Source organism: Bos javanicus, chromosome 18 (genome assembly GCF_032452875.1).
Source record: "Bos javanicus breed banteng chromosome 18, ARS-OSU_banteng_1.0, whole genome shotgun sequence".
In the NCBI taxonomy this organism is placed as follows: Eukaryota; Metazoa; Chordata; class Mammalia; order Artiodactyla; family Bovidae; genus Bos; species Bos javanicus.
This window is the reverse complement of record NC_083885.1, coordinates 1,213,950-1,286,038: the sequence shown is the minus strand read 5'-3', so window position 1 is coordinate 1,286,038 and position 72,089 is coordinate 1,213,950. Positions and strand designations below refer to the sequence as shown.

Sequence of the window (72,089 nt, the reverse complement as noted above, 5' to 3'; positions counted from 1 at the left end):
TCCTCAGTGTGTATGCCCGGCAGTGGGATTGCTGGATCATACAGCTCAACTCCAGAAAAATAAATGACCCAATCAAAAAATGGGCCAAAGAACTAAATAGACATTTCTCCAAAGAAGACATACAGATGGCTAACAAACACATGAAAAGATGCTCAACATCACTCATTATCAGAGAAATGCAAATCAAAACCACTATGAGGTACCATTTCACCCCAGTCAGAATGGCTGCGATCCAAAAGTCTACAAATAATAAATGCTGGAGAGGGTGTGGAGAAAAGAGAACCCTCTTACACTGTTGGTGGGAATGCAAACTAGTACAGCCACTATGGAGAACAGTGTGGAGATTCCTTAAAAAACTGCTTATTTAACTTCTATGCAGAATACATCATGAGAAATGCCTGGCTGGATGAATTGCAAGCTAGAATCAAGATTGTGGGGAAAAATATCAATAACCTCAGATATGCAGATGAGGGCAGAAAGTGAACGGGAACTAAAGAGCCTCTTGATGAAAGTGAAAGAGGAGAATGAAAAAGCTGGCTTCAAATTCAGCATTCAGAAAGCTAAGATCATAGCATACAGTCCCATCTTTCATGGAAAACAGATGGGGGAAAAATGGAAACAGTGACAGATTTTATTTTCTTGGGCTCCAAAATCACTATGGTTTGTGACTACAACCATGAAATTAAAAGATGCTTGCTCATTGGAAGTAAAGCAATGACAAACCTACACAGTATATTAAAAATCAGACTCATCACTTTGCCATCAAAGGTCCATCTAGTCAAAGTCATGGTTTTTCTAGTAGTCATGTATGGATGTGAGAGTTGGAAGGCTGTGTGCTGAAAAATTGATGCTTTCAAACTGTGCTGCTGGAGAAGACTCTTGAGAGTTCCTTGGACTGCAAGGAGGTCATACCAGCCAATCCTAAAGGAAATCAACCCTGAATATTCATTGGAAGGACTGATGCTGAAGATGAAGCTCCAATACTTTGTCCACCTGATGCAAAGAGCTGACTCACTGGAAATACCCTGATGCTGGGAAAGACTGAGGAAAGGAGGAGAAGGGGATGACAGAGGATGAGATGGTTGGATGGCATCACCGACTCCATGGACATGAATTTGAGCAAACTCCAGGAGATAGTGAAGGACAGGGAAGCCTGGCGTGCTGCAGTTCCTGGGGTCACAAAGAGTCGGACATGACTGAGGAATGAACAACGACAAAATGCTACTGTTTAGCTGATTCCTTTGGTCTCTTTTCTGCCTGTGTAATTTGTTGGTCAGTTAATGATTTTAACAGCGGTGGGGATTACATTATGGTTTCTTTTCTTGTAGGAATTCCCCCTCCCTGCACTTTTCAAAGTTTGCTAGCCTTGGGTTTTGACTTCTGATATTTCAAACCCATGAATCTTCATCTTTCTTCTGATTGCCTCCTGAGCTGTGTCTGATTGGGACCTGCACTTGTTTGGAAAAAATATAAGTTCATAGATTGCTCCCTGAGTAGCTCTTTGTTTCACGAGCGCATTTCTTTCTTCTCTTTCCTGTTTCTTTGCCGTGCTGCCGGGGTCTCCCTCATGCTTATGTAATTTAGTTGTCAGCAATGGTTTGCTTCCAAGATTTCTCCTCTACAGACTCTCTGATCTTGAACTCTGACCTCTAGCACCTCTGTTTGGTAAGGTTTCAGTTTCCACTCTCATTTTCTATGCCATGTCACTGGATTGAAGAACAACCTCAGATCACAAAGCTACAAATTCAAAATTGTGTCTTTCAAGTGCAACTCACCGAAAGCAAATGTCTCTCTAGTTCCGTCTTCTTTTGGTTCCTTCCCTGAACTTTCAAATAGTGTTCTGTTTAAATTATTTTATCAAGTTTTATTATTGTTATCTGCGGGAGGGCTCATGTGGCTTGTCATTATTCAAAGTAGTTGATGAATTTTAAAAAAATCTCCTGAGAATATTCTACTGTCCATTCAGGTTTGAAACCAACAAACCAACGTGCCACTTTGCCTCCATGAAAGACTAGGCTTATTCTTACTCTATTCTTGCTCTACCTGCTGTAGAATTAAGTCGAGTTTGAATAAAAGAATGTTGGCAGCATTGGTAAGAGGATTTGTAATGTTTCTTTCATTACGAAAGGCACCTTTAACCCCAGTGTGAAGATCTGGGGCTCAGTGTTTGAAAAAGTCTCCTAGAACTGGAGACAGTTGGGCCCAGGGATACTGACATCTTCTTTTTCAATCAGATGTGGTCGATCACCCTGGCCCCAGGTAGGGCGTATTGGCGACTTAGTCTTTGCTGTCCTCAAAATTGGTAAATATGACATCCTCTCAGCCCCATTTCTTCTTATGAGACAGCTTTTTGGGTGCGGCTGTGTTCCCTGAGACTCAGATTTATGTGGAATCAGGTGCTTTCTCTGTCTTAGCTCAGAACAGACACTGTGGCATCACTACCAAGAGTCTGGACAGCTACTCATTCCTTTACTCAGCCAACACTTCCTGAGTTTCTGCTCTGTGACAGAATCTAGCCAGACTTTGGGGATGAGGGAGGAATGGATCATAGTCACTGACCACTACAGACCACAGAAACACATTATGCTGTGACTGTTGTCATATTTTAATATAGGAACATGTCTTGTTTGGTCTGAAAGGCAGTAGCGAGATGAAGCAGAGAGGATTCTAGTCCTAGACTGTCTGGGTTTGCCTTTTTAGCCTGGCCATTGACTGTGACCTTGGAAAAGGCATTTAATCTCTTTGTCCTTTTCTTCCTGGGAGTGAAGTAACTACTTCAAGGAACTGTTAAACCGGTCAAGTGAGTTAATATATGTGTAGCTCTCAGTTTGGTGTTTGACAAACAGTGAGGGCCATACAGTGTCATTTTCTTCCCTTTTCTGTGGTGGACTCGGTATGTGCAATGTAAAATGTCCTCCCTCCTCCTGGGAAGGTGTAGCAATAAGATACCTTTGCTTTACAGGGTCCTGCTTTTTCCATGGCTAATAATTCAGGCTGCAGGGGTAATGAAGATTCACTGAGAAAGGAAAGAGGAGAACAGGACTTGAAGCAAAGGTGGAAGGAAGGACAAAAGTATCTCTCAGGAAAGCAGGAAAGAGTGGAAGAAAAGTTCTCCCAAGACAAAGGGACGATGAATGATGAGCGAGAAGGGAGATCACTGGAAGGAGTGGAGTGTACAGGCTTTTGGACAAACCATCTAAGAAGGACACTTACTGGGAAAAGCCACGCTCTCTGATCTGGCCAAGATCTTCAGGAGATCTTGTGTGAGTTCCTGAAAATAGCAAGGCAGCTGCTTTCACCATAGACTGCCCAGCTGAGAACTTGTCCTGAGACCACACCAACTTTCCTGTCGATCTTCTCTGGTTTGGAAGTCAGCACAGCATCGAGGTGACCACTTCCTATTGTCAGTATATGCTCTAGGTCAGCCCCTTGCCCTAGGTCACCCAGCAGAGGTGACACCCAGACCTGCCCCAGGACTCATCTGTCCCAGATTATTATCTCATGTGATAGCCCCCTTCACAAAGCTCCAGGACACTGTGAACCCAAGAGAAGGGTTCCCCTGCCTGTGCTCAGTGGGATGGTGCTGAGCTTGAATCTGAAGACCTCTCCACTCACTGGACAGTTTTTACTGGCCTCCCCTTAGTGACATGTTGAGTCCTTGCTCCAGGTAGGCCACTGTGCCCTGGCTATGACATTCTTTCAGGAGAGACTTCTTGCATGACCCAGAGAGGTGGCTGTTGCTCCCATTGTCGCAAGGAGAAGCAGGAGCTCAGGATGTTGAAGGGCTTGTCTTGTGCCAGTAGGAAGGCAAACCCAGCAAGTTTGGCCACAGGGCCTGGAAGTTTAACCACTGTGCTTTTCACCTGCCTTGGAAGGACTCAGTATAGGTTTTCCAAAGTAAATTCAGATGTTGTATTTCGTTTTGTCTTTAAATGTTGATCCAAGCCTGCAGCTAGTACCCAGCATGGGGTCAGACATACTCATAACTTATCTGAATACCATACTTTACCTGAATGCCTAACTGGGCTACGTGGGGGCACAACTTGGCAGTCTGGGTGCTTGCGTTTTTTCCAGAGCTGGGGATGGGAATGGGGGAAGAAAGGAACTAGTCCAATGGCATTGCCCTGGAGTCCCCAGTGGCACCTAGGGAAGCTGCCCAACTTGCTGGAGGGGAGCCGGCTCCCAGAATGCACAGTCTGACTTGGGCCGTCAGGCTGCAGGTGAGAGACTGAGGCCGGTATTGGGATGTGTGCTGATGAGCTAGTGGTAGGTCCAGGTCCACAACACAGGCCTCTGTCCATCCTTGCATGCAACCCTCCATTGTATACTAATTGCCAGGCACTGTCTTAGAAGCTAAGGATTTAGCAGGAGACAAACTAGACATTGTGATTGTCCCTATGAAGTTGATGCTTGGGAGAAAAACCACCCCAGAGCTATGTCCCCAGTAACCTGTTATTCCTTCCATAAATGCTGTTTCCCATAGGCAGGAGCAGAGCTTAGGCCTCCCCAACTTCTGGTGTAGTGAGAGTTGTGTCATGGCAGAGAGAGCCCAGGCTTGACAGCCAACTGGGTTTGAATCCTGGACCTGCCACTGACTAGACATGATCACTGCACTACCCTGTGACTTGGATTCTCAGCTCTGAAGCAAAGATCATACTATCCGCATTGTAAAGTTGTCAAGAGGACCAGAAACACTCAGTTCAGGTGGCTGGACCAGCGCCCTGAAGCCTCCACGATGAGCAACACAGATCTATCCATATCTGCGTTGGACGACATACCCTCTCGGAACACAGCTTCCCGAGAGGCAGGGATGCCCCGTGCCTGGCAACACTGGTGCTCCACACAGGTGGGCTCTTTTTCTATCATGCTGGGAGGATTCTGTTGGCAGTTTCTCCATGAGACCTCACTGGCTGCCTTTTCTTGAACAAGAATGAGTGACCTTTGCCATTCTGGTATTTGCTGCTGACGAGGTTCACATGGGGGCCTCTCCTCTGCTCTGCTTGACATTTAAGCGATCGTATCACATCAATTTCACTTAGTCTTCTTTCTTCAGAAGGGTAGGTGAGGGCCTCAGCAAGACAAAGGAGACTGCAGACAACACTTGAGCCACTTGGACTGGGTTTTCCAAATGTTATTGACCTCAAACTACTTTTTTACATTGATATCCCAGTGTGTATGTAGGCATGTATACCTAAAACAATAACAAAGTGTTTGTGAAACAATACTTACTTTGCTACAAGTGATGCATTCATATTTTATTTACTATTGTCTTCTGTTTTATTTTTTTAAATGGTGGTTGATATCCACAGAATTGATCGTATGACCTAAGGATTGGTCATCGCTCACAGTTTGAAAAACAGCCCTGCTAGTTGGCATGCCTGCTGGCCAACTCTTTTCCCTTTCTCCCACTCTTCCCCCCTTTCTCTTTATCTCTGTTCTCCCAAACTTTACCTCAGCTGCCCATCGAAGCTCCAGAGTGAAGGTATGAGTGACTGGCCAGTGACACATCTCAATGGAAGGCAGTATCTAGAAGGTTTTGGTGGGTGAGGGGCAGCAGTAACCACATAACAGCAGGGTGCAGAGCTGAAACTGAGGTCTTGTCAAAAAGCTGGTCAGAGGGCAAGAAGTCAGGAAGACAGTGGGCCACAGCAGAACACCAGGCCTGGAGAAGTAGCACACAGGGAACTGTTGGCCTCCACAGTGAGACTGAAGCAGGATGCAGGGAGCCCTCTGCAAACAGGTGCATGGAGAATGCACTGGAAATCAGGGGCACTCAGTCTCTCTTCTTGGACTGGGAGCCTCTCATCTACAGAGGGATCCACTGATGCGGATGATGTCCAGGTGATGACTTGGAACAAACAGGGGCTCAGGGATAGTCATAATATAATGAATACTTTTTATTAATAATAAATAATAATTTAAGTTCAGTCACTCAGTCATGTTCAACTCTTTGTGACCCCATGGACTACAGCATGCCAGGCCTCCCTGTCCATCACTAACTCCTGGAGCTTACTCAAGTTCATGTCCATTGAGTCGGTGATGCCATCCAACCATCTCATCCTCTGTTGTCCCCTTCTCCCCCTGCCTTCAATCTTTCCCAGCATCAGGATCTTTTACAAGGAGTCAGTTCTTCACATTAGGTGGCCAAAGTATTGGAGTTTCAGCTTCAGCATGACTCCATCCAATGAATATTCAGGACTGATTTCCTTTGGGACTGACTAGTTGGATCTCCTTGCAGTCCAAGTGACTCAACAGTCTTCTTCAACACCATAGTTCAAAAGCATCAATTATGGTGGTATTCAGCTTTCTTTATAGTCCGAGTCTCACATCCATACATGACTACTGGAAAAACCACATTTTTGACTAGACAGACCTTTGCTGGCAAAGTAATGTCTCTGCTTTTTAATATGCTGTTTAGGCTGGCCATAGCTTTTCTTCCAAGGAGCAAGCCTCTTTTAATTTCATGGCTGCAGTCACCATCTGCAGTGATTTTGGTGCCCAAGAAAATAAAGTCTGTCACTGTTTCCATTGTTTCCCCATCTCTTTGCCATGAAGTGATGGGACCAGATGCCATGATCTTAGTTTTCTGAATGTTGAGTTTTAAGCCAACTTTTTCACTCTCTTCTTTCATTTTCAAGAGGCTCTTTAGTTCTTCCTTGCTTTCTGCCATAAGGGTGGTATCATCTGCATATCTGAGGTTATTGATATTTCTCCTGGCAATCTTGATTCCAGTGCTTCATCCAGCCTGGAATTTTGCATGCTGTACTCTGCATAGAAGTTAAATAAGCAGGGTGACAATATACAGCCTTGACATACTCCTTTCCTGATTTGGAACCAGTCTGTTGTTCCATGTCCACTTTTAGCTGTTGCTTCCTAACCTGCATACAGATTTCTCAGGAGGCAGGTCAGGTGGTCTGGTATTCCCATCTCTTTAAGAATTTTTCCACAGTTTGCTGTGAACACACAGAAGCATAAGATATTAAGAAGAGGTGGCAAGAATACACAAAAGAACTGTACAAAAGAGGTCTTCATGACCAGATACCCATGATGGTGTGATCAGTCACCTAGAGCCAGACATCCTGGAATGCAAAGTCAAGTGGGCCTTAAGAGGCATCACTATGAACAAAGCTAGTGGAGGCGATGAAATTCCAGTTGAACTGTTTCAAATCCTAAAAGATGATGCTGTGAAAGTGCTGCACTCAATATACCAGCAAATTTGGAAAATTTAGCAGTGGCCATAGGACTGGAAAAGGTCAGTTTTCATTCCAATCTCAAAGAACGGCAATGCCAAAGAATGTTCAAACTACCACACAATTGCACGCATCTCACACACTGGCAAAGTAATGCTCAAAATTCTCCAAACCAGGCTTCAACAGTACGTGAATGGAGAACTTCCAGATGTTGAAGCTGGCTTTAGAAAAGGCAGAGGAACCAGAGATCAAATTGCCAACATCTGTTGGATCATGAAAAAAGCAAGGAGTTCCAGAAAAACATCTACTTCTGCTTTATTGACTACACCAAATCCTTTGACGGCATGGGTCACAACTGCAGAAATGAGTAATAGTAAGTCAGAATATTTTTCTTTTGATATTATTCACTCAATTATTATATTACCTAAAAATTTTTTTAATTGGAGGAAAATGCCTTTGCAATGTTGTTTTGCTTTTTGCCATAATTATACATATATCCCCTCCCTCTTGAGCCTCCCCTCTCTCCAGACATCACACCCTTCTAGGTCATCACAGACCACCAGGCTGGGCTCCCTGTGTTATATAGCAACTTCTTCTTCTTCTTTTTTTTTTTTTAATTAATTCATTTATTTCAATTGGAGGCTAATTAGCAACTTCTTACCTGGAGATGCAGATGTAGAGTACATTATTTTTCTTTTCCAATATAGTTTCTTACAGGATATTGAATACAATTCCCTGTGCTGTACTGTAGGACTTATCTGTTTAATCACTCTGTATATGAAAGTTTGCATCTACTAATCCCAAGCTCCCAATACAACCCTCCCATGCATCCTCCACCTTGGCAAGCAACCAAAAAACATTCTGAGTCTGTTTTATAGATAAGTTCATTCATATCATACTCTAGATTCCATATGTAAGTGACATCACATGGTATTCATCTTTCTCTTTCTGGGAAGTCAGAATCTTTACTCCTGAAACTTCTACCCATTGGTCATTCATTCATTCATATTCCAACTCTGGGCCAGGCTCAGCACTGAGATTTAGGAATCAGAGATGGATAAGACTGCCCTAGGCCTCAGGGCTTTGCATTTTGAGGATGTGTGGGCAGGGAACTGACAGACACACAGAGCAGAGAGAGCTGCAAACTCTCCAGAGGCTTCCAAGGGAGGCTGTTCCCCAGCTGTTGTTCTTACCTTTACTTATTCATTATACAAATACCTGTGCAATACCTGCTACCTGCCAGGCTGAGAGTATAGTAGAGAACAAGATAAAGTTGACCAAGTTGAGGGCCTTCCTTTGAGGAGCTTATCTTCTGGGCAAGGCACCAAAATCACTGCAGATGGTGACTGCAGCCATGAAATTAAAAGAGGCTTGCTCCTTGGAAGAAAAGCTATGACCAGCCTCAGTTCAGTTCAGTTGCTCAGTTGTCCGACTCTTTGCAACCCCATGAATCACAGCACGCCAGGCCTCCCTGTCCATCACCTAGACAGCATATTAAAAAGCAGAGACATTACTTTGCCAGCAAAGGTCTGTCTAGTCAAAAATATGGTTTTTCCAGTAGTCATGTATGGATGTGAGACTTGGACTATAAAGAAAGCTGAATGCCACCATAATTGATGCTTTTGAACTATGGTGTTGGAGAAGACTGTTGAGTCCCTTGGACTGCAAGGAGATCCAACCAGTCAGTCCTAAAGGAAATCAGTCCTGAATATTCATTGGATGGAGTCATGCTGAAGCTGAAACTCCAATACTTTGGCCACCTGATGTGAAGAACTGACTCCTTGTAAAAGACCCTGATACTGGGAAAGATTGAAGGCAGGGGAGAAGGGGTTGACAGAGGATGTGATGGCTGGATGGCATCACCAACTCAATGCATGTGAATTTGAGCAAGATCCAGGAGATGGTGAAGGACAGGGAAGCCTGGTGTGCTGCAGTCACAAAGAATCAAACAAGACTGAGCAACTGAACAACAATACTTCTGACCCATGAACACTGGATGTCTTTCCATTTATTTGTGTCTTCTTCAATTTCTTTCACCAAAGTCTTGTATTTTTCAGTATAAAGATCTTTCACTTCCTCGGCTAAATTCATTTCTTAGTATTTCATTGTTTTTAATGTTATGGCAAATGGGAAAGTTTCTTTATTTTTTTCAGATAATTTATAGTGTATAGAAACACAACTTTTTTTTTTACTTCTTTTTTATATTTAGTTGGTAGATAATTGGTTTACAATATTGCATTGGCTTCTGCCACACAACCATGTGAATCGGCCACAAGTACACATATTTCTCCTCCCTCATGAAGCTCCCTCCTCCCCCTCAATTCCACCCCTCTGGGTTGTCACAGAGCACCAGGTTGAGCTCCCTGTGTCAATACAGCAGCTTCCCACTGGTTGTTTATTTTACACATGGCAGGGTATATGTGTCAGTGATAATCTCTCAGTGATCCTCTCCTGAAAGGACTGATGTTGAAGCTCCAGTATTTTGGTCATCTGATGCAAATAGACAACTCACTGGAAAAGTCCCTGATGCTGGGAAAGATTGAGGGCAGAAGGAGAAGAGGGTGTCAGAGGATGCGATGGCTTGACAGCATCACCGATGCAATGAACATGAACTTGGGCAAACTCCAGGCGATGGTGAGGGAGAGGGAGGGCTGGCATGTTGCAGTCCATGGGGTTACAAAGAGTCAGACACGACTGGGCAACTGAACAACAACAACTCCTTTTTCGCTCTGTGTCTAAAGTCTGTTCTCTATGTCTGCATCTCTATTCCTACCCTGCAAATAGATTCATCAGTACTGTTTTTTCTAGATTCTGTACGTATGTGTTAATATATGAAATTGGTTTTTCTCTTTCTGACTTACTTCATTCTGTATAACACAACTGGTTTTTGCATGTTGGTTTTATATCCTGAAGTTTACTGAATTTGATTAGTTCTAACTTTTTTGTGTGTGGAATCATTAGAAGTGTCTATATAAAAGATCATATCATCTGCAGACAGAGAAAATTTCACATCTTCTTTTTCAATTTGGATGCTTTTTCTTTCTTTCTCTTGCTCTAGCTAGAACTTCCAACACTATGTTGAATAGGAGTGGTGAGAGTGGGTTTCCTTGTCTTGTTTCTGATCTTAAAAAAATTTTTTTTTTCAATCTTTCACTCTTGAGTTAGGACAAAACCCACCTGATCATAGTGATGATCCTTTCAGTGTGCTGTTTAATTTGGTTTGCTAGTATTTTTAAAAATTAATTCATTTATTTTAATTGGAGGCTAATTACTTCACAATATTGTGGTGGTTTTTGATAAACATTGACATGTATCAGCCATGGGTGCACATGTGTCCCCCCATTCTGAACCCCCTCCCATCTCCCTCCCTACCCCATCCCTCTGGGTTGTCCTAAAGCACCAGTTTTGAGTGCCCTGCTTCATGCATCAAACTTGCACTGGTCATCAATTTTACATGTGGTAATATACATGGTTTGCTAGTATTTTGTTGAGAATTTTTGCATCTATATTCCTCTGAGATAATGGTCTGTATTTTTCTTTTCTGGTAGTGTGCTTATATGGCCGTATTATTAGGGTAATGTTGGTCTCATGAAATGAGTTTGAGAGTGTTCCTTCCTCTTCAATTTTTTGGACAAGTTTGAGAAGAATTGGCATTACTTATTCTTTAAATGTTTGGTAGAATTCTCCAGTGAAACCATCTTGTCCTGGGATTTCTGTGTTGGGAGGTTTTAGATTATGAATTCAATCTCTTTACTGATTATTAGTCTGTTTATCTGTTTAGATTTTCTATTTCTTTATGATTTAGACTTGGTAGGTTGTACATTTCTAGGAACTTACCCATTTCTTCTATGTTATCCTCAAGGTTTTTTCTTTTAAAAGATGAAGTATTAGGGCACGTATATATGAGGGTAGTATGGCCAGAAGTAGAGGCAGAAACTGATGAGGTAGAAAGAGGAATGGAGGGGAAATGGGCCCCTTTGACTGCACATGGATACACTGACGTTAGTACCAGGAGAGAAAGCAGAGTATGAGCACAGATGAAAGGTTGGTGGATTTGGTGTGGGGAAGATGAAGAGGTTTCCATCACGCTATTACTGTAGTGGGCCTCTTTGGTACCATTTTACATCTTCTCAGTCCCATTCTTTTTTTTTTTTTTTTAAGCAAGGTAAATGTAGAACAGAGTTTCATGCTGGATCTGACCAGCATTGCATGGATAGAATCTGACAATGCCTCATCCCCCTGTATCTCTTGTTCTTGCACTGGGATTTCTCTCAGACCACCTTACCTGCCTCTTGAGAAACTTGTATGCAGGTCAAGAAGCAACAGCTAGAACTAGACATGGAAAAACAGACTGGTTCCAAATCGGGAAAGGAGTACATCAAGGCTGTATATTGTCACCCTGCTTATTTAACTTATATGTAGAGTACATCATGAGAAACGCTGGGCTGGATGAAGCACACACTGAAATCAAGATTGCCAGGAGAAATATCAATAACCTCAGATATGCAGATGACACCACCCTTATGGCAGAAAGCGAGGAAGAACTAAAGAGCCTCTTGATGAAAGCGAAAGAGAGTGAAAAAGTTGGCTTAAAACTCAACATTCAGAAAACTAAGATCATGGCATTAGGTCCCATCACTTCATGGCAAATATATGGGGAAACAGTGACAGACTTTATTTTTTGGGGGGTCCAAAATCACTGCAGATGGTGACTGCAGCCTTGAAATTAAAAGACACTTTCTCCTTGGAAGAAAAGTTATGACCAACCTAGACAGCTTATTAAAAAGCAGAGACATTACTTTGCCAACAAAGGTCCATCTAGTCAAAGCTATGGTTTTTCCAATAGTCAAGTATGGATGTGAGAGTTGGACTCTAAAGAAGGCTGAGCACAGAGAACTGATGCTTAACTGTGGTGTTGGAGAAGACTCCTGAGAGTCCCTTGGACTGCAAGAAGATCCAACCAATCAATTCTAAATGAAATAAATCCTGATAATTCATTGGAAGGACTGATGCTGAAGCTGAAATTTCAATACTTTGGCCACCTGATGTGAAGAACTGACTCACTGGAAAAGACCCTGATGCTGGGAAAGATTGAAGGTGGGAGGAGAAGGGGACAACAGAGGATGAGATTGTTGGATGGCATCACCGACTCAATGGATGTGGGTTTGAGTAAACTCCGGGAGTTGGTGATGGACAGGGAGGCCTGGCGTGCTGCAGTCCATAGAGTCGCAAAGAGACGGACATGACTGAGCTACAGAACTGAACTGAACTGAATCTTGAAATGTTAGATGCCCAGGAATATGCTCTATAGCTGTGCCTATTAAATCTAGACATTCTGAGAAGATAATTCCTGTTGAGCCACACTTGCTCAATGGGGAATGGAAGCCAGTAAGTAAATGCTTTCATCTTTTAGCCTTTACGTTGACAGCTCTGAGGCACACTTGGTAAGGCTCCTTTTCCCCACAACAGGGAATCACTCAAGGAAACATCTTTGTATTGGTTTTTCTTTCTTCCTTGTTTCACTCCCTTCTCTCTCATCCTAAATCTCTGAGATCTTATTCCCAAATTAAGTACTTGCACGCAAATGTCTGTTGAGGCTCTGCTCTTGGGATCAGGTTGATGACACCCTGCCTGACCTCTTTTTCCCATTTTGTGCTAGATCTCTAGAGCCTCCCACCCTGGCCTTCTTGTGAAGCCTATAGTATGCCGACGTTATTCCCACCTCAAGCCCTTTGAACATACCTTGAACCCTTGCCTAGCCCTTCCTGTGCCACCTCCTCTGGTCTCTGCTTACGTGCCACCATTACAGAGAAATCATTGCTGATCATCCAAGGTGAGCAGACCTTACTCTCACCAGCAGCCCTCTCCTTTACAATTGCCTATTTATTTTTCAATAGCACCTATCATACTCTGAAATAGTCTTTTATGAATTGTCTGTGGGTTATTGAATTACTTGCTGGAGGCCTGCCTCCCTGGACTTTACAATGCTTCTCATAAGATGTCCTTTCCAGCAATAGGAGACAGGCAGGTAACACAAACATTTCAAATTGGCCTAGTATAAAGTGACAAATGACAAGCAGCACTCAACCTCTGTATCCAGAGGCCAACAGGAACTGGTGGGGACTGAAGGGAAGGCCTAGAGTCAGGCCTGTCTAAGGAGGGGCCCCCACACAACTCCTTCTGGTTGAAGCTTAGGAATGTGGCTAATACTGCTCAGCTTTCTGGTTTCTCATAATATACCAACACCTGCTTGTGTGTGTGTATGAGAGAGACAGAGAGAGAAAGAGAGAGAGAAATCTTCAGATTTTTAAATATTAGCCAACAATTTCATTTTTCAATACTTTCTGAGCCAAAGAACCCCAGAACCCATGCTCTGCCCCAGATACGGCAGGGTTGGAGCTGGCTTTGACCTTTCTGGCTCACTTCGAGCACCCCATGCTCACTCACAGTGAAGGCGATGAGAGCTAGATAACCAAAGCTGTAGATGTTTCTTCACCAGAATCAGAAACAGAGGCCCACCAAGTACTAACAGAAACAAGAGAAGGGCCTGCTGGGGTGTGGAATGAAGGAAAATTGAACTGATTAGCTTTCCACCTTTTGCAAATGCATAAATCCAAGATGCCAAAGAAGTAGAGTATATGGCCTTTAGACAAGGTGCCACAAACCTGTCTTGGATAATTAACCTTATTAAGAAGCAAGTGTGTTAAGCACTTAATATTGAAAGAGGTATAATGTAGCAAGAAAAGCTATAAATAAAAGATATGGATAGCACAGTTGTATTTTCCCAAGTCATTATGGGGGGTTGTAGCTAATTAATTTATAATGCCACTGAATTGATACTGTGCTATTTGTGTTCATGCAAATTACCTTTTACCTCACATGAAAAGATGAACACGTTGAACAAGTTGAACTTTCAAAAAAGTAAACATTAACAGAAAAAATAACAATGGTTATGGCTGGTTATTCAGGTTACTATAGGTAAGATTATTATGTCAAGATTTCCAATGTAACTTTTATTTTTAACAACTTATAACTCAGTCGTAAAAATAAATTACATTGTGCTATATGTCAATGTGATGGTATCATTGGGAAAGGATTATTTTTTCTCTTTCTTATTTAAAGATAGTTTTACTTCATAGATTGACAAGTTAACATTTCCCCAGGTTTAGAAAATGACTTCCAGTACCCGGGTGGGTCAGGGCACTGCCAGGGGTGGTTGCTCTCTGTCCTGGCTGTTCCAGGGGTTGACCTTGGGGTGATCCCCACTCCAGTGGAGGCTGGGGGTTTCGTCTCACTGTCCCAAACCTGTTATTATTTTTACATGCCCAGTGGTCTGGGACCCTTCTGTCTCTCAGATAGCCCTCTTCTGCCTGCCTTTTCCTCTCTAAGGCTCAGGAGACAACACACTCATTTTCATCTGTTCATTCATTCAATGTCTATTCACTGAATATAGTGTGACAAGCCATGTATTTTCATGGGGTCACCATGGTGAACAGAGAGAAATATAGTAAAACTGAGGAACCACTGGAATTCCTTATATTAAAAATGGCATTGTTTTTATTTTGGGTCATAAGGGAGGGCTGGGCTTCCACGTGGCTCAGCAGTAAAGAATCTGCCTGCGAATGCTGGAGTTGTAAAGACACTGGTTGCATCCCTCGGTCGGGAAGATCCCCACTGCAGTATTCTTGCCTGGAGAATCCCATGGACAGAGGAGGCTGGCGGGCTACAGTCCATGGGGTTGCAGAGAGTTGGACACGATTGAAACAACTAAGCATGTACCCACGAGGGAGGGCAGCAGAAATCCACGTTCAGTCTCTTTGAAGGTCCTAATCTGGCCATAGCAGACACCATCAGGTGCCCACAGAAGTGAACAAAATAGACTACAAATGAGAAGGCAAAGAATAAGCATTGTCATTTCAGACGGTTAGGAGTTCAACCAAGAAGTACAAAGGACAGAGTGACAGAGAACACCAAGGGGTGTGGAGGGTGAGAAGACCAGTTTAAAGTGGGTGCTAATGGAAGGCGTCACGGGGTGGTGGCGCTTAAGCCGAGACCCGTGTGACGAAAAGGGCCCAGCTGTGTGAAGTCTTGAGGAGTGAAGCATATCAGGCAGAGGGACGGCTGGAGTGAGCTTGGATGTTAGAAGACAGCGAGGTGCCCAAGAAAGCCGGAACACCAAGGGCAGGGAGGAGGAGCAGGAAGGGGCGGGTCAGAATGATGGGCAGGGCTTAGACGCGCAGGGGAGGAAGCAGGGCCAGAATTCTCAGCCACTTCCTGCTTGGTCCATGGACATCCTCTCATGTCGTCCTCAGGTAGCTGAAACAGAAACAACTGAGATTTACTTTTTATCACTTTCCAAATGGTAGCTAATTTATTTATATTTTTTATAAAAATAGTAATATAATAAAAACAAAGTAAGCAAATCAGACAACATAGAAAAATAAGAGAAAGCTTAAAATGTATAATATACAATTTATCATATATTATAACTATATGATTATATGTCATTGAATATAATATAAAAATATGAAAAAAATTCCCCATCCAAAGGGGATAATTAACATTTGATGTGCAGCTTGCTAGATGTTTTTTGTTTGCAAAAATGGACATTTACAGACACATACCCACCCACATGTCTGATGCAACGGACATGAATTTGGGCAAGCTCTGGGAGATGGTAAGGGACAGGAAGGCCTGGCATGCTGCAGTCCATGGGGTCACAAAGAGTTGGAAATGACTGGGTGACTGAACAATAGGACATCCACCCATACACCTTTAACAAAAACCTGATCTTGTGCATCCTGACTTATATGATGCTTTTTTCACGTAACATATTGAATATCATTTACCATATTATTGAACATAGATCAGTGATGTAACTTTTAAAGACATTTATAAATGTACCCCAATCTAACCAATTTTGCATCATCTGGGGATAATTTTTCTTTGTTATAAACAGCACTGCAGTGAATACCTTTACATACTGTGTACTTGTCTGGTCACATTCCTGCAAATAGGAGTGATGAGCCAAAGGCTTCAGGTTGTGAGTGCAATTGCAGAGTTTTACCTACAGAGGATCTGAGGGTCCAGGGACAGACAGTGGGCAGAGAGCGGCCCTCACTCCCTAGGTGGGCAGAGCTCCATGGCCAGCTCTCTCTTCTGGTGTCATCAGCAAGTCAGACCAGGTTCTCTTAGGATCTGGGTTTTCTTTTCACAAAAGTGCTGGGAAAAAGTTAGTGTCTGGCAGAGTATTTGGCCTCACCATGTTACAGGGAAAGGAAGTGGAGAGCCCCAACTGGGTCCTGGGTTGGGGGAACACAAGACCTGACCTTCAGAATCTTCAGGTGTTCACATCCCATCCCAGGAAGAGGTCTATGAAGGCCCCTGTGTCCTCTAGGGCAAGCCAGGGATACCTCTTACTTTAGGAGCTGGGAACCAGTGCTCCCTGGACAGAGGCCTGTCTAGTGCTTGGGTTTTACTCCACCCAGATCAGTGATTAGAGGCACGGTCCTCAGGGCTTACCATATCCTCTCATACTAGTGCCCACATGGTCTCTCTTGCCTTCCTCTTCTTCCCTATTGCCCCCGCCCCATCTCTGGGGTCTCTCTTTCCCCAGGTGTCAGGTTCTGTCTCCAATCAGCATAATCACTGGCTCCACTCCAAGAAAAAGTGCATTTGTGACTTCCCTTCAACCAGCACAAATTTCTGGGGCTCCATCTGTGTCCATAAAGTGCCATTATAGACTGAATAGAAGAAATTCGGTCATTCTTCTGCAGCTGTGGATACAGCAATATTTCTGTGGGGGAACAAAAGAGTGCAAGCTTCTATTTGCACCCTAAGGAGTTTATTTAGTGGAGCTGACACAGAGGAGAATGTAGGCTGCTGTCTGGGAACCTGGTAAGGGTGTCAAACCTCCCCTAGGAGCTCAGGGTGATAAGCATATAGCACTGCTGTATCACAAAGCTCTCACCTTCTAACCCCCATCTGCTTAAGAAGACTGAGGCAAGGGGACATAGAATGAGAGGCAGAGGCTGGACACTTGCCCAGGTCTGCCTGAGGCTGCAGGACTCCCTGGGCTTGTGGAGTTTTTGCAGGGAGAGGACTGAGTGTGGGGACAAAAGGCCTCCAGATGAGGACCTACAGTGGGATTAGAGGAGCTTAGGCTTTTGTGTCTGTGGTTCTAGCCTTTCATCCTTTATCATTCCAGTCCCTTCCAGCTCTTCCATTAGTAGGACAGATTATCAGTTATTTGGACTCAAATTTGACAAATCAAATTTCAAAGAATTACAAAAAGTTGTAGATCAATACTATCTGAATGATCAATTAATCATTCCTTACAATTAAAACTACCGATTCTTAGGAACTTTCAGTTATACTTTATTGCACATCTTCTAATTTAGAGCCTTTAGGCAATTGTATTGATGCAGGTACACTTATACTTGGTAATCAAATAATCTATTAATCAGCACACCTTATTATGGGATATCTGATTTAATTATCATCATCTAGAGACAGAAGGTGGTATTGAGCTTTTCTTAGGATGCTGGAGGTTTGCCCTTTTATTCTGGTGTGTGACTCTACCTGCCATAGAATTTTCCTTCCTTTGTTAAAAAGAATTTTAGGAAAAATAGGTGAGTGTATTTGAAAAGCAAGTGAATGGACAAACTCAAGTGGAGCTTCAAAATCATGGAGCATGCTTAATTTTTTTCATGGAAGTTTTATAACTTATTTTTGTTTCTATTATGCTTTTAAGATTCAAGGGTAAAAGGACCTTTGAAATTACAAATGGGTGCTGCCTTCACAATTACCTTGGAATACAAATTAAATACCAAGCACTTTACAATCATCTTTCTTGTATCCATCAATTTTGAAACAAGTACAAATAAAATATTTTATTTAACATATACATTTATTGGGCAATGCTGGACAAACTAGTGGTTGGATTTAACTTCCCTCAGTGTTTTCTGAGCATAAATTTAAAGGGGAAATATTGACAAACTGTGTGTGCAGATCCTGCAGGGATCCTGGGTGGGCCTGAATCTCCCTCCTGCTTTTCTAGTTCATATTCTAGACATTTAGAGATGCCCAGGGATGTCATGGAGACTCAAGGGGCCTAGTTCTTCCAGGATGAAGGGGCCTCTGCTAAGTCTCTCTCTGCAATATGGGATCCGGCAGCAGCTTCTCCTGAGTGACAGGCAAAGCTTCACAGAGGTTTTGAGTTGAGTCCAAGCTGAGTAGGTTCAGAACTTCGTGCTTGGGAGCATGATGACCAGAAGTACAGAGCCATGGTACCACTGGGGCAGAGGGAGGAGGAGCTGGGAGGAGGAAGATTCTCTACATGAGCAGTCTCTCTGTCTTCCATGGGCTGCCTGAGGCTTTCCAGAGGTAACCCCTTCAACTTACCCTACCTCTCCAAATGCACCCTTCCCTCCAGAAAATGCACAATTCACAATTCTCCATCAAAACTGTTTATCCTATGCCTCCCTCTCCCCATGTTCTCTCCAGTCTGCCAGGAATGGAGAGGAAGCCCTGACATGATACAAAAGTGTGGTTGTTTGGAAGACAAAGTGGGCCATGTGTTAAGTACGCCCATGTGGGAACACGTTTGCTCACTGTCTTGGAGTCACTGCGGGGCTCACAGCAAACACATGGACGATGAGACAGCACCATCTCCATGCTGTTTCCAAGCTTCCTGGCCCTCATGGTTCCCCTTCCTGGAGAAAGAAAGCCTGAGCTTCTTAATTAAGTGTGCAAGGCTCTTCACAGTGAGGTAGTGGGGTAGGAAGAAGTCTAAGAAGGCTCCCAAGATTCCCACCCCTGGTGTAAAGGCCTGGTACAGAATCCTCCCCTGGGGTGTGAGTGAGCCTGACCTAATTGTTGAGCCCACATCAAAGAGGGTCTAGAAGTCAGAGATCGAAGGGGTCAGAGAAATCCTAGGAGAGAGATTCTCCTCTTGAGGCTGAACCCTTTGCTCTGCTGTAGAGAGGGCTGCATGACAGGGAACTGCACTGGCCTCCAGTTGCGATGGCCTCAGTCCTCCAACGACAGGGATCTGGGTTCTGCTGACACTCTGCAAGCCTGGAAGAGGACTCTGGACCTCAAGTGAGATGGTAGCCCTGGCTGACACCTTGGTTGCATCTGGTGGAAACCTGAGCAGAGGGCCCAACTAGCTGTGCCCAGACTCCTGCCCCATAGAAACTGAGAAGTAATAAATGGGCATTATTTGAGTGGTATAGTGTGTGGTATTTGTTACACAATAGAAAATAAATAAAGGTCCCAATCTCTGTGTCCCCAAACCCGTTCTCTCCAACCTAGCTTCTATTCTGTCCACTTGAAACCACCCTCATTCTGGGAACATGAGGTCCCCTCTACCTTCCCCCTTCCCGCAGAAGCTGAGCCCAAGACAACCGGCAGAAGACAAGTTGTCAGTCTGGGAGGTGGATAGAACACCAGCAAAGCAGGGAGGAAGTGAGATGGGAAGGGAAGGCAGCCAGGAAGGAGGGTGTAATCATGCAGTTATCACACCAGGAGAGCTGGGGTAGGGGCATGTGAGTAGGGGCTGAATTCCACCGAGGAACACATGGGGCAATGTAGAACATACCCTCAGAAGCCTCTCTCAAAAGAAGGCAGTGAGGGGCTATCAGTCATTGTTGGAGGGCTAGGGTGGGCCAGACTGGTTATTCCCTCGCACTTCTGGCTTGCAGGATGGGCAATGGAGAGCCTTCAGTCCAAGGAAGTCAGGGACTGGCCTTGGAGCTCTGAGAAGGGCAGACAGGCAGGACCAGGGAAGCACCCACTCTACCTGCTCTTCCACCTGCTGGTGTTCTCTTGCATCTTCAGGGCTAGGCTCACAACCCCTCTCAGGACGCACTCTCTGAGCCCTCCTGCTTCAGAGCCTCTGCTCCCCTTGGCCCGTGCACCTATTGGCATTTTCTCATTGTGTGCCACATGCCTGGCCCACAGCATGGCTGTCTCCCGCTGCAAGCCACGAGCCCCTCCAGGTCAGGGCCAAGCGCCTAGTGAAAGTGGAAGTCGCTCAGTTGTGTCTGACTCTTTGTGACCCCATGGACAACAGTCTGTGAAATTCTCCAGGGCAGAACACTGGAGTGGATAGCCTTTCCCTTCTCCAGGGGACCTTCCCAACCTAGGGATCAAACTCAAGTCTCCTGCATTGCAGGCAGAGTCTTTACCAGCTGAGATACAAGGGAAGCCCAAGAATACTGTAGTGGGTAGCTTATCCCTTCTCCAGGGCATCTTCCTGACCCAGAAATTGAACTGGGGTCTCCTGCATTGTGCCAGATTCTTTACCAACTGAGCTATCAGTGAAGCTGTAGGAGGTTTTCAATATTCATTTGGTGGATACATGAAACATATTTTTCCCAAGGTATTTTTGTTACTATTCAATTGAAAACTTGAAAGAGATGGGAATAGCAGGCCATCTTACTTGTGTCCTGAGAAACCTGTATATCAGTCAAGAAGCAACAGTTAGAACCTTGTATGGAACAGCTGACTGGTTCAGGATTGAGAAAGGAGTACGACAAGGCTGTTTATTGTCACCCTGTTTATTTAACTTATGTGCAGAGCACATCATTAGAAAAGGCATGCTGATGAGTTACAACCTTGAATCAAGATTGCCAGGAGAAAAATCAACAACCTCAGATATGTGGATGATACCACTCTAATGGCAGAAAGCGAAGAGGAACTAAAGAACCTCTTGATGAGGGTGAAGGATCAGAGTGAAAAAGCCAGGTTAAAACTAAATATTAAAAAAAAAATATTTTGGAGTTCTTGCAGGAGAAGATGAGTGAACATCCTTCTCCTGCACCATCTTTTCATTCATGAACGTTCAAGACTGGAAGTTTTTCTGCTCTCTTCAAGTTAGGACTTGGGCTCAGCCTCCATTTTTTCTCAGGAGGCAACAGCAGTGGTTCACGATGTTTGGCCTCAAAAGAAACGCAATAATCTGACTGAATCTCTACTGTGGGGGAGCCAGGTTAGGACATGGCGGCAGTGCCTCCTCTCCTCATGGGGGCGGGGGTGGCTTTCAGCTGTGGGGAAGGAGGCCACCTTCATGCAAACATGGGCACGATAAAAAACAGAAATGGCAGGCACCTAGCAGAAGCAGAAGATATTAAGAAGAGGTAGCAAGAATACATAGAAGAACTGTACAAAAAAGATCTTCACGACTCAGGTAACCACAATGGTGTGATCACTCACCTAGAGCCAGACATCCTGGAGTGTGAAGTCAAGTGGGTCTTAGGAAGCATCACTACGAACAGAGCTAGTGGAGATGATGGAATTCCAGTTGAGCTATTTCAAATCCTAAAAGATGATGCTGTTAAAGTATTGCACTCAATATGCTAACAAATTTGGAAAACTCAGCAGTGGCCACAGGACTGGAAAAGGTCAGTTTTCACTCCAATCCCAAAGAAAGGCAATGCCAAAGAATGTTCAAACTACCACACAACTGCACTCATCTCACACACTAGCAAAGTATTGCTCAAAATTCTCCAAGCCAGACTCCAACAGTACATGAACGGTGAACTTCTCAATGTCCAAGCTGGATTTAGAAAAGGCAGAGGGACCAGAGATCAAATTGCCAACATGTATTGGATCATCAAGAAAGCGAGAGAGTTCCAGGAAAACATCTACTTCTGCTTTATTGATTACGCCAAAGCCTTAGATTGTGTGGATCACAACAAACTGTGAAAAATTCTTAAAGAGATGGCAATGCCAGAGCACCTGACCTGCCTCCTGAGAAATCTGTATGCAGGTCAAGAAGCAACAGTTAGAACTGGACATGGAAAAACAGACTGGTTCCAAATCTGGAAAAGAGTACTTCAAGGCTGTATATTTAACTTCCATGCAGAGTACATCATATGAAATGCTGGGCTCGATGAAGTACAAGCTGGAATCAAGATTGCCAGGAGAAATATCAATAACCTCAGACACACATATGACACCACCCTTATGGCAGAAAGTGAAGAAGAACTAAAGAGCCTCTTGATGAAAGTGACAGTGAAAGGGAGAGTGAAAAAGTTGGCTTAAAACTCAACATTCAGAAAACTAAGATCATGGCATCCTGTCCCATCACTTCTTGGCAAATAGATGGGGAAACAATGAAAACAGTGTCAGAGTTTATTTTTTGGGGCTCCAAAATCACTGCAGATAGTGACTGCAGCCTTGAAATTAAAAGACGTTTGCTCCTTGGAGGAAAAACTATGACCAACCTGACAGCATATGAAAAAGCAGAGACATTACTTTGCCAACAAAAGTCCATCTAGTCAAAGCTATGGTTTCTCCAGTAGTTATGTATGGATGTGAGAATTGGACTATAAAGAAAGCTGAGCACTGAAGACTTGATGCTTTTGAACTATGGTGTTGGAGAAGACTCTTGAGTCTCCCTTGGGCTGCAAGGAGATCAAACCAGTCACTCCTAAAGGAAATCATTCATTCATATTCATTGGATATTCATTGGAAGGACTGAATGCTGAAGCTGAAACTCAACACTTTGGCCACCTGATGTGAAGATCTGACTCCTTGGAAAAGACCCTGATGTTGGGAAAGATTGAAGGCAGGAGGAGAAGGGGATGACTGAGGATGAGATGATTGGATGGTATCACCAACACAATGGACATGAGTTTGAGCAAACTCCAGGAGTTGGTGATGGACAGGGAAATCTGGCGTGCTACAGTCCATGGGGTCACAAAGAGTTGGACAAGACTTGGCAGTTGAACAACTGTTCAGTTGCTAAGTTATGTCTGACTCTTTGCAACCCCATAGACTGTAGCACATTAGGCGCTCTGTCCACTGTCTCCTGGAGTTTGCTCAAATTTATGTCCATCCTGAGATATATCTCTCCCTTTATATGGTTGAACTGAGTTATCTGTCTAAACCTTTGACCTGCTCCTGCCATTTTGGTACTCTCTTCCCCTAGTCCTGTTTTCTTTTCTCCATAGACTACACCACCATCTGGCATATCGTATATGTTTATTTGTTGTTTTTCTTCCTGCACTAGCATGTAAGGTCCTAAAAGACACATTTATTTATTTGTTCACTGCTTTATTGCCTAGAGTTGGCACACAACATTATCTAGCATATAGAAGCCACTGGAAAAAATCCTTCAAATGAATGAACGAAACTGTGCAATCAGAGTGTAAAAAGGGGGAGTATTTTGTGCCACTGCAGCAGCTCACCTGGCAAGAGATGGATGTGTGACTGATAGGGAAACTGATATGGTTTTCAACAAAGCCTGAAAATTAATCATACTTAATGAATGTGACTAATGTGTTAAAGGAATGAGCAATTAAAATATTACCACATCTGAACTTCTCCTCCCTGGCTAATTTCTTCTCCTCCCTAGGGTTACCATCTTTCAAAGATGTAGGGGCACAGAATTAAAGAAATGGATTTTATGGAACAGAAATGCATTTTAAATGGCTTAAATCGGGGACAGGCTGTGCAATTCTCTAGTGGCTGTCAGTCTTCATGTCTCAGTGCTCAAGTGAGAGATGTGGGCTGAGAGGAGAGGCTGAAACTGTCAGAGACTGGAGCTGGAAATGGGGAGCCAGGCATTTCCCAGGGTAATGGTGTGGAAACAGGAGACAGACAGGGAGCCCTGAAGCAGGGAGGCTGATTGCCTTACAATTAAGCACAAGGTGAGATGAAAGTGGCTGAGGAAGAACATCCCCCGAGGCAGGGCCAAAGGCATCTCAGCAGCTTTGCACCATCCAAGATCGGATACAGAGCTACTGTTATTATAAAGGCTTGAGGATGATCTTTGGAGGATCCTAGCACAGTCTCCTTAAAACACACTTCCCTCCCTGGCTCCAAACACACCCATTGCCCAGATGGAAGGGTCAAAATTGTAGAGAATAAAACTCACAGACTTGAGACTGGGAGAGCTAACTGCTTGTTGATAAACTACCACTACTGGCAATGGATCAGGTTTGTTTATGGGATTGTGTGAACCTGAGGCCCCAGACTCAGGGCCTCAGCAGAGACCTGTCAGACGTAACCGAACCAAGTGGGTAGGATGGCAAAGAACCCAGACCAACAATCAAGGACTTACCCAGACATTTCCTACTTGAGGATCCAGGCCCAATGTGGTTAGATCTTTCACTTTTTAGAGAAAAGACAAATGTGTGTATTAGTTACCTATTGTTGCTGTAAGAAATTACCACAAATTTAGTGGCTTAAAACAACCAAATTTATTATTTTATGTTCTGAAGGTCAAAAGTCTAAGTGGGTCTGCAGGCCTGTGTTACTTCTGGAGATTTTAGGAGAGAATCTGTTTCCTGGTCTTCTCCAGCTTCTAGAAGCTGCTCAGATTCCTTGGCTCCAGGCCCCATTCCCGCATCTTCGAAGTCAGCAGCATAATATCTTCTGCCCTCGCTGATCTCCTGCTTTTCTCTGGTAAGAACCCTGTGACTACACTGCTGTAGTTGTTCAGCTGCTCAGTCGTGTCCAGCTCTTTGAGACCCCATGGACTGCAGCATGCCAGGCCTCCCTGTCCTTCACTGTCTCCTGGCATTTCCTCAAATTCATGTCCCTCGAGTTGGTGATGACATCCAACATCTCATCCTCTGTTGCTGCATTCTCCTCCTGCCCTCAATCTTTCCCAGCATGAGGGTCTTTTCTAATGAGTCAGCTCTTTGCATCAGGTGGCCAAACATTCATTATGCTCTTGCTGTGTACCAAACACTAAGTACTTCATGTGCATTATTTCTTTTAATCCTCATAGCAATCTCATTTTTATTCCCCATTTTATAGCTGAGAAATTTGAAGCTCAGTGTTATTCAAAGTCATACAGTGATAGGGGTCAGAGCTAGTATGCAGACTAGGTTGTCTGCCCCCAGAGCCTATCAAGATGCTTTGTTCAAGGAAAGAGATGTGAAGCAGGAATGATAATAGCTTCTTCAGTTAAAAAACAAACAAGCAAATAAACAAAAACAACTCCCAAGTAGAATTCAGATTGGTTTACAGAGATTCAACTTCCCATATATCTGCCACTCATGGATTCCATCTTCTAGGAGAGGACAGATATTCAACCACAGATTTACCCTTCTTCCTGCTGCAACACTGGACTAGAATCCAGAACAAATAAATGGCCTTTATTTATCAATGATGTCTTTGGGCTAGTGATGTCATCAAAATGGCAACATGGGAGACCCAGTCTCTATTCCCCTCACACAGACCAGCAATTGCCTATTCATTGCAAAAAAATAAATCTCTGGGAGCTCTATATATGGACTATATAAGAAACTTTAGCCAGACAGTGGAACAAAAACTTGAGAAAAACCTCACAAGAAAAGAAGAAAGAAAGTTCCCTTTAACCTACATCAACCCAGCATTCAAGCCAGCACTGCTCAGTGACAAGAGGGGATGTCCTAGCCAGACAGAATTCTCCTCGCCAGGGGAGGATGAGCAGGGTGAACCACTGGCTTCCCCAGTTTTAAGAAGACACTGCACAAAGGTCCTGCTTCAGTTTTATCCCACTCAGACTGGCAAAGTAGAAAAACACAGAGATGGCCAAGAACAGAGAAGAAAAATAGGGGTGCCAGTTTCACACACAGCAGGAGTGATCACGGTTCACAGTGACTTGCTCTTCGGACAAGCCCTGCAGATTTCAGCAGCTTTTGCCTCACAGGTGTTCGTATTTGATGTTAGCTGCCTGAGACCCCTCCCCAGCTGGAGCCCAGGAATTGCACTGGCAGCCAGTCAAGGCCTCGAAGGCTGCACAAGTGCAAGATGCCAGCGCCGTGGTTGACCTCTACCACTGGGCATGTGCTTGGGGCTAGCCCCTCCAGCTGTGCATTGCCCATCAGTAACCTGATGCTCATCATCAGCCTCTCTGTAATACTCATGCCTAGAGGGAAATGGTGCAGCCAACGAAGACTGCTAACACACAGGGCCCTGGTAGCTGCCAGTGAGTCCATACTTGGCCTTCCTGCCTGCCTTGGGTTCCATCTCTGTGTGTGTGTCTGGAACTGGCTTTTGCCACCATGTAGGAAACTAAAGCTGGTTACTGCAGACAACTGTGTGCCTACCACTAGCTGTGGGCATCACCGTTGCCTGCCAAGGTACCTGGCTACCAGACCTGGAGAAGTCACTGAGGAAGATTCTCAACAGCCTTTGCAGCCACTGTGACTCCTACAGTGTCCACTAAGGACTACACAGTTGATGCCTTATGACCCCTCAGTCAAAGAGATAGCACACGCCCCCAGACCCAGTGTTGTCACGTGCCCCCACATTTTGTATCCTGTATCACTAGACCCGGTCACAGCATGACCCAGTGTACCCCACCCACAGATAAAAAAAGATCCTTCTTTACCGAGGAGCAAGCGTCTTTTAATTTCAAGGCTGCAGTCACCATCTGCAGTGATTTTGGAGCCCAATAAAATAAACTCTGTCACTGTTTCCACTGTTTCCCCGTCTATTTGCCATGAAATGATGGGACTGGATGCCATGATCCTAGTTTTCTGAATGCTGAGCTTTAAGCCAACTTTTTCACTCTCCTCTTTCACTTGCATCAAGAGGCTTTTTAGTTCCTCTTCACTTTCTGCCATAAGGGTGGTGTCATCTGCATATCTGAGGTTATTGATATTTCTCCCGGCAATCTTGATTCCAGCTTGTGCTTCATCCAGCCTGGCATTTAGCATGATGCAATCTGCAGATAAGTTAAATAAGCAGGGTGACCATATAGCCTTGACATGTTCCTTTCCGGATTTGGAACTGGTCTGTTGTTCCCTGTCCAGTTCTAACTGTTGCTTCTTGACCTGTATACAGATTTCTCAGGAGGCAGGTCAGGTGCTCTGGTATTGCCATCTCTTTCAGAATTTCCCACAGTTTATTGTGATCCACACAGTCAAAGGCTTTGGAATAGTCAGTAAAGCAGAAGTAGATGTATTTCTGGAACTCTCTTGCTTTTTTGATGACCCAACAGATGTTGGCAATTTGATCTCTGGTCCCTCTGCCTTTTCTAAATCCAGCTTGAACATAGAGAAGTTCACCGTTCATGTATTATTGGAGCCTGTATTGGAGAATTTTGAGCAATACTTTGCTAGTGTGTGAGATGAGTGCAGTTGTGTGGTAGTTTGAACATTCTTTGGCATTGCCTTTCTTTGGGATTGGAATGAAAACTGACTTTTTCCAGTCCTGTGGCCACTGCTGAGTTTTCCAAATTTGCTGGCATATTGAGTGCAATACCTTAACAGCATCATCTTTTAGGATTTGAAATAGCTCAACTGGAATTCCATCACCTCCACTAGCTTTGTTTGTAGTGATGCTTCCTAATGCCCATTTTACTTCACCTTCCAGTATATCTGGCTCTAGGTGAGTGATCACATCATCGTGGTTATCTGGGTCGTGAAGATCTTTTTTGTATAGTTGTTCTGTGTATTCTTGCTACCTCTTCTTAATATCTTCTGCTTCTGTTAGGTCCATACCATTTCTGTCCTTTATTGTGCCCACTTTTGCATGAAATGTTCCTTCGGTATCTCTAATTTTCTTGAAGAGATCTCTAGTCTTTCCCATTCTATTGTTTTACTCTATTTCTTTGCAATGATCTCTGAGGAAGGCTTTCTTATCTCTCCTTGATATTCTTTGGAACTCTGCATTCAAATGGGTATATCTTTCCCTTTCTCTTTTCTGCCTTTAGCTTCTCTTCTTTTCTTAGCCATTTGTAAGGCCTTCTCAGTCAACCATTTTGCCTTTTTGCATTTCTTGAGTGGTCTTGATCACTGCCTCCTATACAATGTCACAAACCTCTGTCCATAGTTCTTCAGGCACTGTCTATCAGATCTAGTCCCTTGAATCTATTTGTCACTTCCACTGTATAATTGGAAGAGATTTGATTTAGGCCATACCTGAATGGTCTAGTGGTTTCCCCTACTTTCTTCAATTTAAGTCTGAATTTGGTAATAAGGAGTTCATGGTCTGAGCCACAGTCCGCTCCCGGTTTTGTTTTTGCTGACTGTATAGAGCTTCTTCATCTTTGGCTGCAAAGAATATAATCAATCTGATTTCAGTATTGATCATCTGGTGATGTCCATGTGTAGAGTCGTCTCTTGTATTGCTGGAAGAGGTATTTGCTACGACCAGTGCGTTCTCTTGGCAAAACTCTGTTAGCCTTTGCCCTGCTTCATTTTGTACTCCAAGGCCAAATAGGCCTTTTACTCCAGGTATCTCTTGACTCCCTACTTCTTTTATTCTAAGGGATTCTTGCCCACGGTAGTACATATAATGGTCATCTGTGTTAAATCCACCCATTCCAGTCCATTTTAGTTCACTGATTTCTAAAATGTCGATGTTCACTCTTGCCATCTCCTGTTTGACCACTTCCAATTTACCCTGATTCATGAACCTAACATTCCAGGTTCCTATGCAATATTGCATCAGACTTTACTTCCAGCACCAGTCACATCCACAACTGGGTGTTGTTTTGCTTTGATTCTGTCTTTTCAATTTTTTTGGAGTTATTTCTCCACTGTTCTCCAGTAATATATTGAGCACCTTATGGCAGAAAGTGAAGAAGAACTAAAGAGCTTCTTGATGGAAGTGAGAGAAGAGAGTGAAAAAGTTGGCTTAAAGCTCAACATTCAGAAAACGAAGATCATGGCATCCAGTCCCATCAGTTCATGGCAAATAGATGGGGAAACAGTGGAAACAGTGGCTGACTTTATTTTTCTGTGCTCCAAAATCACTGCAGATGGTGATTGCAGCCATGAAATTAAAAGACGCTTACTCCTTGGAAGGAAAGTTATGACCAACCTAGACAGCATATTAAAAAGCAGAGACATTACTTTGTCAACAAAGGTCCATCTAGTTAAGGCTATGGTTTTTCCCGTAGTCATGTATGGATGTGAGAGTTGGACTATAAAGAAAGCTGAGCGCAGGAGAATTGATGCTTTTGAACTATGGTGTTGGAGAAGACTCTTGAGAGTCCTTTGGACTGCAAGGGAATCCAACCAGTCCATCCTAAAGTAAATCAGCCCTTAGTGTTCATTGGAAGGACTGCTGTTGAAGCTGAAACTCCAATATTTTGGCCACCTGATGCAAAGAGCTGACTCATTTGAAAAGACCCTGATGTTGGGAAAGATTGAAGGCAGGAGGGGAAGGGGACGACAGAGGATGAGATGGTTGGATGGCATCACCGACTCAATGGACATAAGTTTGCATAAACTCTGGGATTTGGTGATGGACAGGGAGGCCTGGTGTGCTGGGGTTCATGGTGTCACATAGAGTTGGACATGACTGAGCGACTGAACTGAACTGAACCAACCTGGGGAGTTCATCTTTCAGTGTCCTATCTTTTTGCCTTTTCATAGTGTTCATGGGGTTCTCCTGGCAAGAATACTGATGTGGCTTGCCATTCCCTTCTCCAGTGGACCACATTTTGTCAGAAGTCTCCACCATGACCTGTCCATCTTGGGTGGCCCTACACAGCATGTCTCATAGTTTCATTGAGTTAGACAAGGCTATGATCCAAGTGATTAGTTTGATTAGTTTTCTGTGATTGTGGTTTTCATTCTGCCTGCTCTCTGATGGGTAAGGATAAGAGGCTTATGGAAGCTACGTGATGGGAGAGACTGACTGTGGGGGAAACTGGGTCTTGTTCTGATGGGCAGGGCCATGCTTAATAAATCTTTAATCCAATTTTCCATGGTGGGCAGGGCTGTGTTCCCTCCCTGTTGTTTGACCCGAGACCAAACTATGGTGGAGGTAATGAAGATAGTGGTGACCTTCTTCAATAGGTCCTGTACTCTGCCACACACAGTGCCCCCGACCCTGCAGCAGGCCACTGCTGACCCACGCCTCCACTGGAGACTCCTGGACACTCACAGGCAAGTCTGGGTCAGTCTCTTGTTGGGTCACTGCTCCTTTCTCCTGGGTCCTGGTGCACACAAGGTTTTGTTTGTGACCCCCAAGAGTCTGTTTCCCAGTCCTGTGTAAGTTCTGTAATCAAAACCCACCGTCTTCCAAAGTCAAACTCCCTGGGGGTTCTCAGTTCCCTTTGCCAGATTCCCAGGTTTGGAAATCTGTTGTGGGTCCTAGAACTTTGTTAACAGTGTGAGAATTTATTTGGTATAATAGTTATGTAGTTTGCGGGTCATCTGTTCAGCAGCTCTGTGGTGGGGTCAATGGTGAACTCCTCCAAGAGGGCTTATGATGCATGCTGTGGGGCCCAGTCTGCTGCACCCAGCCCCTGCCCCTGTGGCAGGCCACTGCTAACCCGTACCTCTGTAGGAGACACTCAAACATTCAAAGGCAGCTCTGGCTCAGTCTCTGTTGGGTCTCTGGGTCCTGGTGTGCACAAGGTTTTGTTTGAGCCCTCTGAGCATTTCCGGCAGGTGTGAGGTTTGATTCTAAACGTGGTTTCACCCCTCCTGCCATCTTGCTGGGGCTTCTCCTTTGCCCTTGGATGTGGGGTATCTTTTTTTGGTGGGATCCAGCATTCTCCTGATGATGATTGTTCAGCAGTGAGTTGTAATTTTGGACTTCTCACAGGAGAAGATAAGCACACGTCCTTCTACTCCACCATCTTGTTTCACCCTGGCTTAAAACTCAGCATTCAAAACACTAAGATCATGGTATCCAGTCCCATCACTTCATGACAAATAGATGGGAAAACAATAGAAACAGTGAGAGACTTTATTTTTTGTGGCTCCAAAATCACTGCAGATGGTGACTGCAGCCTTGAAATTAAAAGACACTTGCTCCTTGGAAGCAAAGCTATGACCAACCTGACAGCATATGAAAAAGCAGAGACATTACTTTGCCAAGAAAGGTCCATCTAGTCAAACTATGTTTTTTCCAGTAGTCATGTATGGTTGTACGAATTGGATTATAAAGAAAGCTGAGTGCCAAAGAATTGATGCTTTTGAACTGTCGTGTTGGAGAAGACTCTTGAGAGTTCCTTGGGCTGCAAGGAGATCAAATCAGTCACTCCTAAAGGAAATCAGTCCTGAATATTCATTGGAATGACTGATGCTGAAGTTGAAGCTCCAATACTTTGGCCACCTAATGTGAAGAACTGACTCCTTGGAAAAGACCCTGATGCTGGGAAAAACTGAAGGCAGGAGGAGAAGGGGATGACAGAGGATGAGATGGTTGGATGGCGTCACCAACTTGATGGATATGAGTTTGAGCAAGCTCCAGGAGTTGGTAATGGACAGGAAAGCCTGGTGTGCTACAGTCCACAGGGTTGCAAAGAGTCAGGCATGACTGAGTGACTGAACTGATACTTATACCACAAAATAGACTTTAAACCAAAAATGGTAACAAGAGATAAAAAGGTCAAGAACATATAATAATCATACATATATATGTACACCACATCAGAAATACAATAATAGTAGAGAAATTCAATACCTCACTGTCAACAACGGATATATTGAAAAACAGTAAAACAACAAGGAGATGTTGGACTTGAGCCAAACTTTAGAACAAATGAACCTAACAGACATATATAGAACGTTCTATCCAGCAACAGAAGAATATACATTCTTCTCAAGGGCACATGGAACATTCTTCAGCTTAGATCATAGAAAGGTCACTAACAAGCCTTAGAAAATTTAAGAAGACTGAGTCTGAATTGAGAGCTGAGAAATAAACCCTTGCATATGCAATCAACTAGTATTTGACAAGGTGATTGAGAATACTAAATAAGGGAAAGGATCATGTCTTCAAAATATGGCGTTGGGAAAACTGGAAAACCACATGGAGTAAAATGAAATTGGATTCTCATCTTAGGTCACTCACAAAAATGAACTCAAACTGGGTTAAAGCTTAAATGTAGAAACAAAGCCTATAAAAGTCCTCAGAGAAAACATAGGGGAAAAGCTCCTTGATGTTGGCCTTGGGAAGAACTTTTTGGCTATGACATTGAAAGCACAAGCAACAAGAGCAAAATTAATGAGTGAGTCTATGTGAAACTGGGCTTCCCGGGTGGTTCAGTTGGTAAAAAATACACCTGCAACGCAGGAGACACAGGAGACACAAGTTCAATCCCTGGGTCAGGAAGATCCTCTGGAGGATGGCAACCCACTCCAGTATTCTTGCTTGGTGAATCCCATGAACAGAAGAACCTGGCAGTCTATAGTCCATATTGTCACAAAGAGTCAGACATGACTGAAGCGACTGAGCATGCACACATGTACTATCTGAAACTAAAAAGTTTTTGCAAAGCTGAAACACTATCAACAAAATGAGAAAGCAACCATCAAAACAGGAGAAAACATTTGCAAATCGTATATCTGATAGGGGATTAATATTCTAAGTATATAAAGAACTCATGCAACTCAATATAATCAAATAAACAATCCAAGTAAAAATGGGCAGAGATTCTCAATAGACATATTCTCAGAGAAGACACACAAATGGTCAATAGGTCCATGAAAATGTGTTCAACATCACTAATAAGCAGTAAACTGCAGGTTAAAACTACAGTGAGATGCCACCTCACAGAATGGCACATGCAGAGGATGTGCAGAAAAGGGGAAACCTGTGCACTATTAATGGGGATGTAAATTTGTGCAGCAACTTGGAAAACTTGTATGGAGATTCCACAATAAATAAAAAAGTAGAACTACAAAAAAATGATCCAATGATCCTACTTCTGGGTATGTATCAAAAAGAAACGAAAACAGTATCATGAAGAGATATGGGCATCCCCATGTTTATTGCAGTATTATTCACAGTAGCTAAAATATGGAAACAATCTAAGTGTCAATGGATAAATGAATAAAGATGTGGTACATATATACATATACACAATGGAATATTGTTCAGCCATGAGAAAAAAGGAACTCCTGCCATTTGGGACAACATGGATGAACCTTGAGGGTGTGATGTTCAGTGAAATAATTCAGATAAAGACAAGTACTGTATGATCTCACTTTGTGTGGAATCTAAAAAAGCAGAACTCATAAAAATAGAGTGGGGTTCATGGGGTTCAGCAGCTGATCATGGGGTTCTCAAGGCATGGTTACTGAAGTGGTTTGCCATTCCCTTCTCCAGTGGACCACATTTTGTCAGAACTCTCCACCATGATCCATCCATCTTGGGTGACCCTACACGGCATGGCTCATAGTTTCATTGAGTTAGACCAGGGGCTGGGAATTGATGGAAATGGAAAGATGTTGGTCAAGGGTAGAGACTTCTAGTTATAAGATGAACCATTCCTGGGGAAATAATGTACAGCATGATGATTATAGTTAATAATAGTGTGTTATATAACTAAGTTGCTAAGAGAGTAGATCTTAAATGTTCTTACCACAAAAAGATATGGTAATAATTATGTGAGATGACTTAGATTTTTAGCAGGCTATAGTGATAATCATGCTACATTCTATATGTATCAAATCAACAAGTTGTACTCTTTAAGCTTACACATTTTATATGTCAGTTATATCTCAATAAAACTGAAAAAAAAATGACGTCTTTGGGTAAGCCATTTGTCTTCTCTGAATCTCAGTTTCTTCAACTAGAAAATTTAAAGAGGATCTTCCCGAGGATCTTCCCGACCCAGGGATCGAACCTGGGTCTCTTGCATTGTAGGCAGACGCTTTACTGTCTGAGCCACCAGGATATATATAAATCCCTTTAATCTTCAAAGTAACACTTTGGGGGTAGATACGATTAATATCTGATTCCCAAGTGGCGCAGTGGTAAAGAATCTGCCTGCTAAACAGGGGACACGGGTTTCAATCCCTGGGTCAGGAAGATCTCCTGGAGAAGGAAATGGCAATGCACTCCAGTATTCTTGCCTGGGAAATCCCACGGACAGAGGAGCCTAGTGGGCATGGGGATGCAAAACAGTGGAACATGATGTTGTGACTAAACAACAACTCTCATTATTCTCTTTTTACAGAAGAAGAACTGAGGCATACACAAAGGTTGTACATAAATCATCTCAGGACAGAGCTTGTGAACGGCAGAACTAGGATTGAACCCTTAGAGTCTAGAAATCTCTAGAATCTAGAGAGTCTTCCTATTCTGCTCAACTTGTGAAGCTCTTTCCTTCCTTCACCATTCATCCTTCACTTACTCTTACCCACCTCAGGGGGTTGTTGTGATATTAAATGTTATTTCATGTAAAGTACTCTAACTGTACTAGCTGCTCTGGAAGGGTCTGCTTTGATCATTTGGGTTTTTGCTCATCTCAAAGAGTCAGACAGGACTGAGTGACTGAACTAAGTTGAACTGTAGAGAAACTTCATTGGTTCACACATGCATCACCATCACACTTCTTGCCAAGCCTGTGGACTGCCTGTATTAATAATTACTTGATATTTAAATTGGGCTTCACAGCTAGTGCAATGGTAAAGAATCTGCCTGCCAATGCAGGAGCTGCAAGAGATGCAGGTTAGATCCCTGGGTCAGAAAGATCCCCTGAAGTAGGAAATGGAAACGCACACCAGTATTCTTGCCTGGAAAATTCCATGGATGGAGGAGCCTAGCAGGCTACAGTCCACTGAGTCGCAAAGAACTGGACACAATTAAGCATGCACAAAGCCAATTATTTAAATTAATTAACTTTTCACTGAATAAATGTAATCTCATTACAGTCATTGGAAAATCAGTATTGTTACAAAATGTGTACCATGAAAATAAACTATTATTAAGTCCTCTCTAGATTCAACTACCTAAAGGCTTTGAATTTAAGGCCTATTTTGTTAAAGGGAGATTAGTAAATCTTGAGAAGAATTAAAGATTAACACCAAACTGGTGCTTTCTCATTGGTATAATCAGAAGAATTTAAAGAGGAGTAAAAAAGAAGTAACATTTTCACCATCTGATAGAAAGTGATTTAGGGATTTATCTCTGCATCCCCTGAAATCAACCTTAGGGAAACCGTGACAATAGCTAAGAGCATAGGCTCAGAAGACAGACTCCCCCCACCTCACAATTTGCTGGCTATCTTGTCTTGCGAACATAATTCCTCTAACCCTCACTTTCTTCATTGGTAAAACAGTACTTATAAAGATGTTGATTATAAATGAAAGAATGAAGGTAAAGCACAAAATCTAATACATAGTAAATGCTTAATAAACATAAGCCACCACCATCACCATTATTATTAAGCTTTGCACATAAGTTTCTGGACTTTTAAAAATGTTTTAAAGTTTTTAGTTGCATAAAAATAATATTCATTATAGTAAACACATAGTGATTACTACTACAGGTTCTTCTCTGGGTTTTATATGTATGCTAGCCGCTCGTTTAGCCGCTCATTCATGACCGATCCTTTGTGACCCTATAGACAGTAGCCCACCAGGCTCCTCTGTCTACGGAATTCCAGGCAAGAATACTGGAGTGGGTATTCCCTCCTCCAGGGGATATTTCTGATGCAGGGATCGGACCCAGGTTTCCTGCATTACAGGTAGATTCTTCACTGTCTGAGCCACCAGGGAAGCTCTTTATATATATATAATATATATATATAAATGTATATAAAATATATAAATATATATATATATATATGCCCAACCATATTTTACATATATAAACATTTTACCTACGTTAAGAATTATTATTATCCCAATTTAAACTATTATGATAATTTATTCTTATCCCTCGTTCCCCACAGATGAGGTTTTTGCCCGAACGGGGGCAAAATCGGCCCCTGTGACATTTCTGGTGGCCTCCTTTGCCGCCTTTCTTGGGGCAAATACCAGAGGCAGACACTCAAGCCACTAGACATCAGTTCAGTTCAGTTCAGTCGCTCAGTCGTGTCCAACTCTTTGCAACCCCATGAATCGCAGCACGCCAGGCCTCCCTGTCCATCACCAACTCCCGGAGTTCACTCAGACTCACATCCATCGAGTCAGTGATGCCATCCAGCCATCTCATCCTCTGTCGTCCCCTTCTCCTCCTGCCCCCAATCCCTCCCAGCAAGTCTTTTCCAATGAGTCAACTCTTCGCATGAGGTGGCCCAAGTACCGGAGTTTCAGCTTTAGCATCATTCCTTCCAAAGAAATCCCAGGGCTGATCTCTTTCAGAATGGACTGGTTGGATCTCCTTGCAGTCCAAGGGACTCTCAAGAGTCTTCTCCAACACCGCAGTTCAAAAGCATCAATTCTTCGGTGCTCAGCTTTCTTCACAGTCCAACTCTCACATCCATACATGACCACAGGAAAAACCATAGCTTTGACTATACGGACCTTTGTTGGTAATCAGGCGCTAACAAATGAGATCACTCCTCATCCTGCGCTCGGGCCCTCGCCCCGCCCTCGACGCCGCGGCTTTCCGTGCTGGCCCCGCCCCTTGTGGAGGCGGGGCTTCCCCTCAGCTGGCGCGCTGACGTCACGATCCCGCGCCCTCGTCGCCCGTTCGCGCCTGCGCTGCGGCCGGAAGGTCGTCCCTGTGACCGGCTTGGATTTTGGAGCTGCTGTCGCCATGTTGTCGGTTGCCGCCCGCTCGGGCCCATTCGCGCCCGTCCTATCGGCTACGTCCCGCGGGGTGGCGGGCGCGCTGCGGCCCCTGGTACAGGCCGCGGTGCCCGCCACCTCGGAGTCGCCTGTGCTGGACTTGAAGCGCTCCGTCCTGTGCCGGGAGTCGCTCAGAGGCCAGGCCGCGGGCCGGCCTTTGGTCGCTTCCGTGAGCCTCAATGGTGAGCCGGGCTGAAGGGTGCCTCTTGTCTTGCTCCTTCCGGCCCTGGACTCAGGGAGCAGTCGAGAACGGCAGGGGGCTGCGGGTAATGAACAGAGCCCTGGTTGGGAATGGCATGGCCTGCGGGCCTGGTTGACCTTGGTTAGGCCTCTGCGCCTCCCAGGCCTCTGTAATAGTGAAAGATTTGAAAGACTGATTTAGCCATAGGCTCTCACCAAGAGTATATTTTACGCCTCTTGTCAGCAGATCCTAGTTAATCTTTGGTGCCTTGTTCTGTTTTTATGCACTGTTTGGAGATCCTTAATTGGCAGCTTGTGAGCCAGGTACCTGTAGTCGACCTTTACCTGCATAGTTGTTAAAAACGGACCATCTTTGGCGCCTCTTGAAATGTTGAATGTTGGCAGTGCTGGGCTCTGGTTTCCATTATCGTGTGTACTTGGTTGCACCCTTCACTGAAGCAAGTGCTTCTCCAGTTCATCACAGTCCTCATCAGGCCTGCTTCATTCTTTGTTACTTGCCTGGTCCCATTGACCTTGGCGCTACACCAAGTTGTCCCCCACCCTCTTAACTCGGCCTGCATTCATCCTTTATCTTTACTCTAAACGCCCCTCCCAGTCTTCCACATTTCCAAGTTTTACCTATCCTCTCAGTTCAGGATCAGGTTAGTAAAATCTTATGTTGCTGATTCCTTTATGTTTTATAGCACATAACACTTTCTATTCTGTATTGGATTTATTGAGGATTCCTCTGACCTTGAGCTTCAAGGTATAGAGAGTATCCTTTATTTTTCTATCTTCCACAACTTCAGATTTTGCGTGTAGTTGGTGCAGAGTATTTGTGAGTGAATTAAGTGGCAGTTTTTCTTAGTGTGCCCCCCGGTTTTAGAGAAATTGCCCAAGCCGGTAATTTGGACCCAAATGAGAAACAATTAGGGAGGAGAAAATTTCAGTAACAAAGATGAAAAATATCTTGGAGTTGGTCATATGGCTAAAGAGTTTCTTCTAAAAATCACGGGCTTACCTGACTTTTCCAAGAAGTGGTAGAGGTATAAGGCAAACGTGTTCTCTGTAATCGTGACTTCAGCTTGAAGCTTAAGTTCACGTTAAAATTTTCTGTATAGATGGTTTGTGGAAAGATGGTTAATAGAGGGTATGGTAAGGGGCAGTTGAGGCAGAAGAAGATCCCTGAACTGGGATACATTAGAGCTCACTTTTGGAGAAGGAAATGGCAGCCCACTCCAGTGTTCTTGCCTGGAGAATCCCAGGGACGGGGGAGCCTGGTGGGCTGCCGTCTGTGGGGTCGCACAGAGCCGGACACGACTGAAGCGACTTAGCAGCAGCAGCAGAGCTCACTTTAAAACAAAACTGTTTTGTTATAATGCCTTAATTTTTCTCCATTTCTAGATGATGTTTCTATAAGTATTTATTTTGTTTTCATTTAGAGCTAAATATAGTTAACGTCTTTGCTACTAAAAGTCACACCTAATAGAATTCATGTGAATTATTTAGAGAATGATTTTTACAATATATAGCACTTTTAATTTCCCAAAGTGTTCTTAATGATGGAGTTCAATATAAAGTGTAACCTACTAATAAAATGTGAGTAGACAACTGGATTTCTTTTGCTACCAAATCTCTGGATGATAATGTCAAAGTCATTCTCTTTAGTATTCTCTGCATTTCCCTGTGTGGAAGGATTGTAGACAGGGCTTTTAAGTATGAACTTGGGTTTCTTTATCTTTTAGGTATGCTATGCATCTCTTTCCTGTGTAATCCCAGACAGTCCTAGGGGAAAGTCAGTCACACTTAAGTAGGGTAGTATGTGGTATAATGTCACTTTGCTATAGTTGTGAGTATCCAGTAGTCACTACCTGTGTCCTTGTCCCCTCCAAAAAATGTTGAGTGAGTTAGAAAAGTACATAGATAGGTTTCTCCATTGTTTTTGACTACTTATGGCTTCCATTAAATTACTGACCATGTGAAACATATTCCTTACTGTCATGTTTGACTGCTCAAGGCAGTATGTTAGGTGAGACAGCCTAGTAGGTCCAGTAGAATTGCAGCTTATGTGACAATGCTTTTTATAAGTTCATGTTTCTTTTGGAAACATTTTCTAAAACTGAGGAGTTTTTAGTGTCTCCTTTTCTAAAAAGCAGATCCGTGTTGTAGATTTTTTTAAACGAATATGCACTTTGCAAAGAGATTACTTTCTGAAACATACTTAAAGGTGATACTGTAAGTTAATTTTTTGTCAGACATTAAAAAATGGTATGGGACAGGACATACCTGTTGTTTGAAAAAGTAAACTGTTGCATCCGTAATACAATAAGAACCTCCAACTTTTGAACTTTCAAAGATTCGAACATGTGTTCCATCAGCGTCAGGCGTGAGTGAAATTGCAGCTTGCCCTTTGTCTCCTCTATTTCTGACTGTTCTTCAGCTCTACCATCTCCCACCTCCTCTCCCTTCTCCAGTGGGCACCTCTTGCCTGTTTCTTTGATGCCAGCCCCTGTTTGCCACCTGTTGTACTTCTGTACTTTTCAAGATTAAAAATATATTTTATTTTTTGTGTTTGTTTTTTATGTATTATTTGTGTAAAAAGTATTGTAAACCTGTTACAGTACAGTACTGTGTAGTTGATTGTGTTAGTTGGGTACCTAGGCTAACTCTGTTGGACTTAGGAACAAATTGAACTCACAAATGCACTCTCAGAACAGAATTCATTTGTATATGGGGGACTTACTGTACTGCATAAACAGTAATTATTTGGTTATTTAATGTTCATTTGATATTAACATTGGCCTATTTATGGCCTGGAGTAAAGTGTCCCAGTTGAGAGATCCACAGCAGTTAAAAAAAATAGTAATACCCGACTCTTATAGATGTTACTGCCCTTCACTGATGTTAAATATGAAAAAAATTGCTCTTTTTTTATTATACTGAATTGAAATAATTGGTTCTTTTGGAGATTTCATTTGATTTTGATAGTTACATAGTCTGATAAGGGTGTCTTTTCTGCCCATTAGTGGTTTCACTTGAATTTTTACCCCAAAATCTAAAATAGAAATCTAAGTTTTCTGCTACTACATTTATACTGTTTACAGAATGTTTATTATCTTAACAGTTCTTAAGTTATGAATTTTTAGAAGTTCGGAGACCAGGTAGTTAGGAATATAAAGTTAGACATTTGGGTTAATAAGATGTTCATATCAGTTTAATGAATGGACTAGATGAGTTTTAGGGTGTCTTCTAATCCAGAAAATATGGATGATATTTAGCATAGTTTCACAGTATATCTTGGGTTGAATTTTTGGAGAGTTAAAATATTGCTGTTTGCAGTACTGTTTAACTTTTTTTAACCTGATGCACTGAATTGTTACAAATTCTGAATCAGCAGTGTTCTATCAGGTGGAGTCAATTATACATATTATGAGTTCATACCAATATGATAGGTAGTGGTTGAGTTAATTTTGTTTTCAGTATTTTATTTGCTGGCACTGCCACTTGGCCATTTCTGAGACCAGTGAGTGCTGTATTTCACGTTTTAATAATTTTGTTTTTGCTTATGAATTCATAAGGGCCCATTCCCTGATGTATGCCTCTTTCAGGGTCCTCATCTAATTGTGTTTTTTTAACCTTCTGTTTATCTTGCAGTCCCTGCTTCTGTTCGTTATTCCCATACAGACATCAAAGTGCCTGACTTCTCTGACTATCGTCGCCCTGAAGTGTTAGATAGTACAAAGTCTTCGAAAGAGAGCAGTGAGGCTCGGAAAGGTTTCTCCTATTTGGTGACTGCAACAACTACTGTGGGTGTTGCATATGCCGCCAAGAATGTTGTCTCTCAGTTTGTTTCCAGCATGAGTGCTTCTGCCGATGTGTTGGCCATGTCGAAAATTGAAATCAAGTTATCCGATATTCCAGAGGGGAAGAACATGGCTTTCAAATGGAGAGGCAAGCCCCTGTTCGTGCGCCATCGAACCAAGAAGGAAATTGACCAGGAAGCTGCAGTTGAAGTGTCCCAGTTGAGGGACCCACAGCATGACTTAGAACGAGTAAAGAAACCTGAGTGGGTTATCTTGATAGGTGTTTGCACTCATCTTGGTTGTGTACCCATTGCAAATGCAGGAGATTTTGGTGGTTATTACTGCCCTTGCCATGGGTCACACTATGATGCGTCTGGCAGGATCAGGAAGGGGCCTGCACCTCTCAACCTTGAAGTTCCCTCATATGAGTTCACCAGCGATGATATGGTGATTGTTGGTTAGACACCTGGACTCGAGTTACAGGCTTCTTTCAGTCTTCATGTCACCTCAGAAGAGTTACTTGAGAACAAGCCTTCTGTGCTTTGAATTAGTTGATTTGAAATATTTAAGAATTGCTAATAATGTGTTTGCAAACATGTAAATTGAATTTAATGTTGAATACTTTCAAGCATTCACCTAAAAAAGCCCCCATTAAACATTGTTATGCTCAAAGGGTGCAGTGTCTTTGATAGTTAATTCTAATTAAAAATTGTAGATGAGTGTATAAAATATTTGTGAAATCTGTAGTTGACTTTCTTAATTATTTACCTTCAGTTAATTCTAATTAAAAATTGTAGATGAGTGTATAAAATATTTGTGAAATCTGTAGTTGACTTTCTTAATTATTTACCTTCTTCTGTGAGGGACAGAGATTCTACAGAACTCATTGTTAGGTTGAGGTAGAATTAGCCGGTCATCTCCCAAGACCAGGGAGATGTTTTTTGGCATTGGCAGAAACAATAGTATCCAAGTTTCTTTGCTGTTTTGCACACCTGGCTATGCACACCTTCCACTCCCACCTGTATGACAGGCCAAGAAGTTTTATTCATCATTTATGGGAGTAACTTATTAATTAGAATTCTTCAGTTTTAAGAGGCAGTGGTGTGGGGTATTTTCTGAGAGCAGCTTTCCAAAATGGAAGTGCTGCTCCTTTATTTCCTTCATCTGGTGGAGGTATTTATGTCCCCCAGAGCTCATACATCCATCCTGTCAGGAGGCAGAGAGGGCATAGTATATCTGAGATTTAATACTACCTTTGTGTGAAAATGATCCTGCTGGTTTTGTTTCTTTGATGGTAACATTTTGAGGTGCTTCTTCCAGTTGGATTCGGAGACACCACTTTTCACTGTGAAGTGAGGGTGGGGACAGGAAGACAAACCTGAATTAACCCCCTCTTCTTTCTGCTTCTTGCTTCCAGTTCACAGGTCAAATAAGACCAAGATCTGGTGTTCTCTGTAGGAACTGGAAGTCGGCTTTGCCCTTTGTTGAGATCACAGCTATCTTGATAGGTTTGTCTTGTCTTTTCCATTTGGAGGTGGGTTAGTAATGTACTCCACTGGGCACACCTTGTGATCACACATGTTTTTGTAAAATAGCAAATGAGATTCAGTGATTAGGTCTTCCAGAGGGAACTGGTCTTTTAGGGTTCTAGACTTTAAAAATCAGTGTGTGTCAGAAAATGTCAGTTTCCAGGCTTACAAGTAAATACTAATCTTCGGTTCATTTTTTGCCATCCATTCTAGAGGGAAAATTAGCAGGTACAGTATATGGGGCACTTAATAGTATTTTGTTCTGGATCTCCATATAATGACATTTAGGTTCAAGTATTTAAGTATAAGTATGAGACAAACCTGCAAATTTGCTACTTTTTGACATGTTGTCTATTTAAAATGGAGGGCTCTCTGACCTTTTGTTCCTATGTAGATTACCAAGGAAAAGTTGGTATTGTTTCATTTAAAAATAGTGAAACTGTATCATGTATGAGTAATATATGTTTATAGTGTTTGGTTTTAATATTTGGATCATTTCATGTGAAGTTTTTTTCCCCCCTGATTTATGGTGAGGCCAAGAGAATCAGTATCTATTTGTTGGATATTTTGCTTGTTTATCATTTTGGTGAAGATTCCATTTTTTTAAATATTCATGGGCAAAATCCTATACCTTTTCCTATACTCATGCTATTTTTAATGGTCCCAATTGTCCACAACTTACTGTTTAAAACTACAATATCTCCAGTAGAAGCTGACAAATTTTGAGGCTGTTTTCTTTAAGTGGCCCCAGGAGGTATTCATAACTTCTTGGGATATACTAATATAGGAACTTTGCATTTGTAGAATCATTGCTTGGAGGAACTTTGTGGGGTGATAAAGATTCAACTTTTAATTTGAAGGTGAATTAAACCTTGAGTAGAGACCTTGAAACATTGAATGAATCCTTAGAACCCAGCAAATTGTGTGACTGTTCATTTGTCATCCTTTGTCAAAAAGTATTGATAACTGTGTTATTTGTACATAATTGAAGCTGCTGAGCTCAGTATCCAGCAGGTAGTTGCTAGTTGTTAGTTGCATGAGTTGGGGGCATGGTGTAGTGGAAGAAGTACTAAACTAGAACTTGAGGGTTTTCTGGCTTTGCCATTTCCTCAACACGGGCCTGTCACTTACTCTCCTTAGGACAGTTGTTCTCTAAAAATCCTTCCAACTAAAATTTTATGAGCCCCTTAATCTTACTTCCATAATAGAATTGACTTCCTTAAATAGCATTTTTGTATTTGGTCCAGACTCAGAATTTTAATGAACAGAGCCAACCTTTCATAACCCGTGCCCAGCCGGGGCAGCTCTGCCGCTTTACGGGGCATTTGTGGCCATCGTTGGATGTCATAGTGGTTGCAGGGTGCTTTCAGTATTGGGGGAGGTGGTTCTGAGGAATGTAACATGCTCAGTTGAGGAAAACAGATCCACGTGCTGGAAGAAGAAAAAGTGCTGCCCAAAAGGTTAACTGCACCATTTTTCTGTAGAGAAAAGTTATATTTTTCTCCTACCCTGAAGTGATGCCTCAAAATAGAATGCTGAAACACAACTGCATTAGAGGCTACCTGGAAGTGGGGGACAAAAATAGGCAATTTACTGATTCCTGGATATATCACAGGCGTTTTGTGCTGGAATTGCTGTATATGGTGGGCTGCTTATGTCTTTCATGGTACTTTGACTAATGATGTTAAACCATTAAATCCCAGTATCCCATTTAATTTTTAAGAAGATGATTTTTCCACAAGTGACTGGACAAGTAAAATTACTTTATACTACTTTGCTAAATGAGTGGATAGAGCAGATGTCTGTTAGCTTTTTTATTATTTTGCTGAAACAAAATCCTAGATATTAGGGAGAAAAATGAGGGAAACCTGACCAGTTGGCACCCTGATGTGAGATTATTAGCATGTACTTCTCTATACAGGGAATTGGGGCAATCTTGAAGTCCATGCCACATGCTCTTAAAAGAGGGGTTTTAGGAAAGAGTATTTCTTTAAAAAAGAATTTGTTAGAGATAACACCAGATTTACCATGATCTTTCAAATCATACCTTTGGAAAATCTTTTACTCAGTCTGAGTCCTTATCTGATATCAAAACGGGCTATTAAGTACTCTGTAATTTTTCTGAACAATGGGAATGTACTGTTTGTCTGAATTTCAGAGAAGTCATTCTTCATTCCGGTGCTGCTGAAACTCATTTTCTGTATTTTCATGTCATGTGAATGTCATTGCATTTTTTATATTAACCCAAAATGTCCATATTTTTTTAGACTGATATCCTTGACCCACTGTTCTGACACATTCTCATCTGTATTTTCTAATGACTCCCCTTGGTCACTTCTCTAAACTTCATACTCCATTCAGCTGCTTAGCTGGCATTTGTGCACGGATGTTGCATTAACACCTGAAACTCAAAATGTCCAAAAGAAAAGGAAGTCCTGTCTTTCTGAAGCCAACTTCATTGCAGTTGGCAGGCTTAAAACTTCTAGTCCCTCCTGCCTCCTTTTCCATTACAGTCAATCCACAAACCCTGCTAATTGTCTTCTTAATAAAACAGATCCGTAACTGTCTCAGCAATCTGTTTTTCAGTCCCTAAGTTGTGTCTGGCTGTTCGCAACCCCCTGAACCGCAGCATGCCAGGCTTTCCTGTCCTTCAGCATCTCCCAGAGCTTGCTCAAGTTCATGTGCATCAAGTTGGTGATGCCGTCCAACCATCTCACCCTCTGTTACCTCCTCTCTCGCATCAGTCTTTCCCAGCATCACAGTCTTTTCCAGTGAGTCGGCTCTTGGCTTCAGGTGCCCAAGGTATTGGAGCTTCAGCTTCAGCCCTTTCAATGAATATTCAGGGTTGCTTTCCTTTAGGATTGACGACAATCTGTAGCATTCTAGTAATGACAGACTTTTAGAGCACTGTCTCCTAGCCACCCAGGCTAAGTGTACTTCATGTGTATTATCACATTTAAAACAACAAACCCTATCAGGGAGGACAACCAACAAAACTTGGTTGCTATTCCTAGTTTACAAGAGAAACAGGCATGCAGAAGTTTCTTGTTTACAATCACAGCTGGTAGGTTTTATTTCAGCCCAAGGAGTGTTGAGCCCAGAGCCTGTATTTCTGATAGCCATCATATATATGTAATTGAAAAAGATCTCAAAGCACTATACCAATTTCTTGTCCATTTTTGCTTGGTCTAATTGCAGCAAGATTCCAAGCAGGTCTTTCCTCCAATCCTGTCCCCTAAAAACCCATCCATCCTCCACATAGTTACCAGAAGAGTATGGGTGTGGTTCCTGGGTTCCAGTGTTGGCTCTGCTATTTCTTAGGTGATCTGATATAAATCACTTCATCTTTTTGTGCTTCCCTTCATCTGAAAAATAATACCCTCAAAGTGTTTCTTTATGAATGAATGCATTAGTGTAGGTCAAGAGATGACTTCGAAACTCCTGCTGAACATAGAACCTCTGTAAGGTGCTACTTGCCTGCATCCCGTCAGTAAACCTTTTGCTCCAATAACATGACTTGCTTGTTGTCACTGCTGTTCTCCTTTTAACCCCTTCCCACACTGACCCTTTGCCTTGTTTCCCTTCCTTTCTTTTTTATTAACTAGGCTGACCTCTGCCTTTAAGACCTGGTGTGGTACTCTGCACTTAAATCGCGTAGACGCTTCAGCAAGTTTCCCCAAAATAACCAGGGCATATCCATCTAGATATTTAATATATTTTACTTCATTGTAACATTCACTATCCTGTTTTGTCTCCCCACCACTGGACAAGAGGCTGGGGCGCATAGCAAGTACTCAGTCATGGAATTGAATTCTGAATGGGGGAAAGAGGTGAATTTCTGAGTGGCATTTGAAAGGAATAATTTCTAGGGCGTACTTTGTAAATATCAGCTTTGACATTTTAAAAAATAGAACAATCATGTAACATCTGTGTATCTTACCTTTCTGGTATTGAGGAAGGAACTATATATAGTACAGGATATTTTGGATTTAAATTTAGACTTCATTCCCAGAAGAAAAAATTGAGAGTAAATAATTCAACATTAAAGAAAATCTGGTATTATAATATTGTACTTTATTTTCAATTACTTCATAATGACCTTTCTTTGGCCCATGGAAGATTTCAATGTCAAAAGGATTGTTCTTTAGTTAATTTTATTTTCAAAACTTTTAAATGTAATTGACATCATTATTTCTACCATTTTTTCCCTCTTCTATTCACTTTTCATCCTGGGATTTAGGAAGGGACCATTTTGCTTGGAGAGGAAAAATATTATCAAGCACGTGAATTGATCAATTCTTCTCTGAGGTAGGAAGGATGCATTATTTTCTCTTTTAATAGTCAGCACTACTTACCGGGGTTAAAAATGTCCTAAATATAGTACTGCCAGGAATGCAAGGTTGAGATGGTTTCTACTTTAGCTACTTAAAGGAGACCAAAATATACCACATAAGACTATTCAAGTGCTTACTCATTCAATTATAGGTCGAAAATCTCTAGTTGGAGTGCAAAAGTAAAATTAATTTTGTGAAGAGGTTTAGCAACATCTTTGTAATAATTTCTCCATAACAACACATGACTGGTTTATCAGTGAATGAAAATCACAAATTCAATAAACTACACTTGATATTTTTGCCTAAACTTGGGCCAGTGTGAGTACAAAAGCTTACAATAATCTGACTTTTGAAATTCTTAATAGAATATTTGCAAAGGTAATCAAAGTATAAGTAATAGATTTTTCATACATTTTTAAAAGAGCAAACAAAACTTGGACTCCTTAACTGAAGGGGAAAAAATGCAAACACATTTCACATAATTGTCCAGTCTAGGGTGAGTGTCTGAAATCTGCCATTTTCTTTAATCTGTGTGTGATAAAATTCTAACCCAGTCTCTTCCTGTTTCTGAGGGAATGCAGGCTTTCTTAGCTCTACCCAAAGACACAGTCTCTCCTGTGGCCCGTTTGGCCGTTTGGAGGGAGAGTGCATTCTGAAGATTGCAACTGATATCAGGATAGAAAAATCAGACTAGGGACCGTTTTCCCTTTGGTCAAGGATTTTATGTTAGACCCTCTTAAATATAAATCTCAAATGAGGTAAAGGGTGTGAAAGGTAAATAAACTAAACATACAACAGCTTGAAGTGAGGTATACCAACAAGGTATAGGAATATGTCTTTAGAATATGATTAAGTATGTAGAAAGGTGATTAGGTGAAAATATTCATATGCAAGACTGTTTTATCAACTGAAGATTGGTATTCCTGCGTTCTCCCCTGGAAGTTCAGATTTGCACGTGTACATGGTTTTGATGCTAATAGAGAGCAAAGCTAAATTCATCTACAGTTAATGGTTCACATTGTAGACCTCCCTGCCCCCTTTAACATCCAAGGACTTTACTAACTGAATCCAAAGTCTGGTATTTGAGAAGACCAAGAAAATAAAAATGAGACAGAACAAAAATACATGAGACAAAAGAGCTGACCATTGTCACTTGATGGAAGAGGTTACTAATAAAGGAATGCAGCTCTATTACAACAAAGTTACAAAGCTCAGGTGTTACAGATGATTTACTAGCAAAATACACCAAAATTTATCCAAGAAGTGGAAACCTTGAATGTACCAATTAGCAGAGATCAAATTAAGTATAAAAATTTAATATTAAAAGCCTGATATGAAATATATAAAAATAAGACATCAGTCTCATTTACTGAATAAGTGCAATTTTATGGTATTTTTTTTCACCAGTAACGGAAATCTGGGCTCTCTGTTCCTCCCCTTAGACAGTCACACCATCCTTGAGACATGATGATCAAGTGTGGAGTAAATGGATTTGGCTGTACTAAACACCTGGTCGTCAGGGCTGTTTATAACTCTCACAGGATATTTTGGATATTGTTATTGACCCCTTCATTGATATCAGCTACTTAGTCAACATATGTGTATGTATGCTCAGTTGCTAAGTTGTGTCCAATTCTTTGCAACCCCATGGACTATAGCCTGCCAGGCTCCTCTGTCCATGGGATTTTCCAGGCAAGAATACTGGAACCCCAGGTTGCCATTTCCTACTCTGGGGGATCTTCCTGACCTAGGGGTCTAAGCTGTGTCTCCTATGTCTGCTGCATTGGCAGGCAGATTCTTTACCTGGGCAGCCCACTTAGTCTACATATTCTAGTCAACATATTCCAATATTATTTCACCTATAGGATGTTCAATAGTACAGTCAAGGCTGAGAATGGGAAGCTCATCAATGGAAAGCCCATCTCCAAGGCTGTAGGCAAGGTTTTCCGAGCTGAATGGGAAGCTCACTAACATGACTTTTCATATCTCCACCCCTAATGTCGATCTGGCCTGCCATCTAGAAAAACCTGTTAAACATGATGACGTCAAGAAGATGGTGAAGACATCAGAGGGCCCCCAAAAGTTTATCCTGGGCTACACTGACAACCAGGTTCTCTTGCAAGTTTAGCACTGAAACCTACTTTTCCATCTTGAACACAGGTAGGAAAACGCCCTCAGTGACCGCTTTGTCAAGTTTCTTTCCTGATAGGATGGTGTATTTGACTATAGCAAGAGGGTGGTGGCTGTTATTGGTCCACATGGCCTCTACAGAGTAGAAGCCCTGGACCACCAGGCACAGTGAGGGGCCCTCAGTTGTGGAGTTCTTGCCCCAACTCGATCCCCCAACACACAAGAACCTCCTATGCCAGTATAGTTTCCATTTAAGACTCTGAAGAAGAGGAAGGTCCTAGGGAACCCTACCTTACCATGTACTATTAATAAAATACACCATACCCAGCATCGCCCCCTCCTCCCAAAATCAGTGTAGCAAAAGAATAGTAAACTTGGACCATGTAAGGTTTATTCTAGAAATGTGATGTAATTTGGTGTCAAGAACAGTGTGGAGATTCCTTAAAAAACTGGAAATAGAACTGCCTTATGATCCAGCAATCCCACTGCTGGGCATACACACTGAGGAAACCAGAAGGGAAAGAGACACGTGTACCCCAGTGTTCATCACAGCAATGTTTATAATAGCCAGGACATGGAAGCAACCTAGATGTCCATCAGCAGATGAGTGGATAAGAAAGCTGTGGTACATATACACAATGGAGTATTACTCAGCCATTAAAAAGAATACATTTGAATCGGTTCTAATGAGGTGGATGAAACTGGAGCCTATTATACAGAGTGAAGTAAGCCAGAAGGAAAAACACCAATACAGTATACTAACGCATATATATGGAATTTAGAAAGATGGTAACAATAACCCTGTGTACGAGACAGTAAAAGAGACACTGATGTATAGAACAGTCTTATGGACTCTGTGGGAGAGGGAGAGGGTGGGAAGATTTAGGAGAATGGCATTGAAACATGTAAAATATCATGTATGATACGAGTTGCCAGTCCAGGTTCGATGCACGATACTGGATGCTTGGGGCTAGTGCACTGGGACGACCCAGAGGGATGGTATGGGGAGGGAGGAGGGAGGAGGGTTCAGGATGGGGAACACATGTATACCTGTGGCGGATTCATTTTGATATTTGGCAAAACTAATACAATTATGTAAAGTTTAAAAATCAAAACAAAACAAAACAAACAAAAAACAAAGAAGAAGTAAATACATAAAGCTAGCAATGGATGTGGAAAAATAATTTCTAACGTCAATATAAATAAATAGGTAAGGAGAAGTTTGAAATGTGAGAGAGGCTAATTAACAAAACTAGTAGCAAATATTCTAAATTGTGAAACACTAGGATAACTCCAAAGATTATGACTAGCTAGTGATGCCCACTATCACTAGCATTATTTAACACTGTTTTGGAGTTTCTAGAAAATATAGGACAGGAAAATGAAGTAATTGGTACAAATCCTTGAAAACGAGATACAACAATATTTTCCTGTTGATAATGCAATATTTCCAGAAAACCTAAAGGTCCTAATTAAAAGAATTAAAAATTTGGTAAGGTGCTGTAAGACAAGTATTCTAAATTGGAGCTTTTCACTACATCAGAAGTAAAGCTCCTAAAGCTGAAAATGGGGGAAATAATTACTTTTATAATATGTAAGGGATTCCCTGGTAGCTCAGTTGGTAAAGAATTCGCCTGCATTGCAGGAGACCCCAGTTCGATTCCCGGGTCTGGCAGATCCACTGGAGAAGGGATAGGCTACCTACTCCAGCATTCTTGGGCTTCCCTGGTGGCTCAACTGGTAAAGAATCTGTCTGCAATGTGGGATATCTGGGTTTAATCCCTGGTCTGGGTTGGGAAGATCTGGAGAAAGGAACAGCTCCGCACTCCAGTCTTCTGGCCTGGAGAATTCCATGGATTGTGTAGTCCATGGGGTTGCAAAGAGTCAGACATGAATGAGTGACTTTCAGATTCACTTTATAATATGAAAGCTACCCTTGGGTGAAGACTGCCTTTTTAAGTCAGTATTCTCAGCACTTAGAACAGTGCTTGATATATGGTAGATGCTAAATAAATATTTGTTAAATATGTCTATGACCAAAAGAATATACAACATGAATGCATTTCATTAGAAACATACAGGAATATAGAAAAAAAGTCTAAATCAAGATATAAATAAATGGAAAGGCTCTTGAATGGGATAAATTATTTTCATTAAAAGGCAAATTCTCTCCAAATTAACATATACATTTAGTGAATTTGCACTTTATGATTGCTACAGCCTTTCTTTTTTTCTTGTTTACTTTCTTTTATTTAGGATAAAATGGTCATGAAATTTATATAGAAGAAATATCCAGAAATAGCCAAGAAAAATATAAAAAAGAATGAAGATTTGCTTAGGATATGAGAAGCTACCATAAAATAATTGTAGTTATATTAATATGACATTGACATGAGAACAAACAGATCAGTGGAACAAAACAGACGATCAAGAACTGGATATCAGGGTATATGAGAATTTAGTACAAGGAAAACAGCATTCAGTTCAGAGGGGAAAGAATGGTTTGTTTAATAAGTGGTACTGGCAAAACCTACTACCTGTTTCAAAGAAAACAGTTGATCTAAGCTCTTATTACACATAAATTTTAGGGAGGTTAAAATGTGTGAAAGACAAAAAAATTTAAGAAATCTGAAAAATTGTTTATGTAATCTGAGGATGGAAAGGCCTTCTTAATCATGACAGGACACTTAAAACCTGTAGCAGAAAAGTTTGCAGCTTGCAGATGACATGATACCATACATAGAAAATCCTAAAGATAATATCAGAAAATTTCTAGAACTAACCAGTGAATTTAGAAAGTCACAGGATACAAAATCAAACACAGAAATCACTTGCATTTCTATATACTAATAATGAAAAATTAGAGAAATTAGGGAAACAATCCCATTCACCATTGCAACAAAAAGAATAAAATATCTAGGAATAAACCTACCTAAAGAGACAAAAGAACTGTATACAGAAAGTTAAATGACACTGATGAAAGAAATCAAAGATGGCATAAACAGATGGAGAGATATTCCATGTTCCTGATTTGGAAGAATCAATATTGTGAAAAATGGCTATATGACCAAATGCAATCTACAGTTTCAGTGCTATCCCTATCAAATTACCAATGGTGTTTTTCACAGAACTAGAACAAAAAATGTACAATTCATATGGAAACACAAAAGATCCCCAACAACCAAAGCAATCTTGAGAAGGAATAGAGCTAGAGGAATCAGCCTTCCTGACTTCAGACTGTACTTCAAAACTACAGTATGGTACTGGCACGAAAATAGAAATACAAACCAATGGAGCAAGATGGAAAGCCCATAGATAAATCTCACCTCTGGGTACCTTATTTTTGACAAAGGAGGCAAGAATATACAATGGGGCAAAAACAGTCTCTTCAGTAAGTGGTGCTGGGAAAACTGGACAGCCACATGTAAAAGAATGAAATTAGAACACTTCCTAGCATCATACACAAAGATAAAATTGATTAAAGACCTAAATGTAAGACCAGAACTATGAAACTCTTAGAGGAAAACAGGCAGAATATTTGATGACATAAATCAAAGCAAGATCCTCTATGACCCACCTCCTAGAGTAAATGGAAATAAAAACACAAACAAACAAGTGGGGCCTGATTAAAATCAAAAGTTTTTGCACAGCAAAGGAAACTATAAACAAGGTGAAAATGCAGCCCTCAGGATGGGAGAGAATAGTAGCAAATGAAACAATTGACAAGGATTAATCTCTAAAATGTATAAGCAGCTCATACAACTCAATACCAGAAAAACAAACAACCCAATCAAAAAGTGGGAAAAAGACCTAAACAGACATTTCTCCAAAGAAGACATACAGATGCCTAACAAACACATGAAAAGATGCTCAACATCATTCATTATTAGAGAAAGGCAAATCAAAACTACAATAACACCTCACACCAGTCAGAATGGCCATTGTCAAAAAGTCTACAAACAATAAATGCTGGAGAGGGTGTGGAGAAAAGGGAACCCTCTTGCACTGTTGGTGGGAATGCAAATTGATACAGTCATTATGGAAAACGGTATACTGATTCCTTAAAAAACTAGGAATAAAACCACCATATGACCCAGCAGTCCCCCTACTAGGCATATACCCTGAGGAAACCAAAACTGGAAAACATGCATGTAGCCCAGTGTTCACTGCAGCACTGTTTGCAATAGCTAGAACAAGGAAGCTACCTAGATGTCCATTGCCAGATGAATGGATAATGAAAAACTGGTACACATGTGTATAATAAATATTACTCAGCCATTGAAAGGAACACATGTGAATCAGTTCTAATGAGGTGGATGAACCTAGAGCCTATTATATAGAGTGAAGTAAGTCAGAAAGAGAAATATCGTATCTAATATCATACATATCGTAGAGAATATTGTATACTAATGCATACACATGGAATCTAGAAAGATGGTACTGATGAATTTATTTGCAGAGTAGCGATGAAGACATTTACATAGAGAACAGACTTATGGACATGGGGAGAAAGGGAGGGAGGAGAGGATGAGATGTATGGAGAGAGTAACATGGAAACTTACATTACCATATGTAAAATAGGTAGCCAAACGGAATTTGCTGTCTGACTCAGGGAACTCAAAACGGGGGCTCTGTAACAATCTAGAGGAGCCAGGTAGAGAGGGAGATGGGAGAGAGATTCAAAGGGAGGGGACATAGGTACACCTGGCTGATTCATGTTGATGTCTGGCAGAAACCAACAAAATTCTGTAAAGCAATTGTTCTTCAGTTAAAAAAAAAAACCAACAAAAAACTATAGCAGAAAAGATAGACCAGATAGATCTATGTAAAAAACCCCCAAGTTTTGAATAACAAAAGATATTAGCCAAATCAAATAAGAGAGAAGTTTATTAAAATTCTAATGAAAAGATTAGTTAATACGTGTAATGTAGAGAGAGATTTTATAAATTGACAAGAAAAGGACAAAACTCCAGAAAAAAAATGAGAAAAAGGAATACATAAGCAAATAGAGGAAAAGTAAATCTGAGTGACCAGTAAATGGATAAGAATGTATAAAATCTCCCTATTGTCAGATTAAGCACAGTGGTAATGGGGTATCATTTTACATCTATTATACAGGCAAAACTTTACAGAAAAACAGTATCTTTGGCTATTGAATAAGTGTGAGAAAATGTTACTTTCACACATTGCTGGCAGATATAGATAATTTTAATATATTTCTCGAGACTTTTTTCCAAAACCAAAAATACACATACTTATTGGTGCCGCAGTCACTTTTCTGAGACATGCCTCATAGAAATAAAAACACAATTATGGGAAGATGAAGGTAAAAGTATTTGTTTTGGTGAATTTATAATAGGTCCAAACTAGAAACAAAGTGACAATGATAAAAACAATAAAAATGTCTAAATGCTTCTGCATATGATTTTATGAGTGTGGGAAAAGTGTGGAAGAATGCCAGGTGCTAAAATGGATTATCTGGAATTGAGGTTGTTGACTGAAAACAAGTGTACAACATGAGAGCTGTGAGTTTCAGTTTTATCTGAGGACTCACTGAGAGCTCCGAGGAACTGCTCCAAAGAGGTGACAGGAGTGGTTAGTATACATGTGCTTTTGGCCAAGAGGCACATGCGATCAAGCACACATTTGGCAGAATGCTAGTGCTAGTCACAAGGAACAGATATCTCTTTTAATGATTTTAATCTTTTCTAAGCACAAGACGAGATATGCAAGGTTTATAAAATTTTCCTGAAAATATCTAACTATCTGAGGGCCTGTTCTGCCAGTTTTCCCAGAGCAGAGTGCCTCATCCTGACCTTTGCCCTGAATTCCTGTCAGGGTGTACTGTAAGTCAGCAATTGCAGTGGCTATTGACTCGATTCTTGTAGAACCAGGTGGCTATTATTCCTTAGTTGGCAAGGTGGATATGGAGAGGTCAGAAGAGGTGGCAGAGGGTGTGTGGAAACAAGCTAACAAGGAAGAAGAAAGAAAATGCCACTAACTACCTGCTGCCTGCCCATGCCCAGCATACGTAGTAGCCCAGTTTGTAAAATAATACGTATGTGTATATATGTGCTTGTGTGTGCCAGGTTGCTTCAGTTGTCTGACTCTTTGTGAGCCCCTGGACTGTAGCCTGCCAGGCTTCTCTGTCCATGGGATTCTCCAGGCAAGAACACTGGAGTAGGTTGCCATGCCCTTCTCCAGGGGATCTTCCCCACCCAGGGATTGAACCCGCGTCTCTTACATTTCCTGCATTGGCAGGCAGGTTCTTTACCACTAGCTCCACCTGGGAAGCCCATGTATGTGTATATATATGAATATATAAGTGTATATGCGTAAATCTGTCTATATATATGCAGAAAGAGATTGGAGCAAAAGTGACATATCCATATCTGTAGACCCTCAAGAATGTCTATGACATTTTGGTAAGTGAAAAAGAGAGCATTGCAAAGTTAAGTGTATAACAGGGGTCCCCAAGCCCCAGGCCACGGACCAGTAGGAGTCTCTGCTGGTCTCTGGCTTGTTAGGAACCCAGGTTGTAGAGCAGGAGGTGTGCAGTGGGTGAGCAAACAAAGCTTCATCTGTATTTACAGTTGCTCCCTATTGATTGCATTACTGCTTGAGCCCCACCTCCTGTCAGATCAGCTGTGGCATTAGATTCTCCCAGGAGCCTGGACCCTACTGTGCATTTGAGGGATCTAGGTTGCAGGCTCCTTATGAGAATCTAATGCCTGATGATCTGAGGTGGAGTTGAGGCAGTGAGGCTAGTGGTGGGAGTGGCTGCAAATATAGATCATCATTAGCAGAGACGTTTGACTGCAGAGACCATAATGAAGCAACTTTTTGCAGACTCATATCAAAGCCCTATCAGTGAGTGGCAAGTGACAAACTGCTTCTGGTGGCAGGCTTTAAGTCAGAATCCACGCACGGCCGGCCCGTTATTTTATTTCCCACTTTTGTCTGTGCCTCTTTCCTGCGCTGCACACTGTCTCAGGCATGGTTTTGGTAAGCCCACAAGCTAACCCTTGCCAAAATGAGTGAAAAACAAGCATCGCCAGAGAGCTTCTTTGAAAAGAGGGAAAGACCCAATGATGAGACAACAGAAGTTTTAAGACTCCCCCCCCCCAAAAAAGAAGAAGAAGACAGCTGCGTTTTAAAGAAAATACCAAGAGTCCTTCTGGAATTATGGATTCATTGCGATAGGTGATTCACATTCTCCAAGCCTACTTTGTATAATATGTGGTGACCAGGTAACACAACAAAGCCATGAAACCTCAAAATTGCTTTGCCACATGGAGACCAAGGATCCTGCATTAAAAGACAAAACTTTGGAGTTTTTCAGAAGAAAAAAAATTGATCCCGCCTGCTGCTAAGGACATTTGTTGTGAACTTTTAGGAGAGACTTCAGTTTGGCTAGCACCGTAACTAGGCGAATTGATGGAATAGAAGAGAATAGAGGCACAACTGTTAGAGAGGATTAATGAGTCACCATGGTACACAATCCAACTTGACAAGTCCACCGATGTTGACAACAAGGCAACAATGCTTGGTTTTGTGTGATATATTTTTCAGGAGGATGTGCAGGAGGATATGTTATGTGCACTTTTGTTGCCAACCAACCCCACAGATGCAGAACTACTCAAGTCTTTGACTGATTACATATCAGGAAAATTCTGCATTGGTCCCTTTGTGTCTGCGTGTGCATGGATGGGGAAGGTGTCACAACTGGATAGCTTTTTGGTTTCACTGCTTGGATCAAACAGGTTGCTTCTGAATGTGAGTCTACACACTGTTTCATCCATAGAGAAGTGGTGGCTAGCCAAAAAACGTCACCCTGACTGAACAATGTTTTGCTGGATGTAATTAAAATCGTCAACCACAGTAAACTACATGCCCTTAACCAAGGTCTGTCTGCACAGCTCGGAGAGGAGATGGACACAGTGCATGTCTTCTCTTCTACACAGAAGTGAGATGGCTGTCTAAAGGTAGATCACAGCCAGAGTGTTTGCATTACTAGAGTCACTTCAGAGATTTCTTTCAGAAAAACAGTCACCACTGGCAGCACACTTCAATGACACAGAATGGGTCACAAATCTTGCTTATTTATGTGACATATTTAACCTACTCAACAAACTCAATCCATCACTTTAGGGAGAAGGACAACTGTGTTCAAGTTTCAGACAAAGTGGCTGCATTCAAAACCAAACTGGAATTATGGGGACAACAAGTGAGCATTGCGATTTTTGACATTTCAAACATTAGCAGAGGTCGAAAGAGACTGAGCCAGGGCCTTCTTTCTCCAAGCTGGTGCATGATCACCTTATCTCAGCTTTCAAAAGAATTTGGGCATTACTTCCCAACCACAAAATACCCCCAAACTGGGAAGGAATGGAACCATGACCTATTTGTGAATAAGCCAGGTGAATCAACTTTGTCCACACTATAAGAGGATCAACTGCTTAAAATTGCAAATGACAGTGGCCTTAAAAGTATGTTTGATACAGCTTCATATCTCCATACATTCCGGATTAAAGTCAAGGCGAAATACACTGAGATTTCCACAAAAGTACCGAAAAGCCTGCTCCTATTTCCAATATCCTATCTTTGTGAAGCAGGGTTTTCTGCAGTGACAGCAGCCAAAACGAGATTACAGAGTAGACTGGACATAAGCAACACACTTTGGGTGTCACTGTCTCTCATCAACCCCAGATGGGACTGTCTAGTTGCAGGAAAACAATCTCAGGACTCCCACTTATTCTACTTTATGGTGAGTTGTACAATTATTTTGTTATATATCACAATGTAACAATAATAGAAATAAAGAACACAATAAACGTATTACATTTGAATCACTGGAAACCTTTACTTGTATTACTCATGTATCAAATCACAATTTGTTTTGGTTCTTTCAAATATGAAGTGAAGAAGGATGGAGAGTAACTGCAGAAAATTCATTTGCATCTTCACAAATAATTACGTATTCTTATCTAGACCAGAGCTGTCTGATGGAACTCTCTGCAATGAAGAACATGTTCTAAAATCTGTACTGGAAGAATTAGATGATTTTGTGGCTAGCCGTATGCATTACTGAGCATTTGAAATGTACTAATGTATCTAGAATTGAACTTTAAATTTCATTTAATTTTAGTTTTAATTAAACTATGATGTGTAATCTTAAAAAAGGGAATACATGGGCTGGGGTCTGGGGGCTATGAGATGATGTAGGTAAAGGGGTACAAAATTTCACTTATAAGGATAAATTCTGAGGATCCAGTGAACAGCATGGTTCCTACAGTTAATAATAAGATAGTGTACATTTTGAAAATTGCTGAGAGTAGATTTTAAGCATTCTCACTGAACCACCCCACCCCGCCCTACAAAGTTAACTGGATTAACTGTATGATGTGATGGATACATTAATTATCTTGATAATCAACTGACAGTGTGTAAGTATGTCAAATCATGTTGAACACTTTAAATATATGCAATGATATTGGTCAATTGTTCCCCAAAATTAAGAAAAGAAAAAATTATTAGGGAAGAATTAAATTCAATGAGCTTTATGGGAAAAATGGACTTTTGCCAATAGGTGGGGATGGTGGTCCAAGAGAAGGAGTCAATTTTCCTCTTGTGAGGGGAACCACCAGGAGGTTTCCCTATAATTTTTATGAAAGGATTTGCCTAAGGAAGTGGTTCTCAAACTTGTTTGCTCATTAGAATCATCTGGGAACTTAAAAGCCCCTGACATCCAATCCACACCTGGAGATTGTGACTTCATTGGTTTCAGGGATTCCTGTTGAGCAAACTCCTTGACACAGGTCTTGGCAATTGTATTTTTAATCTGACACCAAAAGGAAAAGCAACAAAAGGAAAAATAAAATATGCGAGACTACATCATGCTTATACTAAAAAGATTCTGCACAGCAAAGGAAACCATCAACAAAATGAAAACTTATTGAGTAGGAGAAAATATTTGCGAATCATATATCTGATAGGGGGCTAGTATCCAAAATATATGAAGAAGTCATACAACTCAGTAGCAAAAAAAATAATCTGACCAAAAACTGAGATCTGAATAAACATTTTTTCAAAACACACACACAGATGGCCAACAGGTCTTTGACAAGATGTTCAACATCATTAAACATCAGGGAAATGCAAATCGAAATCACAAAGAGGTATCATTTTACACTTGTTTTATAATGATTATTATCAAAAAGGCAAGAAATAACAAGTGTTGGTGAGAATGTAGAGAAAAGGGAACACTTGTGCACCATTGGTGGAAACGTAAATTAGTGCAGTGACTATGGAAAATAGTATAGAGTTTTCTAAAAAAGTTACAAATAGAATTACCATATGATCCAGCAATTCCACTTCTGGTTATTTATCTGAAGAGAAAAAAGAAACACACTAACTTGAAAAGATCCCTGCACTCCCATGTTCATTGCAGCATTATTTACAATAGCCAAGGTATAGAAACAATCTGTGTTCATTGACGTATAGTTTCATTTTCTTTATCTTAGGGCAGGAAAAGAGAAAACAAGTGGCTCAAATGGTTAGTTACCAAAATCAACCAAGATCTCTAAAATAAAGGAGTCTCAGTGGGAGAAGACAACTGGCTTTGCTCTTTATCTAATTGTGTATTTATTTGAGATCTGCTTTGAAGTGGATGCCTCTTTGAAATGGATGCTTTGGCAATCAAAGCTTAAGTCAGGCACTTGCATTATGGGAGAAAAAACTGTCAGGGCTTACATTACATATATATGTGATTAAAAAACTGTTCTGGACTCATTAAAAATGGTATGGAAGTAACTTAGACACTGAAATTATTTAAAGCCCCCAATAAATTCTAATGTGAAGTTAAATTTGTGAATTTGTGGCCCAAGGGAAGTCAATGTTTTCAGGAAAGAATTAGATCAAAGAACCTGAAATGAATTTAGAGCTCTATTTCTGGCTTCTGTGTGCTGGGTTCAGTCTAGAATTATCATATAATCAGCAAATTAGGCACAAGGGAGAAAAATAGAGGCCCTCTTTTGCCTGTAGTCAGTCAGTGCGAGTATATCTGATCCAAAACACTTGGAAACACACAGTTTCATCTAGTGGCCAGTGGGGACTCTCCAACCTGCAAAACAGGAAGACTTTGGGATCTGGCTTTTTGAAACACTGAGGTTACAAGGAAGAAAAGGATTGCAAGTTGTTTGATTGACACAGAAGAATTACAAGTGTGAGAGAATGAGGAGGCAGAGGGCCAAAGGGAAGTATGTTTCTGCAGCCGCCACATTACTGCTGCATTTCAGGAATGGCATTTCAGTGGGGAAGGTCAGTATAAATCATGTTACCGAAGGAAAAGGGTGTATTTGTCACTTGCCCTCACCACTTGGCTGAAATGGTTGTTCCTGGAAAAGATAGTTCACTACTGAGTTGAGTGAGTGGGTAGATACAACATCAGTAAGAACTGGAGTTTCACTTTTGTGGCCAAGTGAGATGAGATATCTGAGTAGAACTGTCAGAAAAAAAATGCAGGGCCATGCTCAGGAGTTAATGTTTTCTGGGAGAGGAAAAGGAAACAACAAGAGGTAGATTAATAAGAAAATGAAAAATCCCAATAGTAAATGTTGTAGATACGGATTGTGGGTTTTATACCTTTGGGTGGTTTTCTTTTATTTATTAGACTTGAAGAGAAGAAGCTGGGTCTTCAACTAGAGAGTGGAACAAGAGACCATTTAAGATCTAATATTTTTCTTTTATTAAACTTTCCATGGGAAGAAAACAGTTATAGCATAAAGTGTAAAACATTCTTATGTATTACCTGAAAAGTTAAAGGCAGCACTTAATTTATATGTTTTTTTTCCCCCACAAATACAAAATAAGAAAACCTTGAAAGCACAAAAAAGTGAAATCACCAAAATCTTACCCAAAGATAAACACTCTTAATATTTGGATTGTGTAATTTCAGTATTTTTTCCTACAAATGAATCTATGTGCTTTTCTTAATACAAATTATATCCCCTCTACAGAGTAATTTAGAGTAAGGATATTCTTGAAATACTAACAGGGAGAAGGCTGCCTATAAAACAGTCTGCACAGCCTATCACAGCCATAACTCATCTGGGTCAGCTCTGGTTTCTGTAAGGCATTTGACTTTTTTTGTTTGTTTGTTTGTTTTTGCTTTAAAAATTTTTTTATTGGAGTGTACTTTGGCCACCTCATGCGAAGAGTTGACTGATTGGAAAAGACTCTGATGCTGGGAGGGATTGGGGGCAGGAGGAGAAGGGGATGACAGAGGATGAGACGGCTGGATGGCATCACCGACTCGATGGAGGTGGGTTTGAGTGAACTCCGGGAGATGGTGATGGACGGGGAGGCCTGGCATGCTGCAATTCATGGGGTCGCAAAGAGTCGGACACGACTGAGCGACTGAACTGAACTGTAGTTGATTTACAATGCTGTGTTTCTTTTGTACAGCAAAATTAATCAGTTATACATATATCTACTCTTTTTACGATTCTTTTCCCATATAAGTTATTAAAGTAGTGGGTAGATTTCCCTCTGCTATGGAGTAGGTCCCTATTGAAAGAAAGTGAAGTCACTCAGTCGTGTCCGACTCTTTGTGACCCCATGGACACCAGGCTCCTCCGTCCATGGGATTTTCTAGGCGAGAGTACTGGAGTGAGTTGCCTTTTCCTTCTCCAGGGAACTTCCCGACCCATGGATCGAACCCAGGTCTCCCGCATTGTAGACAGATGCTTTACCGTCTGAGCCACCAACCCAGGTCCCCATTAGTTGTCTATTTTATATACAATAGTATGTATATGTCCATCCCAATCTCCTAGTTCATCCCTTCTCCCCCTGTAACCATAGGTTTGTTTTCTATGTCTGTGACTTTATTTCTGTTTTGTAAATAAATTCATTTGTGCTAGTTTTTAGATTCCACATATAAGCAATATCATGTATTTGTCTTTCTCTGTCTGACTTACTTCACCCAGTATGGTATTTGATTTTGAAGGGAAGAACTTGAAGTGGTCAGCAGAAAACACCCAAACCTGGTCCTAGAAAACTACAGGGGTAGATTCTGATTCTCAAAGTTGCAAAGTTTGTCTTTATCCAGGCCTCCCAAAGTGAAACGAGAGTTCAATATGGCTGCCTGTCACTTTGCACCTTGTCCCCTGCCCTTTGTGTTTAGTCCAGGCCTTGTCCTATCCTGTCACCTTTTAAAGCCAGCTGTCAAATTAGCTTATGGGGAAGACCCTTAATAATTTGACTTGATGACAGCTTGGAATAAATTATCAGCCCAATTACCTACCAGTTCATGCCATGGGTGTGTTCCATTACTCTTTCACTCTCTTTTTTTCTTTTACAAACTACTTAGCATAATTATGCTGTTTTAATGACCACTCTAGCAACTTTAATTATGACATTATCCAACAGTCTATTAATTGATGTTGGAAAGCTCTTTTTCAGTCCCCAAAGTCCCAATATTAGTTACATTTCTCAAACAGAACTATTGCTATCTTAGCAATAGTCCTGTGAAATATTTCTATACTATTTTAATCACACAAAGCAAAGGAAGCTCCCAGGTGATGTGGTCTTCCTTAGATGTTAGTTTTCACCTGTCTGTTCAAAGACCTCTCCCAGGTGCTGTGTTTCAAGGCTCTGAGGACCAAGCAGAGAAGCTGAAGCTAGGCTGACTCTTTGCAGTTGACTTTGGAGTCTTCTACCGCTGGGAGCCTCCTCAAGTACGGACAGATGCTGTAGGTTTGTGGACTCTTTCCTGGACGGTGATTGCAAACCTGGGTACCCCAAAATGTTGACGATTGGTCTAGCCAAGCTTTCTCATTTAACAGATGGAGCTGTGTGTTAAGTTGTTGAGATCTTATGGTTAATTTACAGTTGGATGAAACTCTGTACTCCTGCCACAGCGCCCCACTCCCCCTGCCCCCACCACCTAGAGCAATATCATCTTCTCTAGATGCTAACTTGGATGAGGATTCTTCCAGGGCTACTGTTACATAATTCCCTTAATGAGGCACAGGCTTATACCATTCAAAACTTTTCAAAAGGCCTCTCACTTTCTCAACTTAGCTGATGCTCTGAGTTCTGAGCTCAATTCCAATTAGTTATTCCTGACCTCCTTTGGACTGCCCGTGTTTTTTGTTGTTTAGTTGCTAAATTGACTGTTCATGACTCCATGGACGGTAGCACGTCAGGCTTCCCTGTCTTTCACTATATCCTGGAGTTTGCTCAAGCTCATGTCCATTGGGTCCAACAGTGATGCTGTCTGACCATCTCATTCCTCTCCCACCCTCTTCTCCTTTGGCTTCAGTCTTTCCCAGCAGGAAGGTTTTTTCCCAGTGAGTTGGCTCTTTGTGTCAAGTGGCCAAAGTATTGGAGCTTCAGCATCAGTCCTTCCAATGAATATCGATTTCTTTTAGAATTGAGTGGTTTGATATCCTTGTGGTTCAAGGGACTCTCAAGAGTCTTCTCCAGCACCACAATTTGAAAGAACCAGTTCTTCATCACTCAGCCTTTTTTATGGTCCAACTCTCACAACTGTATGTGACTACTGGAAAAACCATAGCTTTGACTATATGGATCTTTGTTGGCAATGTGATGTCTTTGTTTTTTAATATGCTGTCTAGATTTGTCATAGCTTTCATTCCAAGGAGCAAGCATCTTTTAATTTCATGGCTGCAGTCACTATCCACAGTGATTTTTGAGCCCAAGAAAATGAAATCTGTCACTGTTTCCAATTTTCCCCCTTCTATTTGCCATGCAGTGATGGGACTGGATGCCATGTTCTTCATTTTTTGAATGTTGAGTTTTAAGCCAGCTTTTTCACTCTCCTCTTTCACCTTCCTCAAGAGGCTCTTTAATTCCTCTTCACTTTCTGCCATTAGAGTGGTATCATCTGCATATCAGGTTATTGATATTTCTCCTTGAAACCTTGATTCCAGCTTGTGCGCCATCTAGCCTAGTATTTTGCATGATGTCCTCTGCATAGAAGTTAAATAAGCAGGGTGACAATATACAGCCTCGATGTACTCCTTTCCCAATTTTGAACCAGTCCATTGTTCCACGTCCAGTTCTAACTGTTGCTTCTTGAGCTGAATACAGGTTTCTCATGAGAAGAGTAAGGTGGTCTGGTAGTCCCATCTCTTTAAGAATTTTCCTCAGATTGCTGTGATCCACACAAAGGCTTTCACATAGTCAATGAAGCAGAAGTAGATGTTTTTCTGGAATTCCCTTGCTTTCTCTATGATACAACGAATGTTCACAATTTGATCCCTGGTTCTCCTGTTTCTAAATCCAGCTTGTACTTCTGGAAGCTCTTGGTTCATGTATTGCTGAAGCCGAGCTTGAAGGATTTTGAGCATAACCTGACTAACGTGTGAAATGAGCGCAAGTGTCCAGTAGTTTGAACATTCTTTGGCATTGCCCTTATTGGGATTGGAATGAAAATTGATCTATTTTAGTCCTGTGACCACTGCTAGTTTTCCAAATTTGCTGACATATTAAGTGCAGCACTTTAACAGCATCACCTTTTAGGATTTTAAATAGCTCAGTTGGAATTCCATCACCTCTACTAGCTTTGTTTGCAGTAATATTTCCTAAGGCCCACCTGACTTCATACTCTAGGATGTCTGGTTCTAGGTGAGTGACCACACCATCATGGTTATCCAGGTCATGAAGATCCTTTCTGTATAGTTCTTCTGTGTATTCTTTCCACCTCTTCTTAATTCCAGTTAATTATTTCTGACCTCCTTTGGACTGCCTATGTTAAGAAAGACTAAATGGTAGTGTTTGACCTCACTCCACTATGTAGATTTAGCCAGACAATTGTGGAACAACTAGGCAGGAAGAACCAGAGCTTCTCCCATGTCCCAAAGCCTCAACACCAAGGTACTCATCAATAGTTGCCACCATTCCTGGCAGAACATTTGCTGGAACTGAAATTCAAATAGAGACAACTTGGCTCCAAGATTTGTGTTCCTTGTCAATTACAGTTTGTTTGTTTTTTTTCCCCTAAATCTTCTTCCTTATTGGAAGGGGTACAGAACCGCTGGGCCCAAGTTGCTGCACTTCTTGCACAGCCTCTGGTGCATCTTGAGTTTACTTACAGGCCCACAAGAATCTCTCTGTGCCTGGGGCTGTAATGGAGACCAGCAACTTCCAGCTTCCTAACCAAAGCACAGTCTTTCACAATATTCTTCTCTATCCTCAAAACTGATAGTCCAGGTAATTGTCTACCAAGAACCCAGGCCATGGGTCTGATGCATTTGTAGGATGCCTCTTGAAAGACACTGAGACCATCAGTGACACAATAAAGCAAAACTGGATTTCTGTTCATCAACCCTCATTAAAGGAGATGATACCCATGTATTGATTTGGTTTTAAATAAGAAATGATTGTGTACCAGATGCATAAATAACAGAAATCTAACCTGGAGAAGAGCATACTGATTTAGAGAGGTGTGAGAACTAATTTTGATATAGAGGACCCTGGAGGAAAGAGGTGTGTCCATATTCGTTGTAGTCCATAGTTAGCCTGTTAAGGGGAGGTAAGGGAGATCTAAGGAAGGGCTCATGGGCAAAAAGGGCTGCATAGAGTGAAGTGGGCTGCCTTAGAGGCTGCAAGACTCCCACACTGGGTGTGAATACTGGCTGGACAGTTACCTAGGGAGAGAATTACATAAAGGATTCAAACAAGAGGTCAAGGCTTTGCCTTGATAGCCTTCCTGACTCAGGGACTCAGAAGTTTATTACATATTTAAAGATTTTGGAAAACACTTAAAATGCTTATAGTAATTGGACATTAAATCATCTAGGATCAGTTACGATCCTTTTTCTTGCAAAACATAGAAAACGGTTCCCAATTTACTAAGCAAAAGGGGAATATTTTGGCTTACAAAATGACAAAGTCCAGGAATAATCAGGCAGGAATGGATCCAGGAACTCAGTTGAAGCCATCATGACCCTTCTTTTTCCTGTCTGTCCCTGGCTTGAATTCCTTGGTGTTAGCCTGTTCTGAAGCGACTTCTCCCCACAGTCATATAAAAATGACTGCAGCTCGTCCTTTTAGCTTCAAGCCTGGAGAAGAGAGTCTTTGTGTCAGCACTTCCAAAAAATAGGCTGTTGGGGAAATTAAAAATCCTTCTAACAAAAAGACCTCCCCTCTGCCCCAAATGCCAATATAGAGGAGGGAGCAAACCTGATTTATTCCCAGATATGCGTAGCTTATATCCTTTCAAATGGTCTGTGCCAGCCTAGAAAATCTGGGCAGAATTTCACACAATTTATACAGCCAATTAGAAGTAAAAATGAAAACTTATTTATCTCTTTGAGAGACAGATGGATGTGGCCTGTGATAACCTCCTGTGCACCTCATGAGAGTCTTGAGGCAGTTTTGGGCGTATGTGCTTACAGTTCCCAGAATCAGAAGGCCTCTGGTTTTATACTGTTTATCTAAGACTGGGTTTATCTAACTCTAGCCTACAAGGTCTAGCCTACCTATTTTAATTTTAAGGAGATACTCTAGCAGTGAGGAGGAGCTGCTACTGCTCCTTTCTCAAACAGAGTTTCATTGTATTTCCTTGGACATGTCCATTACAACACCTTGCCTTGGGTTGGGTGGTATGCCCACTGCTGAACCAATTTCTCTGGTCAGAAATAGGGCACACTGATTGGCCTGGGCCTGGTTTATAAAGGGGAGAATTCAAAAGTGAGTGGGATACAAGAGGAGAAGAAGGCATGGATGCTGTGAAGACCCTTCTGGGTTCTTAGGGGCCTGGGGATGGAGCAACAGTACCCTTGGGTCAAACTTAGCAGGTAACTACTTTGTCTGTTAGGATTTGATGTATCACTGTTTTGGCAATTCTCAACCCCTTTTTATAGCTCCAAGATTTGAATGGAGATAAGAATGAATAACTTCAGATTTTTTGAGAATAATTGCTATGGATTTCAGAAAATCAGTAGTGAAAGAACACAAAACCCATGCTGAGAGCCAACTTTTAAGGTCTCACTTGCAAAGTGAATGTTTTAAGATGAAATCTGTGTTGCAAGGTTTGGAGTCTATGGTCTACCCCAGTTGACATGCAAAGAAAAACTATCCAAACTCCAAGTGGTTTGGCCAACCATCACCCAGAATGTCTGGGGGTCGGTCCATTATCCCTGCCAAAACCGTGGTCCAACATCTTATTAGCAGGTGACTAGGGGAAGCGGCAAGACGTTTGGCTTTGCCAGGGATTGTTGTAAAACTTTCCCAGATAAAGTGAATAGTACTATTTCCCAAATATTCTCTCTTTAGAACCTGTATATGATGACCAGTTATTAACTGGTCACTGGAACAAAAAGATTAAGCAGAGAGAAGCAGGATAAGGTGAAGATAGATGAACTTTGTTGACCATGGAGTGCCAAAACAGGGATTTGTAAACTCCAGCGATAGCCCTATTGTGCGGATCAGAAAACTGGGCCTTGGAGATTAACTTGCCCCCAGGCACATGACCGTGTGGTGGTGGCCAAACTATAATTTCAACCCCACTATCTAATTCCAAAGCCACAAATACTTTGCTTATGGTGAAAAAAAAAAAAAAAAAAAACACACACTGAAGTTTCTCTAGTACAGATGAGTAAATTTCCAAAATACTATTAGAGGTCTTTTTTCCTAGTCCAAAGAGACACTTGGCAGTTGACTGCCAAGGACATCGTTTGGTGACAGGCAGAATGGAGGTGCTTTTGTTCAGAGACCTTTGTTCTTTATGTCTGTGCAGGATCATAGGTCAAATGTAGGTAGCTGGAAGAGCCTTTATAATAATTCACTGAGATAGTTAATTCAAATCTGAGACATCACACGAGTAGAACTGGTGGTATAGGAAACCCACCACTCTTTGGACTGAAAAGTTTAGTTCTGATTAGCAATCTAGGAGAGCAAACTCCTGTTGTGAAATTCTGATAAGGCTCAGTGAGCTGCACTGTCTGATATTTTTTTGTTTGTTTTTTTTTCCATAGCAAAACTGTACTCTGCTACTGAAAAAGGGATGGAAGCGGGTTAGACTAGTGGAGGGTACTAGTCAGCCTCTCTAGTACTTTCAGCCTCTCTTCTTGGGACAATGCTGGGTCTGAATACCTCCAAAAAAAGCTCCAGTCCTCCCCACCTTAGGGTCTTGGTATCTGTTGTACCTCCTGCTCAGAAACCAGTCCATGGAGTGACGTAGTATGTGCTATTTCCCAAACTATATGTAAACCAATTTTACCTATATGGAAGCCAATGTGGAATATATGGAAGCCAAGTTGATGGGGGAGAATCTCAAGGCCAGAACACACTCAATCACCAGTTCCCTCACTCTTACTTGCTGGGTCTTTCATGTGTTTCTGCTCATGAAGTAATTATCAAACTTCAGAGGCTCTTAGGTTTCAAAACTCATTGCTTTCAGCTGAAACCAGGAGATGCAAACAAGAGTTTCCATGCCTTCTTGGGGGCTGAGCAAAAGGTAATAGTCTAGCCTGTCCTTTCACAAGCACAGATAATGGAAGTGGGAAGAGTTAGGAGCCAGAATTCACTGTGCTCCCCCCTGAGATTGCAGCATTGACAGAAGTGGAGTTGGTGGCTGCCTGCCATTCTGCGGCCACCATTCTGGCTCTGGTGTGCTGACCAGCCATACAGGGCCTCTTCATTCACTTTGCCCAGTCCAGCTATTCTCAGTTTGTCTGACCCCAGGCCTCATTAGGGAGCTAGTGGAGATGCCATGATTAACCATCAGGTGGAGTCTGTTGGCACTTGGCTGGGGAGACTGAAAGAAACTCTTTTCCTGCTACCAACCGCTCTGCCAACATTTGTTTTTTAAAGATAGCGACCTGCCTTGACAGATAATCTGCTTTCGCTTATGATTAGCATCTCTACTGTCACCCTTGACCCTGTTGGCATGTGCTCCATAAATCATGAGCTTTTTTATTTTTGCTGTGAATCCCTTGTCATCTCCACATTACTAAACCAAGGTCTTTAAGGTGGTTGCTGCCAGTACTATTTATACTCAAGCTTGGTTTTCTCTCTGCTTTCCCAGGCCCCCTCTTTCTTAGGCAAGACCCCTTGGAATTATTTCAATAGGTCGTCCTCTCAGTGACAGTGATCCATGTTAATACTCTTGCTTTAGCCAATGTGACAGACTCTGGTGGCCTCATCTGGCCATTAAAGGCCCAAGAATGATTTGAAGATGCTGGGCCACTTCCTTCCCACCTAAGGACAAGAGGAGCAAATGTGTGGTGGTGGTGTTGGCAGACCAGGCTGGGCTTCATGGGAGCTGTGTGGCTCTGTGGAGCTTATAAATGGTTCTGAGTCCTTGTTAGACCAGGAACTTCCAGCCAGTGGCCCATCTCTAACCTCTCCTGACTTCTGATTCCTCTCTTCTCTGCAGCTGGTACCTTGCAAATGCTCACTAAATGTTGATTGAGTAAATTAATGAAAGAGTAAATGAATGAACAAATGTCATTAACTCTTAAGGAAGTCAGTGCAACAAAGCAACAAACTCAAACCTCTTGACTGGTGGAAGATCCTTTTTGGCCTGTTTCCTGCTAGCTTGCTCAGTTTTGTCTCTCTTGCTGTACCCTTAGCACTTTACACTCCATTAATATAGAATTATATGCAATTCTCTAGCTCCATGGCAGTGTTTCACAACTCCAGGCTTTAGCAGCAGTTGTTATATGTGTCTGGATACTTTTCTGTCCTTGGCTCAACTCAGATATTTTTCCACATCAAATTTGTTTTTTTTTTTTTTTAAATGCAAATTTATTTATTTTAATTTGAGGCTAATTACTTTACAATATTGTATTGGTTTTGCTGTACATCAACATGAATCTGCCACGGATGTACACGTGTTCCCCATCCTGAACCCCCACTCCCACCTCCCTCCCCATACCATCCCTCTGGGTCATCCCAGTGCATCAGCCCCAAGCATCCTGTATCATGCATCAAGCCTGGTCTGGCAATTCATTTTACATATGATATTATACATGTCTCAATGCCATTCTCCCAAATCATCCCACCCTTGCCCTCTCCCACAGAGTCCAAAAGACTGTTCTATACATCTGTGTCTCTTTTGCTGTCTCGTATACAGGGTTATCGTTACCATCTTTCTAAATTCTATATATATGCATTAGTATACTGTATTGGTGTTTTTCTTTCTGGCTTACTTCACTCTGTATAATAGGCTCCAGTTTCATCCACCTCATTAGAACTGATTCAAATGTATTCTTTTTAATGGCTGAGTAATACTCCATTGTGTATATCTACCACAGCTTTCTTATCCATTCGTCTGCTGATGGACATCTAGGTTGCTTCCATGTCCTGGCTATTATAAACAGTGCTGCGATGAACATTGGGGTACATGTGTCTCTTTCAATTCTGGTTTCCTTGGTGTATATGCCCAGCAGTGGGATTGCTGGGTCATAAAGCATTTCTATTTCCAGTTTTTTAAGGAATCTCCACACTGTTTTCCATAGTGGCTGTACTAGTTTGCATTCCCACCAACAGTGTAAGAGGGTTCCCTTTTCTTCACATCCTCTCCAGCATTTATTGCTTGTAGGCTTTTGGATAGCAGCCATTCTGACTGGCGTGAAATGGTACCTCATTGTTGTTTTGATTTGCATTTCTCTGATAATGAGTGATGTTGAGCATCTTTTCATGTGTTTGTTAGCTATCTGTATGTCTTCTTTGGAGAAATGTCTGTTTAGTTCTTTGGCCCATTTTTTTATTGGGTCATTTATTTTTCTGGAATTGAGCTGTAGGAGTTGCTTGTATATATTTGAGATTAATTCTTTGTCAGTTGCTTCATTTGCTCTTATTTTCTCCCATTCTGAAGGCTGTCTTTTCACCTTGCTTATAGTTTCCTTTGTTTTGCAGAAGCTTTTAATTTTAGTTAGGTCCCATTTGTTTATTTTTGCTTTTATTTCCAATATTCTGGGAGGTGGGTCATAGAGGATCCTGCTGTGATGTATGTTGGAGAGTGTTTTGCCTATGTTCTCCTCAAGGAGTTTTATAGTTTCTGGTCTTACGTTTAGATCTTTAATGCATTTTGAGTTTATTTGTTTATTTTTGTGTATGGTGTTAGAAAGTGTTCTAGTTTCATTCTTTAACAAGTGGTTGACCAGTTTTCCCAGAACCACATGTTAAAGAGATTGTCTTTTCTCTATTGTATATTCTTGCCTCCTTTGTCAAAGATAAGGTGTCCATACGTGTGTTCCACATCAAATTTGGATACCTACTTGGTAAGAACCATCTCCAAAATCACCCTATGGTCAACTTTCACCACTCTCAGCATCTTCTGAAATTGGTGCACTGGGCTCCTGTATTGAAATGCTCTTTAACTGTATTTCTTAGGGTATATTTGGTGAAATGCCATCCAAAGAGGTTGTCCCCAAATGGCATTTGGTGTCAATAAGTCAGGAAAATGTTACAAACTACACCTCTTTCTTGTATGGTTTTTCTAGTAGTCATGTATGGATGTGAGAATTGGACCAAAAAGAAAGCTGAGTGCCAGAGAATTGATGGCTTTTGAACTGTGGTGTTGGAGAAGACTCTTGAGAGTCCCTTGGACAGCAAGGAGATCAAACCTAAAGGAAGTCCATCCTAAAGGAAGCCAGTCCTGAATATTCATTGGAAGGACTGATGGTGAAGCTGAAGCTCCAATACTTTGGCCACCTGATGCGAAGAACTGACTCATTAGAAAGACCCTGATGCTGGGGAAGATTGAAGGCGGGAGGAGAAGGGGATGACAGAGGATGAGATGGTTGGATGGCATTACCAACTTGATGGACATGAGTTTGAGCAAGCTCTGGGAATTGGTGATGAACAGGGAAGCCTGGTATGCTGCAGTCCAAGGGGTTGCAAAGAGTCAGACACGACTGAATGACTGAACTGAACACCTCTTTCACAGAGATTCACAGCAACCACTGGCATTTTCCCCCTCAGCTTTATAGAGGTACAATTAACAATTACAAATTGTACATATTTAAGTTTAAAATGTGGTATTTTCATTTATGTGTATATTGTGAAATGATTTCCACACTCAAGCTAATTGACATATCCATCACTTTGCATCATCATCTCTTTTTATGTGATGAGGATCCAAGATTTCAAGTGTATAATATGGTAATATTAACTATAGTCACCATGCTATATATTAATTCTCCACAACTTATCCTGAATAACTGAAGCTTTGTACCTTTGAACAAGATCTCCACATTTTCCCCACCCCAACACCTGGCAACCACCATTCTGCTTCTTGCTTTAGTAAGTTAAAATTCTAATATAGTGGGGTAAAAGGACATGTGCACATCTTTTCCTGAGAGAGCACCAAAATCGCAACTAGCTGCTGAACAATCATTGACAGGAGAATGAGAATGCTGGAACCCACCAAAAAAAGATACCCCACATCCAAAGACAAAGAAGAAGCCACAGTGAGACAGTGGGAGGGGTGAAATCACAATAAAATCAAATCCAA

The 72,089-nt window shown here is 41.7% G+C and overlaps 1 protein-coding gene across 1 annotated transcript; it reads left to right on the top strand.

Annotated features, from left to right (window-relative positions):
• Positions 1-36,514: 36,514 nt before the first annotated feature.
• Positions 36,515-41,277, top strand: LOC133229924 (cytochrome b-c1 complex subunit Rieske, mitochondrial). Its single transcript, XM_061386670.1, has 2 exons — positions 36,515-36,804; positions 40,457-41,277. Exons 1-2 carry the CDS (start codon positions 36,591-36,593, stop codon positions 41,065-41,067), a joined length of 825 nt encoding a protein of 274 aa, XP_061242654.1. The 5' UTR covers positions 36,515-36,590; the 3' UTR covers positions 41,068-41,277.
• The last annotated feature ends 30,812 nt before the right edge of the window (positions 41,278-72,089 follow it).

Excerpts from the sequence above, each read along its gene's own strand:
- LOC133229924 (XM_061386670.1), top strand. The coding sequence starts at position 36,591 with ATGTTGTCGGTTGCCGCCCGCTCGGGCCCATTCGCGCCCGTCCTATCG. Across the intron at positions 36,805-40,456 it reads CGCTTCCGTGAGCCTCAATG|TCCCTGCTTCTGTTCGTTAT; the intron begins GTGAGCCGGGCT and ends TTTATCTTGCAG.